Genomic DNA, 72,089 nt, shown 5'->3' with positions numbered 1-72,089 from the left:
GGTCAAGTCCTGACTGGAGTAATCTGTGAAGCTGGATCATCTCAGCCAGTAGCCTTGAAGCTGTATTTGATGTTGGATCATCTGGGCCATTTTTTGTTGGCGTCAGGTCCCCTTGTTATGAAAACATATAATTTTTAAAAGTTAACATGCATATCTGTATTAATACAAATATAAACTGTGAATTGTACATAAGGCAGTTAAAGATAATTTTTTGTCTTATGCCTGAGCAGGTAAATATATGTCACTCATCTTGTAATTACTTTAGGTTCACTTACCCATGTCTATAGTCAGGATTTCAGGGAGTCTTCCTCAGTCAAATCTGATCATCTTTAACTTTGAATGAATCCATAGCCTATTATTTCCTGCAGAAACAAAAACATAACCTCTCCCCCAAAGGGGCTTACCTTTTCACTTAAATGTTGGAGTCAAGATAGTTTAAAAATATGTAGGTTGGTTTAGTCAAGCAGCTTCTATAATCAAATGTCTCATGGCAGTCAAAAATTTTAAAGACAACACAATAATATACATAATCCAGACTTTTTCAAAATTTCCCATCCTCATATGGCTCTTTTTGTTTATATTAATTACTCCCCTTTCTAAGGACTTTATATTATTATTTTAAATGTATATTTTAATTTAAGGCTATATATATTTTTCTCTTTTCTCTCTCAAGCCTAAGCACAGCTTTTAAACACACCATGATCTCTTTAGAGGCCTTTCTGTCTGAATCTGCTTTTACTGTGTTTCTTTCTTTTTTTTTTAAATCTGCAACATTAGATTTATTGTGATTTTGTCATTTTTATTTGTTTACTTTTTCAAATGTTTTATTCATTTTACTCATATAGAGTTAAGAAACAGTAAATTTATTATTGTAAAGTGAATAAAAAATTTACTTTCTTTTACTAAGAAAAATTTTAATTCATTTTACATGACAATTACAGATCCCTTTCTTCCCTCTTCTTGCCTTACTGTGTTTTTTAACTGTTTGTATATATGAGCAAAATCCTTAACCCTCCCCACAGCATGCTGCCAGAGCATGCACTGACAGCTAAAGCCAGCAGGCAGCAGCTGGGAGAAGGCTCACTTTACTCTGGCCCCTGTGAGAGACTGTGGAAGCCCACCTGTGATATGTTTTGAATGAGAAATGTCTTCATGGGCTCAAGTATTTGAACACTTGGTTCTAAGTGGTGGTGGTATTTAGCGTGGTGGTATGTTCTTGCTGGAAGAAATATATCACTGTGGTAGGCTTTGTGAATTCATAGCCCGGTCCCACTTCCACTTCATCTTTTGTGTTTCATGATTGCACTGAAGATGTGATTTGTCAGCTTATTATTTCCACCACCTGCTTCCCCTACTGTTATTCTGTCTGTTTTTTTGTCTCTCTGTCTGTCTCTGTCTCTTTCTCTCTCTCTCTCTCTCTCTCTCTCTCTCTCTCTCTCTCTCTCTCTCTCTCTCTCTCTCTCTCTCTCTCTCTCTCTCTGGAACCAAAAGACAAAATAACACTTTTATATAAGTTGGTTTTGATCATGGTATTTTATCACAACATCATTGTGCTGGCTAATTTTGTGTCAAATTGTCACAAGATATAGTCATCTGAGAGAAGAGAACCACAATTGAGAAAATATTTCCATAATATTCAGCCATAGGCAAGCCTGTAGGGCATATTCTTAACTAGTGCTTGATGGGGGAGAGCACAGAATATTGTGGGTGGGGCCATCCCTGGGCTGGTGGTCCTGGGTTCCATAAGAAACCAGGCTGAGCAAGCTATATCCATGGCTTCTGCATCAGCTCCTGCCTCCAGGTTTCCAACCAGCTTGAGTTCTACTTCTGACTTCCTTCAATGATAGACTATGATGTGGAAGTGTAAACCAAATAATCCCTTTGCTCTCCAAATTACTTTGGTCATGATCTTTCATTATAACAGTAGTAACCCCAACTAAGACAAAGAATATTAATGAAATCTGATATTATATCAAGATATTTTCTTTTCCTGATAATATGATAATATTAGTAAGTCATATATTGTTAACTATTAGTGTGTTCTTTGGAGAACTGTAAGCAAGAAGATAGAACTGATATTGTCTCATCTTTTTAGGAGAAGAAAATGCATGTCTTAAGGAATATAGAAAAAAAGCCCATTTACTTACTAATAACAAGTTTTCTAGCAACACTATATTAATAAATAGAAATGATAATTTTTCTTGAAGTGCTAAGTGGTGAAACTAATGCTATTTGATACATATCCTACTAATTTGAAGTATACACTATGCACTAGAGTCTTCTAGGATACATCATCATAATTTTTATACACTTATCATTTAAAAATTCACATTTTAAATAATATTAAGTATTTATATTCTTATAGCACATTTCCTAATTATAAAAGCTTCACTAAGAATTTATACTTCATGGATTTAGATCTTCTCATTAAAAACCAAGTAACAAATACATTGCCTTCTTTCTGAATTGAACACTGTGACATATTTATAAAACCAGGGTCAATATATGCAAAATACAGACAAATCACAGATGACTTTTAATAAACCCTCTATTTGTCTGTAATACAATATGGATGTATCTTTAGTAATGACTCATGTATTTAATACTATTTTATAAGTCATCTTTCTTTCTGCTGTCAAATGAGATTCTTATAGCAATGCTGCTATTAATATTTAATAATAATATTATCTAAGTTTTAAACATGAAGTCATTGAGGGTTGCTTAGGGTCACAAAGCAGGTATAAAAATAAAAACTGCAATGAAATTTCTGACCCATAGATCCAATCTGTTTTTTGTTATAACTAACTTTGAAGTACTGGAAGGAATTTACATGTTAATTATTTCTGAATCTCAGACTTTATAGTTGAGAAATATAGACCAAGATGAAATAGAAATCTTGACCTTTGCTTCCATGTACCTCTTCACATATTAAAATAAACCATTGGGAAATTTTTCTTTTTAAGTTCCAGCATATTCTTTCTTTATACTCAGAAATTTTGGGGTTTGATACTTTCGTGTATTTTTCTTAACTGAACAATGTTAAATTTTCTTATTTTTGCTATTTTCTATTCTTTGTCTTGCTGCTTAATCTTTAGCTTTAATTTTCTTCTTCCTCTTCATCCTACATTTCTATTACAGTGCCATATCATACACATGTTTGCTGAAATATAGTTAATTTACAGTTTCTATATGCAACGTAAACTATTTACTTTTTTTCATTAATCCATTATGATAGCTTACTTGTGTTATGAGGAAATATAGTGTATTTTTTAAAGCCACTGAAGCTGGAGAGATGGGTTAGCAGCTAAGAACATTTGTTGCTCTTGAAGAGCAGCTGGGTTCAGCTCCCTGCACACACATGGTAGTATTCAACCACATGTAACTACAGTTCTTAAAGATCCAACAAGACCCTTTCTGACCTTTGAGGACATCAGGCACACATATTGCACAGATAGATATGTAGGTAAAATACGTATGTAAAATTTAAAAAAAAATACGCCTTTAAAAATTAAAAAACAAAGGTTACAATAGCCATATTTGCTATAATAAATAATAGTTTTCTTCAGTATATAGAAAGATCCACATAAAATAATAAGAAGTGACATAACACTAATACATTTTCACAAAATAAAAGTGAAATCTCATGTGACTAGCATGCAGAAATTGTCTTAATATCAGAAATGATGATACTGCACTTAATCATACTAAATCTGAGATACAATGAAGCTATTGTGCTATTCCAGTTACTTATGTAATATTCAATAACCCTAAACAATTTTCCATAGAGCTCTACACAAATATTTTCCACATCTTTTATTAAACATGCTCTTGGATTTTTATGTGCTTACTCTTTGTTTTAGGGTTTTATTGCTGTGAAGAGACATCATGACCATAGCAACTCTTATAAAAGAAAACATTTAATTGGGACTGGCTTACAGATTCAGACATTTAGTCCTTTATTATCATGGCAGGAAGCATGGTGGTGGGCAGTCAGACATGGTGCTGGAGAAGGAGTTGAGCATTCTACATCTGGATCTGCAGGCACTAGGAAGAGAACTGGCTTGAGCTTCTGACACCTCAAAGCCCACGCCCACAGTGACACAATTCCTCCTTCAAAACCATACCTACTCCAGCAAACCACATCTCTTAATAGTGCCACTCCCTATAGGCCAAGCATTCAAACAAGAGTCGATGGGGGACATTCCTACTCAAAACACAACACTATTGTAAAGTTTTTAATAATAATAAAAATAGTAATAATAATAATGTTGATTATGATGATAATGATGATGATAATCTCTACAAATTTTTAAAGAATTTTATATATGAGAATTGGTTTTATATCATTTCCACCCTTCCAACTCCTCCTGTCTCCCTCTACTCCCTCTCAAATTCATGGCTTCTTCTTTAATTATTATTATTATACATATGTTTTTAATTATTTGTTTGTGATATATAGTGATAGTGCTATACTTAATGTTTTCCTTGACCTTATACTTATTAATCATGGTTAACTGCTTAAGTTGAATACATTAGCTATAAATTTAAGATAGTTTTAATATAATTTTGTTGTTGTTTGTTTTTGCTCTTTTGTGGGGCCCATCATCCACCTCCCAAGTAAATCACACACAGAGGCTTATTCTTAATTATAAATGCCCAGCTTTAGCTTGGCTTGTTTCTAGCTAGCTATTCTTAACTTTAAATTATCACTTCTACCTTTTGCCTCTGGGCTTTTCCTTTTCTTCTGTAATCTTATTTCACTCTTACTCCATGGCTGTATAACTGAGTGGCTGGTCCTAATGTCCTCTTCCTTCTCTGGCTACTTCTTCTCTCCCCCCCACCCCAGATTTCTCCTTCTATTAATCCTTTCTGCCTGCCAGCCCCACCTATACTTTCTCCTGCTTCACAATTGGCCATTCAGCTCTTTATTAGACCAGCAGGTGTTTTAGAAAGGCAAAGTAACACAGCTTCACAGGGGTAGACAAATGCAACATAAATAAAAGTAACACACCTTAAAATAATATTCTACAACACTGTTTCTTGTAATTTATGAATTACATAGTTCATGCATGCCATTATTTCCAATCCTTTTTTTTATTTTATTCTATTGCTTGGAATCATGCTTCCATTTTAATCAAAGTATTTTGTCTGAAATAGCTTTAACAAAAGTGTGTGGTAAAATATTTCATCACAATTTATGCATATATTAATCACCAACTTGCATTCCTTTGTACTCTTCTTTGATTTTGAAATGATAATAAAAACATAAATTTCTGTTTTTCTTAGACATTATTTGGCCATTTGTATTTTGTGGATATTACTTGTGTTAAGGTTGTTCAGCTCTGTTACATTCGCTACATGTTTTCATAAACGAGATAATTTTGAAAATGTCTTTTTTATATATTTTGTCATTTTGATGTAAATTTCATGTGGGTCCTATTAAATACTGGGAGATTTGAATGAAAAATGAGGATATGACTTCTACCAGGCATGGCTGAGGAGAAGGGTTTTATTGTATATATGAGAGAGAGCATAGCCAGAGGCATCTGAAACTGTCTAGACTGAACAAGACCGGTAGACCGAACACGGCCATGAGAGATATAGGATGGAGATTGAGAGAGAGGGAGAAAGAGAGAAAGGAGATAGGGCCAGGAGAAGGGACCAGAAGTCAAGAGGACAAGAAAGTGCATGGGAACCGAGAGCCAAGAGAGCATGAATGGAAAAATGGCTGGATTATATAGGAGAAAACAGAAGCTGTGGGAAGGGAAGCAAATTCCAAGGGCTAGAGAGGTTTAGGATAAGGATTGGGGTGTGCTAACCAGGAGGACTCTGTAACAGGTATGTGTGAGTAGGGAATGAGGGAGCCTAGAGCTTAGCATAGACCTTGATATGCTAATAAGCACCATAGGCATAGGGTAATGGTGATCCCCTTTGCTGTATATTAGGAGAATGACTCCCTTTAGCGAGTAGGAACTATTTTCTTAAATCCCTGAGGAAATACTGGCTTTTGTCTAAATGCCAGACTTTGGGAAAAGGAATGTTTTGAGACCTAACAAGAATATTTTTGTAAGTTTTATTATCCAGAATATTTTGTTCATGCTTAATATTATACATAAATCATATGGAAACTTTAGGTACCAGAATATGAAATTCAAACAAATTACAGGACTATTTCTTATTATAAGTGCAATTATTTTATGAATATTTAACAAATATATGGTTATTCAGTGTGTGATTGTTTCTGCTGAATGTCAACTCATACAGGATATGGAATCACCCAAGAGCCAATCCTCCAGGCATACCTGGGAGGAAGTATTTAGATTAGGTTAGCCTCTGGCTGAAGATTAGGCTTATGAGAGGTTATCTTGATGAAGCTATTAAGATGTGAAGATACACCTTGAAGCAGGGCTGCAGCAGTGCCTGGATTTCAGTTCTGAATTGTATAAAAAGGAGCAACGTAGCTAAGCACAAGTGCTCACCAATCACCTTTTGCTTCCTGACTGCTGAATCAATGTGACCATTTGCCTCTTCACATTCATGCTGCTATGTCTTCACCACATTCTCTTGAACTCTGAACCAAAATTATATCTTCCTTCCTTAAGCAGATTTTGTCAGATGTTTTACCACAGCAATAAGACACATAATTAAAACAATTGTGGTATTTTCCCTTTTCTTCACTTTACCTAATATCAAATTTGATGAACACAAATAACCTTTACTTGTTTTTTTTATATCTCTGTAATGTAGTAATGGCTCTTTTATATTCTTTTTATAATATATTACTTTCTTACTCTACCATTCTGTTTAGGTGTTTATCAGTTTTCTTACTTATATTTTTGAAATAGTAAACTTTTCAGGTGTAATAGTCTCTTTATATATTTAGAAATTATCAAATGTATTTTTGTCCTTATGAAATATTTTTCCTCTTCATTTTCCACTGAAAAGTATATCAAATTTTTATGATGAATAATAAGATTCTACATTTTATAGGATTTTTTCTTTTACATTTAATGCAGGATCTTTTATACCTATGTCTGCTATGGGTGTTAATCTCAGATGTACAAACTGATTTATTGAAATTTAAATGGCAGATAAATTTAGAAGCTTTCATGATAATATTTCCATATCCCCACCCCCATTTCTGCGTGTGTATTCATGAAATTTTCAGCAGAATCAAAATAATTAACTTATCAAAAATTACATGTGTAGAACTAGCTGCAACACTTCTTGAGTGTCCTCTCAAAAATACATTATCAATATAATTTTTAAAAGTTGGCTCTCAAGCCGGGCGGTGGTGGCGCACGCCTTTAATCCCAGCACTAGGGAGGCAGAGCCAGGTGGATCTCTGTGAGTTCGAGGCCAGCCTGGGCTACCAAGTGAGTCCCAGGAAAGGCGCAAAGCTGCACAGAGAAACCCTGTCTCGAAAAAACAAAACAAAAAAAAAAAAAAAAAAAAAAAAAGTTGGCTCTCTGGCCATTTGTTTTTATTTTTCCTTTCATTTTTTCTTTCTGTTCTTATGTTTATGCATCCTTTTGCTTCCACTGGATTTAATTTTTATCATAACTATCCGAGTATACCTGTATATGTGTATCTGTGTTTGTATATGCTAAGTTATTCATGTGGAGGTGGAGAGGACTCCCGGGAGTTCTTTTTTCCTTCGACCACATGAGCCTAAGGGATCAAAGTCAAATTATTAGGATTGGCGGTATGTGCCTTTACTGACTGAGCCACCTCTAGGGCCTGGATTTTGAAAGGGAAATGGGGAGTGGGCTGGGGGGAAGGGGAGGGGACAGGAATGGGGAGAACAAGGGAATCTGTGGCTGATATGTAGAATTGAATGGTATTGTAAAATAAAACAAAAGGAAAAAAATAAAATTAAAAAAAAGAAAACTTATTTAGTATAAATTCTTCTTTTGGATTTTTTTTTTTTTCTGTAGCAGTTTAAAAACCTATTCCCACAGTTTTCAAATTAGATTACATCAAGTCATTGGGCTTATGACAGGGTTTGATTCTGAGCTAAACCTAATGAACAGAATACTTTTAGGATGCTATATAAATTCTTATGCTGTAATTCTAGGCTACTGTTTTGTCCTCCCATGAGTAGACGTGCCGCTTTAACCAACCAGCCTTCTTTAGCGAATGCACATCTGGTGATTATCACCTCCCACCAGTCGATGGCGCCACCTTATCCAGTGTGCCTTCTTGGGGCTTGCACGTCTCTCCTTCCTGAACTTTTCGGTTCCTTCCAAATAATATTTCCGTCTCAGCTTTAAGCAAAATATTACACATACCACAGCAACACGTTATTTCAAGTTCATCTAAGATGGTAAGCTGTACTTCATTTCCAGTTTCGATAAAAGTTTTTTGGGTATTGTATTCTGTTGACATTTTTGCCTTTCTTTACAGTGTTAAAAATATAATCACTCCACCTTGTTCTTTTCTGTTCTTCGTGGTTTCTGAGGAGATGATAGACAGTTTAGAATTACTGTTCCCAGGAGGTAATGCATCTTTCAGAGCCATTTTGATTTTTTTATGTTGCACTGGTGTTTCTTGTATTCTTTAGATGCACAAAGGTAAAACAATTATTTTTAATGGTATATGCTAACTAAACACTATGCAGATTTTATATTCAGTCACACAAATCTGTAATAATCAAAGAAAGTGAAGCATGTTTGTAATAAAATATTACAGATTATATTCACTGGATTCAATGATTACATGTGTTATTTATATAAATAATATATATCATTTAATTACAGTGTCTCCCATGAAAGGATACATATCTGTACTTTTTTAGAAATATTGCCCAGAGTGAATGTGTTATTTGTAATGGGTATGGCTAATACAAGTGACATGACAGCCTGTTATTAAGTTTTCTTTTGGGTGCTTTTATTTTCACATAGTATTGTATAAATAAGGCATTATACTTAAAGCCAGAACTAGAACAACATTATAAACAAAAGAAATAAAATTTTACAATATATTTTTGGAGAAATAATTTATTTCAGAGTGATTTACACAAAGTTGACTTTTACTTACGGAGGTCATTAAATTAGAGTTCATAAGAAAAATTGTCACAAACAGTGATCTTTTTATTATTTCAGTAAGATTAAATGTTAAACATAGCTAGAATTTACTATTAATCATTTGTCATAAGAAACAAACTACAACCATAATCAGTGTTAAAAATCCTTTCAGCTTTTGTCTCATGATCATTTGGAAAATAAATCTTTAAAGGTTCATTATTTTTCAAGATGTCCAATTCATTGTTTCTGATACACATGAAATATTTAGTGAAAAGTGTAATTCACAAAAAAAATTGTATTTAGATATTTAACTGTCTGAAATTGAGCAATCTAGCTAAATGTAGATAGTGATTCTAATTCTTACCTGTAAATAGTCTCAAAATATGGATGTAAGATCCGTAAATAAAGTTCTGTTCATTTATTTCTTTTCATGTGTTTTACACTTTCGTCATGTCTTTGGTTTATTCCTTGGGCTTTGAACTCCATAGACTAAGGATAAAGGTGCTATAATAGGTATCATAGTATCAATACTGGTCTTAGGGTAAAGTTTTCAATATTGCAGAAGTAATTATGGTTTTTGATGTAGTTTTGTGATTCTTGGAAAGATCTAGTTCGATATTAAATTTTAAAAAGAGATTCTTATTGTTTTCCTCATAATAATAACAACAGAATTTTATCCTTTTTTTCTTGAGAAAACATCACATTTCTATGTGGTAAACCAGGAAGAATCATGAAATCCAATTCTTCATGAAATATTATTATTGAAAGTGTCTTTAGAGTCTAATGATGCAAATGTAAGATTTTTTTCTCTTACTTTTCAGTATGCATAACAATAATTGATTTTCCTTTATCAGTGTATCTTTGCTGGTTTAGTGTAACACAAATGCAGATTTCAGTAACATAGAATATTTCTTTTCCATTTAAGTTTGTTTATCTGCCTATCTGTCTATCTGTCTATCTGTCTATCATCTCTGGAAGTAATCGCAAGTGATTAGTATAAATCCTTCTGATATTTAGGGCAGAGTTTGTAAAACCAGGCATTATACATTGGAAACTATCTGAACAGTTTTGCTGAGGACTAATTTTATTAACCAGGCCTAATTTGGGGGCTGCACTTTCATTGTTCTTATGAATTAAATTACCTCTTTTGTTTCTAAATTTTACGGTGATTTTAACTCATATTCTTAAATTTTCAGAATTTCTTTTGTTTTTAATTCTAAAAATGTTTCTTTAAGCACCTTTTTTGTGACTTTCACATGTTTTAACAATCTGTATAGATATATTTGTCATGAATTATGAGAAATAATTTCCATGATGAAGAGAACAGAAATAGTCATTACCCACCCAGATCCCCCTGTAGACATTCCGATTCCTTTAACTGGTGACTCACCAAATTCCTTTCCATTTCCAATGTTATAGCTATTTTGAACTCATACTTTGTGTGCATGTGTGCATGTACTCTTTTTTCTCTCAATAGATATCCAAGAATAGACTGACTGGGTGACAGGGTGACATGGTTTATGCATTTTAAAGTTCTTTTAGAAAGTTCTAATGTGTTTAGAAATGTATTTGTAAGTGTATACCCCCAATAAGAGTGAATGAGTGGCACAGTTAGTTACTTTACATCTTTGGCAGTGGTGACTAAGGCTAGTATCTTTAGCTGGTGTGTAATGTTATCTCTGTATTAGTCTAATTTGCATGTACTAAGTTGTAGTTCCTTAATCCTCAGTTGTTTAGAAACTGTCATGGCTGTTGCTAATATTTTATTGCTTTTAGTATTTTGCATTTATGTTTGGTTTGATTGGTCTCCAAAATTTGTATTGGAAATAGCATAAAGCTTCCTTGAAGTTCTGAGACATTTTAAAATCTTCCATGGCATTTTGCAATCAGTGGTGGAGACTTTTTGAAAAATATATACCATTAAATTCTTTCTCTCCTCTCTGTGTGTGACACACATCTATAAGTGTCCACAGAGGCTAGAAGAAGGCACTATATTCCATGGAGCTGAAATTACAGTTGCTAGGGAGCCCCTGGACTTCATTGCTGGGAGTGGAACTCTGTAGGACATTTGCTGATTAAAATAGATAGTAGCATACACATGTTTAGTTATCACGGTGTACTTACATTTAAGGCAGCATTAATATATTCATATGAAACTAACAGGATGAGGCAACTTACTCTCCATATATTTTTTTCTGACATTTTTAAATGTGTAAATAAAATAAGTCTTAACTTGAAAAGTAAGTTAACCAAATCTAATTAGGATTTCCCCTTAGTTATTATGTTTTGCATTATGTTTATTTATTGTATAAATATCTGTGCAACATGTGTGTGTGTGTGTGTGTGTGTGTGTGTGTGTGTGTGTGTATTCATGACATGCATTTGGTGGCTAGGGGACAAATCAGGAGATTTGATTCTCATCTTGTACCATGTAGGTCCTGAACATTGAACTCAGGTATTCAGACTTGGAGAAATGCACCATTGTCTGCTGAGCCATCATACAGGCACACGTGAATTATTGTAAATTACATAATTGATTTAATCACAAACCTTAAGCTTTCAATTGGATAAGACTTACAAATTACATATATTAGGTAGTATTTTTTTAACTTCAAAGTCTCATCTTAATAGTAAAAATTCTCTATATAACTATAAACATTTACTATTATATTCTCTTGGTCCCTTTAGATACTTTCTCTTTTCCTTTGAAAGTGATTTTCTTCACAGCAGGCAGAAGAGTTACCTATACCTGTGATTTTGTATGGACAGGGGTAAATTCTCTCAGCATTAATTGTACCTTATTTTAGTCTGTGCTTGGAGAGACAGTTTTGCTAGATAAAATATCCTTTGGTGATAACTTGATATATTTTTATTGCAGTATTGCAATGTTTCTGATCCATTGTCACCATTTCTGCTAGGAATTCTTTTGAATGTACTCCCATCAATTTGTTCATCATTCTTGAGAGGTAATTCACTTGGTTATTCCTTAATTGTTGATAGTTATGCAAGTTTATAATTCACTAATATTTTTAGGTATCTTCCAGATTTCTATTATGTAGTTTAGTTGCAAGGTGTTTAAAATCTTTGTACCTTTTTATGAATCCATATTTATTTATATTAGTAGTGATAATTTATTGGCAAGTAAAGCATAAAACAAAATCTAAAGAATGGTTATAGACTATAAAATAATATTCCGTTATTTTACATTATAAATAAGTTATATAAAACAGCTCATATTGCAATAGATTATTATTGGGCAATGTATTGGAAGCTGAAGGAAACCATATAAATATCAGAATGAGAAAAATCTAAAGGTCTACATGAAAAATTGGGAAACATGTTAATTGTCTTCACTGTAGCAATGCCTTTTCAAATACACAATTTTCTGAGAATAATTATTAAAGCCTTGAGGTTTTAAATGCATAAAGATATAAAATATGAGGCTAAGGAATTTTAATAACATATTTTTATTGATTATTTGAAATTTTTAAGACAGAAAAAGGGAGACAGAAAATTTAAGTCTTCACTTTCATCACTTGTTTAATGTGCTCTAATTTTGAGTCCCTACTTCCAGAAATGTGTCAGGTATGGATTAAGTGGTAGAATTACATTGTTGCAATGCAGTTCAGTGCACAGCAATGGAGTAGATACTGAGTGTGTTATAGATGACATGAATCTTAGTATTTGTTCTGTAGTGACAGTTACCAGAAGCACACCTGCGCTGTTCTCTATTATGTTCTCTCATGGCTTCAGTGGTACTCCTCTGAATCCTACAGTCTATTCCTAGGTGGAACTTCACACAAGCTGAATTGTATCTATCCCTCTTTCCTTTAGACATTTTTGTCACATATTAGTTAAACGTATTAATACTTAATTTTCAGTTATTAATTATATTTGCCTTATGATTTATAAATGAATTAAACACAGATATTTACATTACTATTTGATGTATTTTACATATGTTTTCATCTGCAATTTTAATTTCCAATTTATTTCAAGTCTTGTGTCTTAATGAAACACCACTAACTGGTCTTTATTGTTTCTTGAATTATTTGCCCTGTTAGGTCTTTGTATGTATTCTGTAATTCTCAGATTTTCTCCGGTCTCATTTCCCTGCAGCCAGAAAAAAAAATTGTTATATATTCATTTTACAGTGTATTCAGATTCAGGATATGGGGTATCAAGTTACAGCAAGACTAGGCACAAAATGTCTCAGATTTGTTAATATGACTGTGACTTCAACCTCATTTGAAAGATGATTTTGCTACATCTGAACTTCTGGTTGAATGTTTTATTTTTCAGCACTGAAAAGTTGGTCACTCATTTTCTGTGGCTTCTATTGAGAGACAGTGCAGCTATCATGTGAATATGCTTTATATGTAGGTAATATATTTTCTTTTTGCTTATTTTGGACTTGAACTGAGTGCCTTAAACATGCTATCCAATTTTTCTGCCATTAAGCCCTATATATAGCCCTTGTGACATATCTTTATTTTTTACAAGCTTAGAATTGGCATACATTTGTTGACTAGAATTCTTTCAACTTTGTATAGATATCAAATACATATTATTAATGTCATTGTAAGCTTAATAGTGACTTTGATATTACTATTTTTCCATTATGTAAATAAAAAGAGCTTAATAATTAAATCAACAAAATAAAAGTAGGTTATAATGCATAAATCAGTAATATGCTTTTGTTTATTAATCAGTTAATTTTTCCCAGCCAGATCACAGTTTCTTTTCCTTCCTTCCATCTTTTCCTCCCAGTCCCTCCCTGAAACCTCCTCCTTTCCCATCCATCCACTCCCTCTCTCTTTCATTCTGAAAAGTTCAGGCCTCCCATGAATATCATCCAGCTATGGGATATCAAGTTACAATAAGACTAGGCACCTCCTCTCCTATTAAGGCTGGCCAAGACAAACCAGCAAGAGGAAAGAGTCCCAAAAGCAGGCAGCACAGTCAGTGACAGCCCCTGCTCCCTCTGCCAGGAGTCTTACAAGAAGGCCAAACCACACAACTGCAACATTTGTATAAAAGGCCAAGGTCAGTCTCATGCCAATTCTGTGACTGGTGGTTCAGTCTTCATGGGCCTCCATGAGTCCAGGTAAATTGACTCTGTGTGGTTTCCTTTGGTGTCCTTGGCCCCTCTGATTCTCACAATCCTTCCTACCCCTCTTCTACAGGATTTCCCAAGATCCACCTAATGTTTGGCTGTGGGTCTTTGCATCTGTTTCTGTCAGCTGCTGGGTGAAGCCTCTCTATTGACAATTGGGCTACATGATGATCTATAAGTATAGCAGAATATCATTAGAAATTATTTCATTGACATTTTGCTTCTTTTTCTACCAGTCATGTTTGGTTCTGTCCCTAGTCTCTGGGCTATCCAGCCTCTGGGTACTGGCCCTCCAGACAGTATCAGTAGTGGGCTCCCTCTCACAGTATGGGTCCCAGGCTGGACCAGTCATTTCTGTGTCACCTTTGTCCCAGCATAGCTTGTAGGCAGGGAGAATTGTAGGTTAGAGGTTATATGGCTGGGTTTGGTTCCTGATCCCTCCATTGAAGTCTTGCATGTTCACAGGAGATGGCTGGTTCATGTTCCATGTCTCCTACTGCTAGGGGTCTTAGCTAATGTCACCCTCATAAATTCCTGGGAATTTCTATTGCATGAGGTTTCTAGCTCATCCCAGAGATGCCCTTGATTCAAGTTGTCTTTTCCAGTACACTCTCCCTCCACTCTCCCCCAACTGATCCTTCCTGTTCCCATGCTTAGCCCCTCCAGACCTTTCCCATTGTCCAGCTGTGATGTTTAGTCTTTTTCCCCTTCACACTATGATTCATGTGTCCCCCCTTTGAGCCTTCTTTGCTACTTAGTTTCTTTGTGTCTATGGATTGTAGCATGGCTATCCTTTACTATATGGTTATTAGCCACCTATAAGTGAGTATATACCATGTTTGTCTTTCTGGGTCTGAGTTACCTCGCTCGGATGATCTTTTCTAGTTCTAGCCATTTGCCTGAAAATTTCATAATGTTATCATTTTTAACAGCTGAGTACTACTCCACTATGAAATGTACCACATTTTCTTTATCCGTTATTTGGTTGATGATCATCAAGGTTGTTTCCAGTTTCTGACTATTAGGACTAAAGCTACTATGAACATAGTTGAGCAAGCATCCTTGTGGTGTAGTAAAGCATCTTTTGGGTATATGCCTAGGAGTGGTATAGCTGGGTCTTGAGGTAGATCAATTCCTAATTTTCTGAGAAACTGCCATATTGATTTCCAAAGTGGCTGTAAAAGTTCACACTCCTGCCAGCAGTTGATGAGTGTTCCCCTTGTTCTACATCCTCTCCAGCATGAATTGTCACTTGTGGTTTTGATCTCAGATATCTGACAGGTGTAAGATATTATATATATTTTGATTTGCATTTCCTTGATGGCTAAGGATGTTGAACATTTTTTCAGGTGCTTCTTGGTCATTTGCAATTCCTTTGTTGAAAACTCTGTTTAGATCTGTACTCCATTTTTAATTGGATAATTGGTTTGTTGATATCTAGTTTCTTGAGTTCTTTATATATTTTGGAAAGCAGCCCTGTAACTAGAGTTTTCCTGCCTTGCCCACAGTCAGGACAAATCTTTGTCACCCACCAGTCCCACAGCCATTTCAGACCCAACCAAGTAAACACAGAGACTTATATTGCTTACAAACTGTATGGCTGTGGCAGGCTTCTTGCTAACTGTTCTTACAGCTTAAATTAATCCATTTCTATAAATCTATACCTTGCCACGTGGCTCGAGGCTTACCGGCGTCTTCACATGCTGCTTGTCATGGTAGTGGCTGGCAGTGACTCCCTGACTCAGCCTTCTACTTCCTAGAATTCTCCTCTCTCCTTGTCCCGCCTATATTTCCTGCCTGGCCACTGGCCAATCAGTGTTGATATCCACAGCACAGCCCTCTGTCAGATGTGGGGTTAATAAAGAGTTTTTCCTATTCTATAGGCTGCCATTTTGTCCTTTTAACAGTGTCTGTTACCCTAAGGAAGCTTTTCCCTTTAATGAGGTTCTAATTAATTGTTGATATTAGTGCCTATGCTATTGATGATCTGTTCAGGAAGTTATTCCTATGGTGATATTTTATTTGTGCTGAAATGTGATGATATTTTATTTGTGGGTTAATAAATAAAGCTTGCCTGGAAATCAGGGGGAAAAGGCCAACCATTTCAAGTAAACAAAAAAGTCAGGCAGCACACGCCCTTAATCCCTTAGCAGGCAGGGTCTCTGTGTGTTCAAGGCCACACTAGGGAACAGAGCCAAGCGTGATGACACACACCTTTAATCCCAGTACCAACCATAGAGACCTGGAGGTCTGTACAGATAGACAGACAGTGACAGAGCTGTGTAGGAAGAGGAAGTGAGGTAGCTGGGCTAAGAGCCAATGAGAGTGCAGAAGAGCAAGGCATACAAGCCTGGGTAGACAGGAAGTCATGATCCTTGGAAGCTGCAGAGTTGATGAGGTGAGCTTAGCTGGTGGCTTTCCTTATTTCCCTGATCTCTCTAAGGCTGTAACCCAAGTTTTTGGCTCAGTGTCTTTTATTTAATAAGACAATTTAGAAGTCCATTTACAATTTCCAGTGCCAATGTGTTCCCCATTTTCTCTTTTATCAGGTTCAGTGTATTTTATTTTACGTTAAGGTCTTCAATCCACTTGGACTTGAGTTTTATGCAAAGTGATAGATGTGGATCTGTTTGCAATCTTCTACATGCTGACATCCAGTTAGACCAGCACCATTTGTTGAAGATGCTTTCTTTTTCTTTTCTCCATTGTATAATTTTGGCTTCTTTGTTGAAATCAGGTGTCCATAGGTGTGGGAATTTATGTCTGGGTCTTTGATCGATCCATAGATTAACCTGTTTGCTTTTATCCAATACTATGTAGTTTCTATTACTATTGCTCTGTAGTATAACTTGAAATCGGGGATTTTTTTTTTAATTGCACAGGATTGTTTTAGCTACCCTGGGTTTTTGGTTTTCTACATGAAGTTGAGTATTGTTTTTGAAGGTCTTGAATAATTGTGTTGGGATTTTGATGGGAATTGTGTTGAATCTGCAGCTTGACTTGGATAAGATTGCCATTTTACTATGTTAATCTTACTGATCCATGAGCAATGAAGCTCTTTCCAACTTCTAATATGTTTTTCAATTTCTTTCTTCAAAGACTTGATGTTCTTGGGATGCAGGTCTTTCACTTGCTTGATTAGAATTACACCAACATATTTTATATAATTTGTGGATATTGTGAAAGGTAGTTTCCCTAATTTCTTTCTCAGCACATTTATTTTTTATGTATAGGAGGGCTACTGATTTTTTTTTAGTTTATTTTATATTCATCCACTTCACTGACTGAAGGTTTGTTTTTATTAGTTCCTATTTGCTTATTCAAAGTTTTCATTTCAGAATTCCTTCCATTTGTGTTTTTTTTTTAATTGCTTCTATTTCCATTTTCAGGTCTTGAACAGTTTCCTTCACTGATTTTTTTTTCTTGGCTACTTGACATTCTTTTAAGGATTTATTTATTTCTTGCAAGTTTTTTTTTTTTTTGACATTTCATCAATTTCTTAAAGAGATTTTTTTTTCATTTCTCCTTTAAGAACCTTTATAATCTTCATGAAGTTGGTTTTCAGGTCATAGTCTTGTGCTTCAGCTGTGTTGGATTGTTCAGATCTTACTGTTATAGGATAGCTAAGCTCTGGTGGTGCCATATTGGCTTATATGTTCCTGATTGTGTTTTTACACTGGTGTTTAGGCATCTGGATTTGGAGTGGGTAGAGGTCTAGGTGCTGGTTCCTGAGTTTGTCTTTGTTGGATGGGTGTTTTGTTCCTTGCTTTCTCTTTCCTCTCTGGTTTTCCAGCATAAGTATCCAGGCGTTCTAGTGATTAGAGAGTCTTCAGGTCCAGCATGGTGTCTGCACTGGGGTTTTTGTGGACCACAATATCTCTGGGGTTTTGGATTTCAAGTATCTGTGTGGTCTCTGGGGTCCTAGGTACCTGCATAGTCTCTGGGGTTCCTAGTATGGTATGGCCTCCAGTACAACAGAAGTTGTTTTTTTTTTGTTTTGTTTTTTTTTTTTTTTACTCTAAGGAGTGTTAGCAGATAGTAGGCAGTGTCTTACCTTGGGTCTTTAGATTCAGCTTGGCCACCAATAAAGCAAAAGTCTTCTACTGAAGGTGTTTGGCGGAATATGGAGCCCTGGCGAATAGGTGCAGTCTGGGGTTTGTTGCGTGAACTTTAAGTGATATTAGTGGGTGCTGGATAGTGTCTTACCTGGAATCCCTAGGATCACCCTGTCCTCGAATAAAGGAACTAGAGGTGTGGGCTGGGATATCATTATTATGTTTATTAACATACAGAAGCACAATTTCTTTAAATTAACCTAAAAGAGATTTACAAACCAAACATCAAATCATTTGCTATATTTTCAGATTCATTGCCATTTTATGAGAAAATGTATAAGAATAGATCAAGAGAAAAAAGAAAAGAAAAAAAATAGGCTAGGCGGTGGTGGAGCACGCCTTTAATCCCAGCACTGGGGAGGCAGAGCCAGGTGGATCATTGTGAGTTCAAGGCCAGCCTGGACTACCAAGTGAGTTCCAGGAAAGGCACAAAGCTACACAGAGAAACCCTATCTCAAAAAAACAAAACAAACAAACAAACAAAAAAAGAATAGATCAAGAATTTGTATAAAATAATGAAGTAACTTGTCCTAAAATAATTTATATATACTTTAATTAAATAGTATATACGTATATAATATCTTTCTTCAGGAAAAAAATTTTTGGATGTGTGATTTTTATGCAGTATATATTATAAAATATTTGGAAAAATTCAAAATGTAATTGACTATAACACATTTATACAAATAGGCAAATTCATTATATAATCATTTTCATATTTAAATGATTATAAATAATCTCTAACAAATAGAATACTTTAAATGATCCAGTGATACACACATAAAAAGAATATATTGGCAACTAGTATGGTAATTGTTTTAATATTTAAAGAAATTAAATTTATAATTAAAATTACCCATGTCTGTTTGAGAGAAGTTTATGGTAGGAGTTGAAATGAGCCTAAGTATTTGAGGAAAATAAGGTATTCTTTTAGCAAAATGTTAATTGTTTCTGATGTTATACAGTAATAATATATTTCTTAACTTGTTAAATATGTTTATACATGGATAGATATATAAAACTAAAAATGTTTTGTATAACACATACTCTTATTAATATGACAAATATGAAACTTTTGCACTCAGTTCTGATATACTTACACAATAAATCTCAGATGTGGAAAATAAAAAAAAAACTAAAATATACAGTATCATTTCACTGATAAGTGTTAGTAGTATTTGGCATTTATCTGTTTATACATGTTTCTAACTGGAAATCACAGTTACCTTTGTGGAAAAAAATGTGCATTGAATTTGTTCTTAAAATTCACACTTGAATGCACAGTGAATTGGTAATCCACAAAAGTAAAAAACCTGACAACAAAGAATCAGTGACAAGAAAGCCTATACTAATGATACTTTGAAAGTTTCTTTGTCTTTTCTTCAAATCAATACAGAGAAGGTATGTAGTTATATTTAACAGTAGGAACATAACAGGGAAACAAAATTAAAAAAGGCATGGAGAGTTTATGTAGAAGAAATAGGTAGTTTAACTCCTTTGTAAATCATTTGTAAATAACTCTCCTCTAATCAGGCAGGCAGATCATTATCTTAAATATTGCAAATACTGTTACTCTTTATGAATATTTTATTCTTTGTGAATGCTTTATTCTTTGTTGAATTAAAATTAAATTTAATTAATATCTATGACCACAGTTTCTAAGATGCTACAAAAATGACAAAATAATAAGTTATTATAATTCTTGATTCATTTTTATGTTTTGAGAATTTCATGTATGAGTAGTGTATTTTTCTCTCCCCCTTCCTCTTCCCTCCTCTTTCCATGTCTTTCCTACCCCCTTTCAATTTCTTGATCTCTTAATTGTATTTGTTTAACACACACACACACACACACACACACACACACACACACACACACACACACACATTTATAAACAGAATCTGTTGAGATGAATTGGTGTTGATAATATGTGTTTAGGGATGACCTTTTAGGTTTGACTAGCATATCAGGGGACAGATCCCAGGAGAAGATTAATTCTCCCTCTCTTAGGAATCATCAATTACCTTTTTTTTTCCCTAGGAGTGAAGCTGTCAGTTGGTGATACTATTTGAAAATGTCTTGTTTAGGCAATCATATTGTTGAGATTTCCTAGGGGCAGCTTCCCTGTCATATATAGAAGACATTGTCCCATAGCAGGCGTCCAGTCTGACTCTTTCCACCTCCTTTGTGATGTAGCTCTTAATTTTTACCTTAAAAATAGGACATTTTAGAGGTTTCTGTCATTCCTTTTTTCTTTTTTCTTTTTTTTTTTTTTTTTTTTTTGGTTTTTTGAGACAGGGTTTCTCTGTGTAGCTTTGTGCTGTTCCTGGAGCTCACTTGGTAGCCCAGGCTGGCCTCGAACTCACAGAGATCCGCCTGGCTCTGCCTCCTGAGTGCTGGGATTAAAGGCGTGCGCCACCAACGCCCGGCCTCATTCCTTTTTTCATTGTGTAATTTCATTTTACTTTCAATTTTTTCATTATTACTTAAAATTTTCTATTTTAATTGTTAAGATAATGGGTTTCAACTTGTATTTAACTAGAAGAGACTTTTATGACTGTCATTCCTTTTGTGCTGTCATTTTTTTAGTTTCATACATGAGATGTATATTTTACACCACTTTTACTCTACCTTCTCCTTCCTTCCAACTACTCCCAATACTCCTTGATCTCAAATTCAGGATCTCGTCATGAATTATTGTTACAGCACATACATATGCATACTGGATCCATTTGTGTTGTTTTTATGTATATGTGTTTAGGACTACTTAGGATTGAGTATACTATTGGGGCTTGCTCCTAGAGAAGATTGATTCTCATTCTCTCTCTCTCTCTCTCTCTCTCTCTCTCTCTCTCTCTCTCTCTCTCTCTCTCTCTCTCTCTCTCCATCCATTCATTCATTGCCTGTAGCCTACATCTAGGGGTGTCATGGAAACTTCTGAGATTTTCATATTAACATAACAACTGGTGTTATTTTTATGCAGGTTTTGTTCAAATGACCATTTTATTGAGATTTCATGGGGTGCCTTTTTCCTGTATATATGATACTACCTAGTAGCAGACTAGTCTTAGAAATATATTAACTATATTAAAGTTTAACTCAAAGCTAGTTTTCTTTTATCACTTAAAGTTCTATTTTATTACTTAAATATTACTTTTAAATGCCTGGAAACATAGTCATTTGGTCTCTGGGTTAAAGAAGATTCTTTTTGTTCTTTGCAATCTCTATGCATTTTCTTTTATTTCTTTCATTATTGTCCTAGCCATAAACTAAATAAAAATGTTGAAAAGAACTGGTTTTATTCAGTAGAAATCCTTATCTCTTATGATTCTTGGAGGGAAAATTTTATATATTTTTATTTCACAACTAATATGATATGTGTTAATGTTTTCTGAATTTAAGATGATAACTAGATAGTATTTTTATTGTAGTGGTTCTCTGCATCTAATGTGATAGTGACATAATTCTTTGCTAAAGTGGCTTCATTTCTCATTCTTAGCGAAACATTAGTTTGTGCTGGATTTATGTTGAGTTTTATTCACAGGTTAATAAACTTGTAATGTCTTTATATCCTTGTAATGTCTTTGTCAAATATTATTTGGCTTTTTAAATTTGCTGCTTATACGTTTTGCAGTTTTCTATGAGATATAAATGTTTACCTTATTTTATAATGCTTTATAGTGAAAAAATGAGGAATTGGTTTTACGTTTTTGGTTATGTGAAGTAAATGATTTTTTTTCTTAGTTTTCTCACATGGAGAGATCATGAATCAACTATAAAAGCAGAATTCACTTCTAAGAAAAAATATAAATATAAAATTATTTTAATTGAGATTGTGATAATTAGATCTATTAAGAGATTTTTTTTTCATTTATATTAGAAAATACCATGCTTTTTAAAATCCTTACTGGCTTTTTGTGCCCTATTGAAAATATATGAGAATCACATTTTTCTGTATCAAGTCATCGTTATTATGGCCCTATCTTTAAAATGTAGTATTTCTTATACACTATAGATGAATTTCTAAATGGTCTTATTAAATAAAAAGCATGCAGCCAAATAGAGGGGTGAAAGCCTTCAAGATCAGGGAAATAGGGAGAGCCACCAGCCAACCTTACCTCACCAACTCTGCAGCTTCCAAATATGAGTTACTTCCTGTCTTACCCATGCCTTTATTGCCCTCCTGTTCTGCCCTCTCATTGGCTATCTTAGCCCAGCTACCTCAATTTCTTGTCACTGTCTGTCTGTCTGTACAGACCTCTAGGTCTCTATGGTTGATACTGGGATTAAAGGCATGTGTTCACGCTTGTCTCTGTTCCCTAGTATGGCTTGAACACAAAGAGACCCTGCCTGCTAAGTGATCAGATTAAGGGAGTGTGCTGCTTGACTTTATTTACTTAAAATGGCTGGGCTTTTCCCCTTGATCTCCAGGCAAGCTTTATTTATCAAAGCACAAATAAAATATCACCACATTTCCCCCTTTTTTGTCTAATAAAAATAAAAAATATATAACTAACATAAGAAAAACTATTGTATACAATAAGTACAATAACTATATACATACAATAAATACATCAACAATGTCTAGTCCATTTATATTGACCAATTCAGAGAAAATATTCCATTATCTATTGTATTTTGTGAGTCCAAAATGTACCTAATTCACTTTCTATCCTAACTTATATTACCAACAGAAAACTGTCTTATGATGTCTTTCAAAATTATACACTTAACAGCTCTTGGTGAGTTTCTTTTCTGAATTTCTTAACAAGGAAAACTGTAACTATAACTATCTGTTCTTCACCTTCCTCAGACACTCAAGAAGGAAATAATATTACCTAGTAAAACAGGAAGTGCAAACAAGTGACTTCTAAAAAATGTGAGTTGACAGAAACACCGAGCTGACTGGACAGTCACTTGAGGTTTTTCTGCAATGTTGGGACATCATTTTTGGCCTACAGGATTGGGGTATCTGACAGACTCATTTGTGAAGTAGGATGAACATAAGACCTATAGCTCAACCTCACATTTGGTGTGAGTATCCCATGTACCAGATAAACTTGAATTCCACCACTGTCCTTTCATGATTCAGGATTTTAAATTTTGGAGATTGATGGTGTTTTTGGAATTCAGCATCCCATTCTTCTCGGCTTGTGGTTGGCTTCATCTCCTTTATTAAATGCCAGTCTACCATTAAGAGATTAGACTCCTTCATCCTTCAAGAATAACTCCTTCAAAAATAACTGTTTCAACGACTGTTCCACTGGATGCCAGAAGCCATTGGTCCATTGCCTATTCATCTGTCTTTGAAGAAAGGGGCACTGTACCTTTTACGGATAGCAAAGCCACTTCAGCGATGGTGCCATATTGACATGGCCTCAGAGGGTACCTGTTGCCAAAGCTGCAACCACACTTGTCTTGGAAAGTATTTGTAGTCCTTTGTTTTGTGTCCTGTTTGTTCATTTTGGATAGCATACTGTCAGAAGTTGACGTGAGGACACTTTGTTGCCCAGTGGCTGGCTTTGGCCACAATGAAAGTTAACACCATATGGAATTTATCTTCTTCTTGGCAAAAGTAGCCATTTGGGCAAGAAACTGTTCTTGCCTGGACTATGGAACAAAATGTTGTATCAATTTCACATGCAGGACCCATAGGAAGGTGACCACTGAAATTTGCAAGGAGAGATAGTCCTTGAGGTTCCTGCCAGACATTCTAAAGGACACCAAAAGAAGTGACTGAGAGACTTTAGGTCTTTAGGCTAAAGATGAATCCCCTAATGTTGCAGAGGAACTTTGGATGACTGTCCAGGCAGACAGCTGTCTCTGTTATTCTAGATTTTTGGAAGTTGCTTACAATGCTCTTCCTGTTTAAATAGGTAATATTATATCCTTCCAAGGTCTTTGGTATAGTTGAAGACTAAATAGTTATAATTTTCCTTAGTTACGATGAAAGGTAAATCAGATATAAAACTTTAGACTGATAAATATAGGATAGATAGAATATTTTCTTAAATTTTGCCAAATATAAATAGACTAGATATTATAACTGTAATTCTTGCTTGATAACTGTTCTATTATATGCAATTTTAGTATGTTAAAGTTAAAACCTTCCTTTTTGAGTAGACAGAAAAGGGGAAGTGCTGTAGAATGTCATTCTGTATGCTGTGAATATATGTTACTCTGATAGATTGATAAATAATCACTGATTGACCAGTAGCCAGGCAGGAAGTGTAGGCAGGGTAAGCAGATGAGGAGAATTCTGGGAAGAGGAAGGCAGAATCAGGAGCTGCCAGCCCATCATCCAGGGAGCAGCATGTAATGGCACACTGATAAAGCCACAGAACATGTGGTGACATATAGATTAACAGAAATGGGCTGAATTTAAATGTAAGAGCTAGTCAGTAATAAGCCTGAGCTAATGGCCAAGCAGTTATAATTAATATAAGCCTCTGTGTGTTTGCTTGGGAGACTTGAGTGGAAGCGATTTGTCTTGACTGTGGGTTAGGTGGAACACAGGAAAACTTCCGGCTACAATATACAGTGACATCTCAGAGTCACTCTAAATTACATAGGTGGAATTAAGTTACTATACTTGCAAACCCAGCCTTTGAGCTATGCAAGTCATCAGAAAGCCTGCTATTAGGGATTGCTTTTGGATAACTGTTCTTTAAAAATACAGTGTATGTTGTAAGAAGAAGCCAGAATTAGAACAGAGCAATAAAGGAAAGAAATCAGAAAAATAAATGATATTTCTGTATAGAAATAATTTAATCCTGAGAAGTGTTATAAGGACTTGATTTCTAATTAGGCAGGAAACATGAAATTAAAGTTAATAAAAAAAATTGTCACAGAATAGATTTTTTTATTGTTGTCAACAAGATTAAGTATCAAGTATAAGTTAGAGTTTATCTATATTAGTGATCTTCTCTTGTCATGATATTAGATAAAATGACAACAATAATCAGGATTTACATCTTTTAGGCTGTGTCTGTCCAGTATTAGAAAAGAAAAAATATAAAATTATAGTATAATATTCTCATACCATTTTTTTCTGATGTGGACAAATTATGAGAATTGTTATATTCAGAAAAGCTTGTTTAACATATTTCACTGTACAAAATCTAACAATCTTGCTAAATATAGTTATTCCTACTTATTATGTGTTGTTTTAGGTATCTGACAACATCAACTTAAAATCTGTGAATAAATATAATCCATTCCTTCCTTTTCTAGTTATTATCCTTTATTTTAATGTATCTCCCTGATTTATTGCCATGAAATAAAAATGATAGTAGTAGGGATGCTTGTCTCAATCCCAGTCTTAAGGTAAGGTGTTTAGCATTGCATTACTAATTATCATATTTGTTTTTTATTTCAGAGAGTCAGAAAATCAAAACTAGATATTAAAAGCCAGGTATGGTGGCATATGCCTGTAATCCCAAAATTTTGGAGGTAGAAGCAGGATAATTAGGAATTCAAGTTCATCATTTGCTATATAGGTAATTTAGGAGCTAACATGGGTTACAAGAAACCCTGTCTCCAAAAAAAAAAAAAAACAAACAAACACACAAACCCACAATTAACCATAGCAAAAACTCTAGATGGTAAAAACCTGTTATTGGTATTTTGTGTGACATGTTTTTCATTTTTATTATCATAATAATTTAAAGTTTCAGCATTTTACACCAGTAAAAATTTATTTCTGAGTTAGACTCAATTCATTCAGTAGATATTATAATTGGAGATGCCTTTGGATTATGATTATTCAAACATAATGTAGATATATCTCAAGATGAGTAAACAGTAGTTCATTTATCTTATTCTACTGATTTTATCAGTTCAGTATAAAGCTTTCAGGGGATCTTACTTAGCAATTTGTTGAATGTTTCTTCATATTTATTTAGATGAAATTTGTGCATTATTTGTAGCAAGAATTGTTAGAAGGTCTTATTAATAGAAACAAACCTGGAGCCTGGTATTGGGGTGAATGCTGAAAGATCAGAGAAGCAGAACAAGCCACAGCTTCTTCACCTCGAAAGTTCCTCAGCTGAGCTGCTGCTCGAAAGCCTGAAGCTTAACCAGCTAAAAGCTTCTAGTTCCTGGTCTTCACGCCTTATATACCTGTCTGCTATCTGACGTCACTCCTTGAGATTAAAGGCTCACTTCTTGGGATTAAAGGAGTGAGTCACCATGCCTGGCTGTTTGCAGTGTGGCCTTGAACTCACAGAGGGATTTCTGCCTTTGGAATGCTGGGATTAAAGGCATGTGTGCCACCATTTTCTGGCCTCTATATCTAGTGGTTGTCCTGTTCTCTGACCCCAGATAAGTTTATTAGGGTGCACAATATTTTGGGGAACACAATACCACCACAAATATTACTATTAGTTACTTCAGAAATTTGTGGAAAAGTTTTCCAAGTCATGCCTTGCTTTAAAATAAGACATGTTTTTAGGAAAGAATACTTTGTTAAAGACTAACCTAATACATTTTTGATATTTAAATTTTTTTCTTGTTTTATTAATTTTTATCTTCAGAAATTTTACTATTTTTTATACTTTCAAATATTTAAGTGTTTTAAGCAATAGAAATGGCAAATTATACGTTTTGTTCCTAGAATTATCTTACTCTGATTTATAGTTTTTAAACTTTACAAAGTCAAAATAACAATAATTCTATTAGATTTGTTAATTTTAATGTTATTCACTACAAGTTTTATTAACCACTCCTAATTTTATATCTTAGTTTGAATAGTCACATGGTTTAAGTTGTCTGTTTTTCTCCAAATTTTAGGTGATTTTTATAACATAAATATTAGAAAATCTTTAGATTATTAAGGATAAAATTATATATTTGCTTATTATTTATTAATATCTCATTTTAATGTTTGTATAAATGTAATTTTCACAAAAGAAACCGTTCCATTTTTAAATCACATGAATTTTGGGGTGTTTACATACTTATGGCTATACTGAAGATAATGTTTTCATTGCCCACCCAAATTTCCATGTATAAATTCTATAACCATAATTGGAAGTTCTGATGACTATTTACCTTTACAATACTTTTTGCTTCAGGGAGAGCTAATACAAAGACAGTTCACCACATTATATTCCTGGCTGAGTTTGAAGCTGCTTCTCAGATTTTATGAGTAATTTGTTATTATATATACCTATTAACAATGAAGGATGTCAGAATCACTCCTGCGTTCTTTTCAGTCTTGACCATGCCAGGGTGAACCTTAAGTCAAACTTGTGTTCCTGGCCTCTTGAGATATCTGAAATGCTAATCAGTTGCATAGAAGATGTTATACTTTTCCTGTGTATTTGGTGTTCGCAAATAACTTTGAATCAACACATAGTTTGCTTTGGAAAAGAACTAAAGTGGATTTGGGTCTTATCACTCTGACTTTACTTCTCTTTATTATTATCATCATTATTAATGTGTATTAAATGTACAAAATGATCCATAAATAAAATAAAAATGTAATTGCATGAAGGAATATCACTGATTAGACATTATATTATTTCAGACCACATAATAAATAAATGGAAAGGAAAGGTACAAGAGAAATGTTTACCAGTTTTTTGAAAAAAAATGTAATTGTGGTTTCCTTAAAAGAAGGTGATCCTATTATCAGTAGTATGTTCAATAAAATGGCCTCATAAATAAAGTTGCCATAAAGAATTCTTTATTGTCTCTTAGATACAATTCTAGTATATTTTATGATTATGCTTTGAGTAGTAGAGTAAACATTAGTGTATTATCAAAATGAAAATAGGGAATGAGGATATAGCTCCGTTTGTAGTGCACTTTCCTTGAAACGTAAGACATAGGACTGATCACTAAAAAAACCTTCCACAACAGTCATTAGTTTTAAGTGATTCTCAAACATAAATATTTTGAAAAGACCTACAAAATGCAACCTAGTACTATACAAATTTCATGTCATCTCTTAAAATGTGCATAAAAGATTTATTAAGATTTGGTATTCTCAAAAAGAAAAAAAACATGTGTATGTTGAATGAAGAATATCAATATATCTTTTTAAATTCTCTCTACCTTAAAAATTCAGAAGCTTTATTTATGTGTATGTCATTTGTCTGCCAAGTGCTGTATGCAGTTTCCAGAACAGACTAGAAGATGGTGTTGGATCCCATGAAGCTGGAGTTATAGACAGTTGTGAGCTACCTGATGTCTGTCCTAGGAACCAAAATTAGGTCCTCTGGAATAACATGTACTCTTAGCTTTTTAGATATTACTTCATCCCTCCCTTTTCAGTTATATTTCCACCTGCTTTAATTATATATAGTCTGGAAACACACCCAGTATGTGAGTAAATATAGTAATTTTTAAAATTCTAAAGTTTACATTTTTTCTCTTGCTTTGGTTTAATTTTAATTTTAATTATTGCTAGTAACGTGTGGTGTGTGTGTGTGTGTGTGTGTGTGTGTGTGTGTGTGTGTGTGCCTGTGTATGTATTTGTGTATGAGTGTAGACATGGACAAGCCATGGCAGGCATGTGGACAACTTTCTGGAGTTGGTTCTTTCCTTGCACTGTATTTCTGAGGTGAGGTGTCTCTTGTTTCTGTCCTGCTTGTTTCATACTAGCTGGCTCAATTCCACAATAGCTGGCCCTGAATTTTCCAGCCAATTATCATGTCTCTGCCTGGCGTCTCACAATGGGAGTGTTAGAATTACAGACATGTGCCCCTACATACTCTGGGAATGGAAATAATGTATTATGCTTAAGCAGCAAGCACTTTTTTAACCCATTGAGACATCTCAGTGGCCCTAATTTCCTATTTCTAGGTTTTATTAACACTAAACACATCATTGTCTACTGTGAATGCTGTGTTAACTCTTGGGCTACTTTTAAGATCTGCTTGGAGATGATGTCTCTTCAAGGCAATCTTTGTCTCCTGTACTGCTGGAAATGCAAAAAGTCTTGATCAGGTATTTCAAGTCTTAAATGTTTGACTTAGATTATTGGTTTCTAAACCACATCCTTTGAATTAAGTAAAAATATATGTTATTTGTGTTTCTGAGGTTGGTATGTAAAATGAATAGAGATTTTGAGGATGATGAATATTTTAGAATATATCACCTTTAAAAACCTATACTCTGCTAAATTAAAAAAAAAACAGTTTTCTTGAGATATACTACCCACTGAAGTTAAATTAAGATCAGATGAACAATTTAAATAGACCTATAACCCCTAAGGAAACTTGAGAGATGCTCCTGCCTCATTTTTCCAAATACTGGGATTACAGACATGTAACAATGCATTATTCATACGTCCATTCTTTAATGTTCCCACAATATTTTCTTAACTGCACTGAGACATATATGCTTTAAATAAATTCTGTGATGCTTAATTTAAAAAATATACATGCTTTGGGGTAAAACTCAATTTGTGGAACTCTCAGGACAATTAGAATAATGTAATATATACCTCTTCCATGACCCTCCCTTTATTTACCATTAAGTTTATTCTCTTTATTATATTTAGTTACAATAAGAACATGACCTATTGAAAATATCATGCTGATACTTAGGTTGTTTTATAGACATTTTGTGTGACAATGAATCCTTAGCTTAATTTGGGTCCTCTGTCCTAGTGAATGTGATGCAAAATGATGGGCAACTTCTTAAAGTGTTAGCTTTTCTTACTTATATTCTTGCTCTTTGAATTGCCTCACTTGAGTTAGAGAGATGAGAAAAACTGAGATAACAGGTAGCAAAATTGGGTCTTGAAGTCATTTGAGACCCAGTCTTATGAAATGTCTGCTTCTGCAGTTGGTAGGCCCTCTGAATTACATATTTAATATCTTACTTATTTCAGTGTATTTCTCAGCAGTGATGGTCAATTTGCAATTTAATGTAATTGTCAGTTCCACACATGATATTATTTGAAATATATTTTAATATTTTTCTCTGTTTGCAGTTAGTCTAGTGGATGTGTCAATATGAGTATTTTATGCAATCAGAAAAAATTCACCAAAGCTATAAAGATTTAGGTCATTATTTCTTTACTGTTCTCCATTTAAAAATTTCACTAGTTCCAAAAATATACCAAGAATCAATTACATTGTAAAGAAGCAATAATATCATATATCTTAATATACAAATGGGCAAGTAGATATTTAGGCTATAATAGATTTTATGGTTTCCCTTAATTTGTTATGTAGCTGTAGCTACCAGACTATACCATACAAGATGAGGCTGGCTTCAAACTCAGAGATTCACTTGCCTCTGCCTTCTGAGTGCTAGGATTAAAGGTATGGGCCACTATGCTCAACTTTTTTTTCCTAAAGCCATTCAGTTTAAATTTCTTCTTTAGATTTTTATCTGTAGATATTTAAATGCATGTTAACATATTCTTTGTTATGAATGATGTCATGAGACGGGTTATATGGACAGACACTGGGGACTGTGAACTCACTTTAATGACTTCCTTATGACTGCAGCTTACTATGCTTTGAAATTCCAGCCTTTGCAACTGCAACCTGTGATCATGTGGTCATGAAAGGGTGTTACATTTCATGTCCTGGAAGTTTTAAATCCCCACCAAACATTAATTCTTGCACATGTAAAATTTTCCTTCTATCCTTCCATTAATTATTGGTTTCGTGTGTCTAACATATCAAATAGTTCTTTACTAAATAGTGTCATATTCTCCTTTCATTTTCTTTCTTTACTTTTAGGCTTTCTTTATTAGAAAGTTTTTATTCAGTTTGTTTATAGATGCAATTTCATACAGTATGCAATATATACTATTATGTCCAATGCAAAATCCCTGCCCTTACTCCAATGAGCTCCTTCCCCAATATTTGCTACCACTTTTATATCCTATTCTTTCTTATTTTTAAAAGAATCCTCTGAATCCAGTTAGTGCTGTGTACCTGCATGCACACATGTATGTGTGCCTGTTTGTGTGAACATGCATGCATGTGTGTGTGTGTGTGTGTGTGTGTGTGTGTGTGTGTGTTTGTGTGTGTCTGTGTCTGTGTCTGTGTGTGCTTTTCAGTGTACTTGGACAACCAACCAGTGACTTTTTCTTCTTCATTCTCCCCAGTTTCTTTCTGCCCCCTCTTCCTTCTCCTCCTTTATATTCTTTAGTGCCTTTCTCCTGCACATTATAAAATATACATACTTGATACATTTAAATGTGCTTCTACTTACCTGTATTGCAAGTACTAGGGTGACAGAGGAAGATACATCACCATGAATTCTACACCAGTAAGTGCTATATAACAAAATTGTATCTCAGACATGACACATAGTTCTTGATCTAGTTTTCCTTTGTTGATACATGGAATAGCCTATTTTGTTTCTATTATAACTCATTTATACCTGAATCATTTTTATTGATGATTTAATAACTCAAAACTAAATGATGATTTAATTCCTCAAAACTAAACTCAAATTTAGTTTTGAGGAAAATATTTAGTAAAAATAGGATTTCTATTTTAAAATATGAGAACCATCACATTTTGCATTAAGATAAATTTTTTTTTGAGACAGGGTTTCTCTGTATAGCTTTGCACCTTTCCTGGGACTCACTTGGTAGCCCAGGCTGGCCTCGAACTCACAGAGATCCGCCTGGCTCTGCCTCCCGAGTGCTGGGATTAAAGGCGTGCGCCACCACTGCCCGGCAAGATAAAATTTTTGAAAGTGTACTAAAATAAGAAATGTATAGGAAGGATTAATTTGTACAAAATAAAGTAAATATCCACACAACATTCACAAAATACTGGAGATAATAGAATTTGACTTGTATCATGCTGAATATGAGGAGCAATGGAAAGAGAATGTATCAGTTAAAACATTGAATGTTCTAATCAGAAAGACTTTACACCATTGTGGTACCTTATGTATTCATCAGTACTGTTTAATAATTTTCAAAAGACTATTAAGTAAAGATTTTCCACATCTTATATTAAAATCATCTTTTTTCTGTTGCAATTTAAATACTTGTCAACATATTTTCTTCACAGTGATGTCATGAGATGGAATATTTGGCCATCCAATATCCAGTTTCTAAACTAAGTTTAATAGCTTCTTTGAAATTGATAGATTATAGCTGTTAGGGTGCTATATAAGTTCCTGCCACTGTGACTGAAATTGGTTGTGAAAATTATGCAGAATTGTCTATCACCCTTCATGAGCACATGCTCATTTGGAATCTAGAAGCTCACTGTGGGAGCCCACAACTGACTCAGTTTCTCAGTTTGAGTCTGAAGTCTATTCTGAGTCAATAGAGTTCAGGCTTGTTTGCTCCAAGACTGTGAGAAAGTTCTGATTAGCCCACAGGGTCTCCTTGAAGGGCTGTGAGAAAGTCCTGATTAGCCTACAAGAAGGAACACACTATCTAGCTAGATGCAGGCTGCTGACGCCAGCCAGAGGCACATTGAGATAGAAAATGAAACTGCCTGCTCCTTGACGCAAGGCAGGATAGATAGTGGCTAAATGCCTGTGCTGTGCATTGTTCTACCTCTGTCCTTCAAAATTGTATATAAGCTCGCTGTGAAATAAACTCGGGGCTGTCCAGCATTGACTGGCGGACCTCTCGGCTCTTCTCTGTCTTCTTCATTGATTCTTCAATCAGCATGCTTCTACCCAGCTACCCAGCTAACTGTTGGCAGGCTTCAGCAGTTCTCACTTCCCACCAAAGATTATTTCTGAGACAATGCAGAACTTCCAGGAAAGACATACTGATTATCCGGATAAAAGTTCTCAGGTGTGTTGGACTTTCTAAGTCTCATTTTATTCTTACTTTAGAAAAAAAACTTTTCTTAGATTACAGAATGTGCCTGATATCTTAATTTTTCCTTCCAGCATTGAAAATACCCCACAAGGTTGCTAATGATTCTTGTTCTTGGATTCTAAGGAGATGATGGCCATTTTACAAGTGGTCCTGGGATGGTAATGTATCTTTTGTGATCATTTTCATTTATCACACACTGCACTCATATTCATGATATTTCACATCATCACAAATAAGTAATTAATAGAATATTTAAAAATATTAGGCCCAGAGGTTTAACTAAGTGATGAGGTGATTGCTTGCATATCAGAGGCAGATGTGGTTAAAAGCTAAATTGAATTTTGGGAATGTACAAAAGTGCTTGGTTACTAGTGTGCCACTATTAGGATCCTGGAGAAGTCCCCCCCCCCAAAAAAAAAAAAAAAAAAAAAAAAAAAAAAAAAAAAAACACCGTCAATTATGCAATCAACAAGAGCGTTTATTTTAGCATGCTGGGGTTGACCATCCTATACAAAGGCAAAATGGTGATAATGACCAGAGAAGCTCACAGGCTTCTTTAAACACAGCCAAGGGGAGTTCCCAGAGCAGTTTTAGGACATTGCAGATATGATTGGCTTAAGCAAGTGGCAATCATATTAATACATTCTAGTTGGCTATGCCTAGTCATGGGCTGGTCAGGGCTATAGTTTCCCATTTCAGGGCAGGCCTGGACAAGTCTTTATTTAGTTATCTGCTGACTGTGCCTCAGGTCTGGCCTGGCCTGGCACTGCATGTACCAGGCCTCCTCATCCTTGCTGTCAAAGGTGTTGGAGATTGAATGCCCTTTGTTCATGCTTGCTCAGCATCAGGAAACTGAAATTGAGGCCTGATCTCTGAGCAAAGACTGAGCACCCTGTTATGGTATCTACTCAGTCCTCTCATCCTCCCCTTGAGTATTGTCATCTCAAATCTTGGAGATTTTTTGTTGTTGTTGTTTACAGGCTTGTATTGTCTGTTTTGTAGGGCCATGGAGTCCCTAATAATTCCAGAATGGTTAACATAAAAACAGCATTGTTTTCCCAAAGCCATGCACAGGCCCCCTTCTATTTTGGAGAGCTATTTTAGCTAAATGCAACAGTTTTTTAGGACATTTGTATCTATTGCCATTCTCAAAGCACTGTAATTCTGGCCTTGTAATATCAAGGCTGAATTTCCTGTACTTAGGGCCTCAGTTAAGCCAATGCCTAGGAGTGTTGTTATCATCAGGGTAGCAGACTGTTCTGGGGACTAACTGGACCAGGACACAAAAGATTTTGGTTTTATCTAAAACCTGAGCATTAACACAGGGAGTTAGGCCAGAAGAATATACCCATTAGGTATCATTCAGTGGGATCAAGAAGCCCATTCTAATTGGATTCTGAGTGAGATTATAGAGAAGGGAGTAGCCATTTGCAAATTTCTGTGTCACAGGTTTGATCCAGAGGCTGATAGTAGGATTTTAGCATCATCAGATTAGTGGTACCTACACAGTAGTCATCATTTAGTCAAGGCATCAATGATGAAAGAGCTAATAGAAATTAGCAGGAGCAGAAGGGTCAAAAGCCCTGTGATAGCTGACAGAGTTCCTTATCTAGAAGGAACTTAGAAATGAGAATGGGGACCAGTAATTATCTTATCTCAGTTCCTTATGACAAGAAATTCCCTTTTGATCTAACATTCCAAGGGGGTGGGAAAGAGGTGATGTATTCTCTTCTATAATTACTTCCTGATGGCATTAGGATGTTGTCGTCAGGGCCTTGGAAAGTTAGTCAAAGGCAAGGAGGGAATTTAGAAGCATCTGGTTCATTGATCAGCTGAAGAGTCAGTATTTACATTGGCTGGATTTTTCCATATCAGATTTCAGGGCTCACAGCCATTACCCAGATAGCCATCCCAGGCTCCTGTAGTCTTCATAGCATTGGAGGCAGAGATATTAGGACAGCATCCGTCATTGGTGGCCAGACTCATAAGGTGAGAGTTTTTCCTGTAAAGGAGGAACATGGGGAAGACTGATCTTATTTTGTCAGCATCTCACATGTCCACATTCTGGGCTTATTCCTGGCAGCAGGTATTGCATCAGGGCATCTTGCCCAGTGGTCAACGTTCTCAAAAGTCCAGGTGAAGTTGTTCTGTTGTTTCATTTCCTCTTTGGAGAATTTGGGAGTCATTGTTAGGAGCTGGGAGTCTCTGTTGTAGTAAGCTTATATCATTTTTTTTTGTTTTTTTGGTTTTTTTTTTTTTGTTTTTCAAGACAGAGTTTCTCTGCGTAGCTTTGCGCCTTTCCTGGGACTCACTTGGTAGTCCAGGCTGGCCTCGAACTCACAGAGATCCGCCTGCCTCTGCCTCCCGAGTGCTGGGATTAAAGGCGTGCACCACCACCGCCCGGCATATATATCAAATAATTTAAATGCCATATTCATCAGAACTTGGACAGGTTTGAGAACTATTGTCTAATAAATATTTCTGAGCTAAGCAACCCTAGATTTAATCCTGAAAATATATCTAAGTTTGGTAGCAACAATCAGACCATTGTTTTATCCTGTACCTATTTTAGACTCAACAATAATAAAGGAATGCCTATTTTAATTATCAAAATATTTTGTATTTAGAGTAATGTATAGGTACACTCTTATATTTTAATATCTATTGTATTGTATCTGGTTTTATGTCAGCATATGTAAATGTAATGTAAAACGTAATAATGGGAACACATGTCCTAATGGTAAAATAATATAAAATTTGTGTACATTGAAACTGATGCAGTAACATGCAATATAATCAGAAGAGAATTAGTGAGGTTATACACATACTATTATAAATATACTAGTGTAATAATGTGGTCATTCAAATAATTACAAAGGGACATAGACATTAATAAATATGTTAACTGGAAAGGTTTCATGATGTGCATACTATTAATTTATTATTCTATTAAAATCTTCACTTATGAAACAAACTGTTAATGTTGAGGTTTTGTGAAAATATAACAGCACAGATTAAATGAAGTCTTGATACAATTAATTGAGGAGCTTTCTGTCAGCAGAGTATTTTTGATGTAGCTCAATAAAATAGTGTGTGAAATAAATTTCCTGGTTTAAAACTATGCTCTAGTGATTATATGACATATATAATGAAAATGTAATGTAGCTCAAATAAACATTACTAATATGTAGTGTAACTCATGTAAATGTATAGTTTTAATGAGAAAATATCAGTATGAATAACTAATCTAAATGTTAAATAACTAGGATATAATTGAAAATAGCTTTTTACATAAATAAATAAATTTAATATATAGATGTAGTAGTATTTAAGGTAATGTTTAGTAATTATTTGTTGTTAATATTTAAATTCTTAACATCATGGAAAATCTACAGGACAGGATAGCTATGAGGGCAGATTATTGGAGAATTTTGGCATGGTTATGAGTTTGATGACCAGCACTGCATTGTAAGATAAAGGGCAGACATATATTTGAATGATAGGACACTTATTTGATTAGCATTAGCATCAGGGGCAAATAAAAAGTGCAACAGTATGAGAGATTCATTTTCACTATAAAGTACATTTTTTACAAGTATGTTGTTTTAATTTATTAAAATAAACTAATATATTCATAAGCCAAACATCACAATTAGAGAGTGTAATTGTTAATCTGATGCCAGTGTTAAATATGATAAAATACTGTAAAATAGATCCCTTGTTAAATAATAATACAGTAACACCCATTATAACTTTCACACTTACAGTAATATTTATATAAAACACTGAAATGTCCTACTATATACTGCATTTCTTACAATTTTAATTAAGAATATATATAATAGAAAATAAAAATTATGTGTTCTAACTCTTTAATAATTTAAAGTTAGTGTACAGCCAATTCAGTAACATGAAATATGAGTAAAATTAATGAAAGTTCATTCACATAATTTCTTACATTTGTTAGGTTAATAATTCGGATATTCCAATAATTACATATTGACATATGCAATATAATATATTAAGTTAAAATATATGTGATATATATAATAATTATGTGCAATTAGTGTTAAAAATCCTTAACATTTAATATAAATCTAATGACTGAACCTGAATCATTTTAGATATTGCAGATTTTAGATATCCTTTATTGATAATAGTTCTTGAAATTAATTTAGTTCTTTAAAAAATATTTTGAAAGAGCTTACATATTCCCTGAGTAATGGCTTTGTATGACACTGATAGAACTTTAAAGTTGTTTTTGTACAGTGCTGCATGCAAACAGCTATTTTAATGTATATGCATAGGTTTTTTTCTCATATACAAGTTTTCATAAGCCTTCTACCTATCATACAATAATTGCAGAATTGAGCTATAGCCCACCCTTGAGATATATCCTTAATTCTTACATTGTTACATTTGTTATATATTTGGTATTTGATGCTCTTTGTGATTCAAATTGTACCTCTGTATTACTAATATCATTTTAAACTTTAATACCTTCATTGAACCTGGAAATAATTGTACTCAATAAATTAAAACAAACAAACCTAATATTTAAGAAAAAACACTAAATTATAGAAAACATAGCCAAAGTATTTACTTATTATTTTAAGCAATTGTTCATATTACATATAAACTAAGGAGTCAGTCTAACATTGCAATCAAAACTCAAGTAATACATCCTGGTTTTCTGTTAATTTTGACTTTTTTTTTTTTTTCGAGACAGGGTTTCTCTGTGTAGCTTTGCACCTTTCCTGGAGCTCACTTGGTAGCCCAGGCTGGCCTCGAACTCACAGAGATCCGCCTGGCTCTGCCTCCAGAGTGCTGGGATTAAAGGCGTGCGCCACCACCGCCCGGCTAATTTTGACTTTTTGAGAAAATGTATCAGCACAGACAAAAGTCTAAATAGAGTTTCTCAAGTTGCTTTCTATCAAGTGAAAAATACTTTCAATATATTTCTACTAAATGGTGTACAAAATAATTTTTCTTGTTTAAAGTGTTTTAGTGAAGAAATGATAAATATACATATTTATCTAACATAAATTTAAATGTAATTCAGTTAAATGTGATTAGTATGTAATATAACTTACACAAATGTGTAGTAATGACTATTAATATTAATATCAACATATAATCTGAATTAAAAGTTAATATGTTAAAATGAGTGTGCATAGGCGCAAAGCTACACAGAGAAACCCTGTCTCGAAAAACCAAAAAAAAAAAAAAAAAGATAATTTTAATTCTAAATAATGTGATAATTATGTTAAGATTTAGTGCTAATATGTTATTAGTGTTATAATTTTAACATTGAGGAAAAACTATGTGACAGGATAGTTTTGAGGACAGATCAGTGGAGAAATCTTCTGTCATACTCAGGGTCATGTGTTTGATGGGGAAAGCAAAGGGGAATTGATTTGTTTAAATGATAGGATAATTTATTTGATTAGCTATAGCAACAGATTTAAATAAATAAATGAAAAGATAGACGAGATATTTTCCTTCTTTAATACATTTTTATAACTTGAGTAACTATATATTAAAGTAAGTCAATTTATTCATAAAGAAAACATCAGAATTCGTTGCTGTTATTATTGAATTTTATAAAAAAATGTAAAGTCAATAACTTCTTAAACAAAAATAAGGTATTTTTTAAATATCAAAATATTTTAAATTTAGTGTAATTTATAGAAAAACAAATGTTTTAATATACACTATATAGTGCTTAGTTTTATGCTGTAATATATATGATGTAATATAAAGCAAAATAATTGGAAAACTTGAACAAATGCAGAAATAATATAAAAATTGTGTACATTATAGCCAATGAAGTAACATGCAATATAATATGAGAAATATTAATATCTTATATATATATATGTATATATGTTAGTTTAATAATTTGGACATTCTAATAATTACAGAATGACAGTAACAATAAATAAGTTAACTTATTTGATACACATAAGTATCATTGTATTAAAATTTTTATTTTATTATTAATGTAAATCAATTAATTTGATAGAAATTTTATGTATTATACCATGTTTTAGTTACAATATATTGATACTAGATTTGTAAGTTAGCATATTGCTTTTAAATACTGTTTCAAAATTGCTTATGTAATTTGTAGATACTTACTGTTATATGACACTGATAAAACTTGTAATAGATGTATTTAAATTTCTGGATGTAAATTGTTAAAACAACTGTTGCAAAACAATATTCTGTTTTTATATACATATATTTTTCTCAACAAGATAGATTTTTAATAAATAAAAAAGTCATTTTCACAAGCCTGGTATGTTATGCAATAATGCAGTATTGTAATATGCAATAATATGCTATTAACAGTGCACTCTAATGCACTGTTTCTCAGACCTTGTGATATATACTTATTCTGAAGTTTTTACAATTGGTCTTTATTTGTAAATTAATGGCCATTTTATTTAAATTACTAATACTATTTAAAGTGTTAATGTATTCATTATACATGGAAATTTTTGCATTTACATAAAGTAAAAGTAAGTCTTTAGATTTTTTAAATGAGTGGAAATTGGAAAATAAAATGCCAAAATAGTTTTGTTATTACTGCAAAAGTTATGCATATTGCACACAAAAACTCAATATTCAATCTACTGTTATAACCTGAGTTTCTGATATTATTAACTTTTTGAGAGGATGTACCAGCACAGATTAAGTCTTGATACAAAGTAATTGAGTAGCATTTTATCAGTAGAAGAATATTTTCAACATAATTAAATTAAAAATGTACAAAACAAATTTCCTTGCCTAAAATATGTTAGTGATGGAATGATTTAAATACATAAATAATATAAAATTAATGTATCTCAAATAAGCATGACTGTAAATAATAGAATATAATTTACATGAACACATTGTTAAGTAAATGTCAGTATGACTATGTAATCTAAATTTCAAGTAATTAGTATTTAATGAAAAATAAGAGTTTATACAGAAAGGCACAATTTATATCTAAATGTTGGGGTTGTTAAGAAAATGCTTTTTATTAATTTTTATGAGTATTAAATTTTCATAACACTGAGAAGAAACTATATAATAAGATAGTGGTGAAGGTAGGTTAATGGAGTATGGGGTCCTGCACCACTGGGAAATTAGGTCCCCTGAAAGGTAAGAGCAGCTACTGGCCTGTTCCCCAGACACCCTTCTCCCTCACCCCCTGCAGAGGGGAGACAATCAGACACAGCAGGGAGCCCAGTCAGGAAAGGACTCCTTTATTGATAGGCAGTAAGCCTCTTTTATAGCAAAAAACCTCAGAGCCCTAGGAGGGTGGGAGGAACCAACCAATCGTTTTAAAGGTCACCTTATACTCATTTTTTTGTTTGTTTGTGAGTTGTGTAAGTACTGACATCATCTCCTGATCTTAGTATCTTATCTCAGTGTAAACAACTTGAGCTAGGCACCTTTTGTATCTAATCTCCACACAAACAACCTAAGTTAACTTCCTCTCAGCACCATCCTTGTAGCCCATATATGCCCCACATTGGAGTACTATCTTGACAAGGTCCTGGGTTTGATGAACAGCACTGCAGAAGAGGTCGAGGGGCAAAACATTGTTCAGATGCTAGGATAATTTGGTTAGCAATTGCATCAGGGACAAAAAAACAAGGCAGTAATAGTAACTGATTTTTCCATTTTAAATACTTTTTATATCTAGGTTGATGAAATTTACTGGAAGAAATTAATGTTTTCATAAAAAAATATAATAATTGATTGCTGTAATTTTTATGCCAAATTGAATATGTTAAAATATTTATATCTCTGGTCATTAAATTTAATTTTAGAAGTCATAAAACTTCAAACTGGATGCTGTAATTGTTAATCTGTTTTATCTTTCAAAATATTTTACATTTACAGTAAAACATATGAATTACCAAAATGTTTTATTATATATTGTATATGTGTATTATATATATCTTCAAAATATGTATAGTATAATGTAAACACAACACTGGGCAAACATGTCTTAATTTTGAAACAATACATTTTTAGTTTCCATTACAGTTAATTCAGAAATAAGTAATTGAATATGAGTAAAACTAATAAGATTGGTGCACACACTTTATATATACATCTATGCAATACTTTGGGCATTCCAATACTTATAGTGACATAATCATTAATAAATATATTAACTTGAAAGCTTACATGTGATACACAAAATGGACTTATGTATAATTAGCATTAAAATTCATATCAAATGATAGAATGCAAGTCACTCCAGCTATTGTCTTAAGATTCTAGGGATATTATGTTAATAATAGTTTATGAAATTATCTTAGTACTTTAAAAATATTTAAAAATTGCCCACACTATTACTGAGTAATTGCCTTTATATGACACTGATTGGTGCTGTGTATGATGGCTTCATGCCTTTTATTCCAGCACTTAGGCACAGATGTGAAGCAGATTTCTGTGATTTTAAGACCAGTCTGATATACATAATGAGATCCAGGTCAGCCAGGGGTACATACATTGACCTTGTCTCAGAAAGCAAAACAAAACTAAGCAACAGAACCAAACCCAAAAAATAAACGACACTGATAGGACTTTAAAAATTGTGTTTGTAAAATGCTAGAAGCAAATGATTAAAATTGCAGTTTAAGTTCAAGAGTTTCAACTCATATACATAGATTTTTTTTTTTTTCCAAATCAGGGAAATCTTTAGTAAATAACTAAGGAATCTTCACAAGCAAGCACATGGTATGTGATAATTGAACTAATGAGCTATAGTTCTGTCCTTGTGAAATATCCTTATGTCTTGCATCTTCAGAATTAATATGTATTTGTTAATTGATGCCTGTTACAATTCAAATAGAACATTAGTTTTACTAATATCATTAATTTTTCTTTTATAGAAAAATAGATTTTTTAATAAAATATATTCTGACTATATATATGTATATAGTTTCCCATCTCCTAGCTGCTCAGAGATCCTCTCCACATCCCTTTCCATCTGGATTTACAACCTTTCTGTCTCCCCTCAGAAAACAAATATGCATCTAAGGAACAGTAAGGAAAGCAAAGCAAAGCAAATAGGTATAAGACAAGACAAACAAACGGATTAAAAAGAACCCAAGAAAAAGCATTAGAAAAACATGTAAAGAGACACACTCAGAAATTTGCACACACAGAAATTCCAGTAAAAGCCCAAAGCTGGAAGCCATAATATATATGCAAAGGACCTGTAAGTTTAAAAACATATATAGTAATGCCCTGACACAACATTATGAAACAAAGAACCTTCAAAGATGCCACTGATTTCGTTTTGTGTTGGCCATATATTATTGGACATGAAGCTTCATTGAACATGGAAATTTGTATTAACTAAAATAAAGTACAGTAACTCATTAATTTTTTAAGGAAAAATACTACATTTTGGGAAATTAATTGCCAAACTATTTTTTCTTGTTGTTATAAGAAAACTGTATATAATTTATATACACTAAATAATCAATCTACAATTACAAGCAGACTGCCATAATTATTTATTTTCTGTTAATACTGACCTTTTGAAAAAAATACCAGCACAGATTAGAGTCTTGATACAAATTTTCAATTTCCTGTCAATAGAAAAACATTTTAAACATAATTTAGTTAGAGACCACAGACAAACATTATGTAGATACTGAGAGACCATGGAACATTCATCCCTTGCTTCAGGGCTTACAGAACACTACCAATAGAGGAAGCAGGAGTATAAGCTCCAGAGGGGATGGAGGACCCCAAGAAAACAAGGTCCTCTTAATCAACATGAGCAAAGCTCACAGAGACTGAGACAGCATGGGTCTGCACCAGGTTCTCTGATACACATTATGTTAGTGTTTTTGTGGGACTCCTGAGAGAGTGAATGAATGGGTCTCTGACTCTTGTGCCCTGTCTTGGGCTCTTTCTTCTGTTGGTCGGCCTTGTCCAACATGTATATGATAGTTGTTGTCTTATTATATACTATTTGGTGTTATAAAAAAAGAATGAATGGAAAGCTAGCAAGCAATGGAACTGTCATTCATACCTGCTATGAGAGGGAAAATGAGTTTGCTGCAATGGAATGACACTGGATATGTCAACCACTTTAGGGTAAATCTATGTTCAGGAGTACTTGACCAACAAATAATGGACTCCACAGTTTTGTGTGTGTGCTTTTATTTGGTTAAAGTTTTTTTTTTTCCTCTTCTTTGATTTTTCAAGACAGGGTTTCTCCGTGTAGCTTTGCGCCTTTCCTGGAACTCACTTGGTAGCCCAGGCTGGCCTCGAACTCACAGAGATCTGCCTGCCTCTGCCTCCCGAGTGCTGGAATTAAAGGCATGCACCACCACTGCCTGGCTTGGTTACATTTTTTTTTAATTTTTCTAATTTTGGGTGAAGTATTTTATTTGCTAGGTTTTGTGCTTTTTGTTGTTATATAGGATTTTTTTCTTTTTTAGAAAGAACTTAAATTTGTCAGGGTAGGGAGGAGAGGATCTTGATAACTTGGGGGAGGGGAAAACAATGATAAAAATATATATTTGCATTTAAAATTTGTTTTAAATAATAAAAATAAATAAACTATGCACAAAGAAAATTTCCTCATTTTAAAAATACTTTAGTGATGAGACTATTTATATACATATGTCATAAAAATTGTAATATAGCTCAAATAAGCATAAATAACATGTAATGTTTTATAACATAAATGCATAATATTAATGAATATCAATGTGAATATGTAATTTAAATTGTAAGTAACTGGGATATAATTGAAAATAATTCATACACAGATCATTTAAATATCTGGATGTTGTGGTACTTAAGTTAACATTTAGTTAATTTGTTATTAGTATTAAATTTTCAGAATATTGAATCTGAACTATATGACAGGATAGCTGTGAAAGTAGATTTAATGGCCAACATTGCAGAGGAGGTCAAAGGTCAGACTTCTGTTGAAATGCTAGGACATTTTATTTGATTAACAATAACATCTGTGGAAAATAAAAAAAAGTTTTTAAAAAGTGTGAAATTATATTTTCCCTTTTCAATACTCTGTATTATTATTATTGTATTATTAATGTACTTTGATTAACTATATTAAAAGAAATTAACATATTTATAAACAAAACATTATAACTTTTGCTGTGATTGTTAACCTGATATCAATACTGAGTTTGATAAAGTATAGTAAAACAGATCTTTTGTTAAATAATAATAAACAAATACATGGTTTAGCTATAAAAATATTTCATGTTAAAAACAAATCATTAGTTTAAAAAATTGCACTATAGAAAATAAAATCCTCAAATTTTTCTAGTATCATATTCATAACTATATAATTTGTATAAACTGGACAATCTTCACATTCTGCAAGTAAGCAGAAAAACAGATTATATCTTGATTAAAATTTTGACACAGATGAATCAAGTTACTTTCATCAATAGAAAAATTTTTCCAACAGAGTGCAAATAAATAATATCCAAAATAATTTTCTTTGTTCATAAAAGGCTTTAGTGATTGAATGATTTATATGCATATATAAGTGTATAATCAACCTCAAATAGGCATGATTAATATGTAATATAATATGTTATATAAATATATCACAATGTATAAATAACAATATGAGTATATAATATAAATTGCAAATAATTAGGATACAACTGAAAATAAAACTTTATGAAAATAAATACCTGGGCAGTGGTGGCACACACCTTTAATCCCAGCACTTGGGAAGCAGAGGCAGGTAGATCTCTGTGAGTTCAAAGCCAGCCTGTTCTACAGAGCTAGTTCCAGGACAGCTAGGGTGGTTACACAGAGAAACACTGTCTCAAAAGAAAAGAAAGAAAGAAAAAGAAAGAAAAAGAAAGAAAGAAAGAAAGAAAGAAAGAAAGGAAGGAAGGAAGGAAGGAAGGAAGGAAGGAAGGAGAAAAAGAAAGAAAGGAAACAACAAAAAAGAAAATAAATATTCATAATATATGTTGTATTAAGTTATTGTTTAGTATTAATTTGCCATTAGTTTTAAATTTTATTAAAATTGAGAGTTAAATGTGTGACATTGGAGAACTATCTTGGCAGACCTATTGCTATAGATTTTACATCCAACACTGGAGGACAGGTCAAGGGGCACACTTTTTTTTAAATGACAGGGCAATTTATTTGATTAGCAATAAGAATAAGAGCAAATGAAGTACATGAAAAAATAGAAAGATTATTTTTCTTAAACAAATTTTAAATTAACAAGATTTAATATATTAAAAAAAGTAATTTATTCTGAAGGAAATTATCAGAATTTTTTGTTGAGATTATGGATCTGATACTAATGTTGAATATGATAAAAACTAACGTTATCATGCTACATAATAATAATGTATACAGTACCTGTAGTATTTTACTACATACTGTATTATGCATAGATTTATACTAGAATAGATATAATATAATACCACACATATTTGGAAAACCTATCCTAATGGTGAAATAATATACAATTAGTGTACATTATAATTAATACAGTAACATGTAAAAGAATATGAGTGAAAATTTGCTGCACACCTTTATACATGATAAAATATAATAATTTGAACATTACAAAAATTATGTATTGAGTCATTAATAAATATTTTAACTTTTAATTAAATTTTTATATGTATAAGTTTATATACACAATAAATGTTAATATATAATTGCATTAAAATCATTAACAAATTAAAACAAGTGATAAAAAATAAAATAAGTGTGATTTTATCTTATAATTTCAACAGATATAGGACATTATATTAGTAATTGGTTTGTAAATTAGTGATTTTAAACAATATTTCAAAATTCCTTACACTCTCCCTAAGTAATCACCTTCATATGAAAATGATAAACCTTGTAAACCTGTGTTTACAGAGTGCCAGATGCAACTTTTAAAACACGTGTTTTAATACACGATTCTATCTTCAAATACATATATTTCCCCCAATCTTATAGATCTTTTGTAAATAACTACAGCAGCTTTCTATGCCACGTCCATTTTGTGTGGTAAGTGCACCATTGATTGAGTCTAGCCCTTAAATAGAAGTTTAACTCTTACATCATTAGAATTGGCTGCATTAATATCTTCAGAAGAAAAACATTAGAATTCATTACTGTAATTGTTGATCTGTTGCTAATGTTGAATGGGATGAAAAAAATCTTTAAAATAGATCTCTTGTTCAATAATAATAATGTAATTCTTATTTTAACTGGAAACATTTACATTTACAGTAATGCTTTTATAAAACTCTGCAATGTTTTAGTATATTCTGTATTGTGTATAGCTTTATGCTAAATTATGTATAATAATAATAGAAACATAATATTGAGAAGTCATATCCTAATGTTGAGATAATATAAAGTTAGTGTACCTAATAGTCAATAGAATACGGGAAAAATTAAAAAGAGTTGATACACAAACCTTTATACCTTAATTTAATAATTTGGACATTCAAATAAATATATGATCATTTATAATAAATATACTAATTATAGATCATATGATATATACATATATAAGTATTAATGTATAATTAATATTAAAATCCTTAAATTTAATTATATCAAATGATTGGATAATCATTTTTTCTGTTATAGCAGATTTTAGAAAAATTGCTATAGTATTTCTTAGTACTTATAATTATATGACTCTGATAGTAGTTTGAAAATGTACAATAGCCTCATCTTGTGAAATATATTTATTTCTTGCTTTTTTAAAATTGGAATGCATTTGCTAATTGATGCTCTCTAGAATTCACATTAATAGAAATTTTATATTTAATATTTAAAATTGAAGAGCTTCCTAGAACATGGAAATATATGTGTTTATTCTATTAAAACAACTCATTAGTTTTTAAAGAATATTGCATTATATGGACAAATAAAAGGCCTAAGTACTTTTATTTACTGTAACACAACTATTCACATTACATATAAACTAAGCAATCAATCACAGTTACGGAAAATCAACACCAGAATTATTTCCTCATTTTCTATTGATACTGACTTTTTGAGAAATTATACCAACACAGATTAAAGTCTTGGTTCAAATTAATCAAGTAACTTTCCATTAGTAGAAAAAATATTTATAACAATTCAGTTAAATAATGTACAAAATAAATTTACTTTAAAAAATGCCTTAGTCATGTAGTGATTTGTTTATTTATGTAATCTGAATATATATCTTATATAAATATGACTCATGTGATATAATCTAGGTTATATAAATTTGTACATTAAATTATTAAATACCAAAATGAAGATATAATCTAGATTTTAAAATATTTGGAATATAATATAAAATAAGAGTATACAAATAAATAAGCTTAATAACTAAATTTTGTAGTATTTATGTTAATGTTTGGTGTTAATTAGACATTATTATTAAAATATTTTAAGAATGTGAATTATAGGGCAGGGCAGCTGTGAAAACTAGTCCAACTCTGCTGGCATACCTGAAGTCTTGGGTTTGGTGTCCAGCACTGAGTGAAGGGCAAGGGGCAGATATATGTTCAATAGATGTGGCAATTTATCTTATTAGCCATATGAACAGGGGCAAAGAATTAATTAATTAATTAATTAATTAATTAATTAAAAAATAAAAATAAAAAATAAAAACATTTTTCTGTTTAAAAGATTTTTGAAATTTACCTTGATTAAATATATTAAAAGAAATATGACATTTATAAGCAAAATATTAATAAAATTAGCATAGTTTTTGATAATAATGTTGAATTGGATAAAAAAATCGGTAAAATCACTACATTGTTAACTAGTAATAAAATGATACCTGATTTTAAGCTATGAAATATTTTCATTTATTTAATATCTTTATAATATATTATAATGTTTAATACATACTGTAATTTTTATAACCTTTTGCTATGCTATGATATGCTTAATATAATCCTTGCAAATGATGTCTTATTTGTGAAATACTGTAGTAGCTGTACTGTACCATCAGTTTTGTAATGTGCAATTTAATGTGAATAAAACTCGTAAGAGTTAATACACATTACTTTATAGATATTCAATTGTAGTAAATAGCTTGGGCATTCAAACAAACACAGAGTCACATAGTTCTCAAGGAATATGTTAATTAAACCTTATAAACACAAAAAGTATCTGAAAGTAGTATTTAAAAACCTTTACATGATATATAAGTGAAAATATAAAATAACAATCATCTTACATATAACAGATTTTAGGAACACTATAGATAATAGATTTTGGAAATTAATTAGTGCTTTTAAATAAAATTTCAAAATTGCATACAGTTCCTTAGTTATTGCTATAATGTGACTCTGATAAAATTGTTAAAATATATTTTTTTAATGCTGAAAATATATTTTTAAAGTGCTAGATGCAGAATGTTAAAATGACTTCTTAATACAGTATTTGCTTTTAATATGCATAGGTTTGTGGTGATAATCTAATTGTACTGAATTATTATTTTGATTGTATGTTAATAAATAAAGTTGTCTGGGAGTCAGAGCTATTAGAGCCATAGCAAGAGCCGGGCGGTGGTGGCACACGCCTTTAATCCCATAAGATCTCTGTGTGTTCAGGGATATAGTCAGCATTGGAGACATATGCCTTTAAGACCTAGGGGGCTGTACATTCAGACAGTGACGAGGCAGTCATGTGTTTGGGTTTACAACCAATGAGAAGGCAGAACAACATACTTTAAAAAAACGAACCGACAGGAGGTAGGTCTCTTTTCGCGAAGCTGGGACAGCAGGAGGAAGGGTGAGATTTTAGCTCTGAGCTCTGACTTCTCGGCTTTCTCTTTTACATTGTTTCTGTCTTTCTTATTTAATAAGACGGTTGGTTACATCTACATCTGGCGCCCAACGTGACAAGAATCCATTAAAAACTGCTTGGCTTGGCGGCAGGTCCGCTTTCCCGCAAGGGCGGCAGGCGGCCCGCGGCGGCGGCGGCGGCGGCAGCGGCGGCACACGGCGGCCGGCGGCGATCGGCTTCTTAGTCTGAGCTGCTGGCGTCCTAGTCCGGGTAGCAACTTCTAGCCCGGGCCTAGGTCTGTGAGCAGCTTGCCTAAAGCCGGTGCTACAAACAACTCAGACCTGCCCTGCCGAACAGGGCCCTGCCTGTAAAGCCAACGCACGTGGTCGGAGCTTAAGGAAGCCAGACCCAAGCCTTGACTCGGCACAAGAGGGAACACGTGGCTGCATTTAAGCTTTAGCCGGCTACGCTTTCTTGTGCGTTCTCTCTTTCCTCTCTCTCTCTCTCTCTCTCTCTCTCTCTCTCTCTCTCTCTGGATTTACACCTGGGACACTAGGTGGCTGCTTTGAAAATCCCCTCGGATTTCTACTGTTCTACGCAGATTTGGTAAGTCATAATATATCAGATATTTTAAAGGAAACTATCTAAAAGAGAATTTTTTTCCACATTAAAAAACAAATGGGTTTTATGTGTACATTGGAAGAAAATTGGTTTTTGTTCGAAATTTTAGGCAGTCTGGCAATGGAACAACTATATAATATTAGTATTGGTGGAATTATGCACCTCATCACTATAATAATCCACATTTTAATATTTAAAAAGATAGTCAATTTAAGTGCCAGGATAACAGCGTTAGAAGAACTTGTTAAACCTGTAAAAATTCAGACAGAAGAAATTAACAGTGAAGTTGTTTCAAGTCGGGATCATAAGGTTGCAGAAAGAAAGCCTGTTTTCACACAGTCACCCTTAATTTATCCTGTAACAGTACAGCAGATGCCTGATCAAATGGCTACACAAAATACTTGGGCTCCAATTGAAATGTTGGATTTAAAAAGGTTTAAGGAGGCAATAGTATCTTATGGCATGCATTCCCCATATGTAAAGCAAATGTTAAACACTTGGTCAACATATAATAGGATAGTACCACAGGACTGGCGGGACCTCGCACAAGGTGTTCTGGAACCCAGCCAGAGACTTCAATTTCTGACTTGGTTTAAGGAGGAGGCTAAAAACATAGAAAAACAATGGAGGGATAAAGGAGTACAAGTTTGCCAGGATCAGCTTATGGGCGAAGGCCAATATGCTTCAGCACAAGCACAATGTTTATATGATGTCCAAACCCTAATTTTATGTCGAACGGCAGCCTTGAATGCATGGGACAAAGTTGAGGAACCAGGAAAAAAATCTGAGTCATTTACAAAGGTGAAGCAAGGCCCAAAAGAGTCTTTTACAGATTTTTTACAAAGACTGGCTTCAGCAGTAAAGAGAACGGTCTCGGATTCAGAAGCTGGTAAGGCAATAATTGAATCTTTGGCCTTTGAGAATGCGAATGCAGCATGCAAAAGAATAATCAGGCCATTAAGGGCAAGATCTGCACCTATGGAAGATTGGATTAGAGAAACAATTAATGTTGAAGCTGATGAGCATGATGATACATGGGTAGGAGAAGTAATTTCAAAAGGTTTGAGGAGTGTTAGATGTTTTGGATGTGGAAAGCAAGGACATTTGAAAAGGGACTGTAGACAGATCATTTCCAGAAACAATGTTTCTTCAAGGAACAATGGCAACAGAATGCCCCTTCCTTCTGGAGTATGCAGAAGGTGTGGTAAGGGAAAACACTGGACCAACGAATGTAGATCAACAAAGGACAGACAGGGTAATCCTTTGCCTCAGTCTTCGGGAAACTCCCAGAGGGGCCTCAGGCAGGCCCCCAGTGCAAATCCAGTTCAAACCTTTCCGGCAGCCATAGAGGAAATGCCTGCTCTGGAGAGCGATTAAATAACCAAATGCCTATTGGAATAAATCATGCTGGTCAGAATGATGAAACAGAGAGAATAGAAAATTCAGGAGAAAACATAAAGAAAATTTTTTGGCAAACTTCTATTAATGAACAAAGACCAAAATTAACGATAAAAATAAATGGTGTTTTGTTGTCTGGTCTGGTAGACACAGGTGCGGACGTTACCATAATTGCACCAGAATTTTGGCATCCAACTTGGCCTCTTCAGGAGGTAAACGTTCAACTGTTAGGAATTGGGACATTATCTCAGGTGAAACAGAGTGCAAGATGGCTCGAATGTATAGGTCCAGAAGGACAGAGAGGAAAATTAAAACCATATGTGGCTAACATAACTATGAACCTGTGGGGTCGAGACTTGTTGCAACAATGGAATACTCAGATTAACATCCCTCCAATCTCAGAAACAAATCATAAACTAGCACATGTTACTGAGAGAAATATTAGAAGATATTGTTCTAATGAGTGGTCACCAGCCATCCATATTATACAAGAACAGGGCACAATAACTGATGATCTTCCAAAGACACCAACAGCTCTACCTTTAAAATGGTTAACAGACAAGCCTGTATGGGTCCAGCAATGGCCTTTAACAACAGAGAAACTCCAGGCTTTAGAAGAGCTGGTAGAAGAACAGTTAAATGCTCAGCATATTGAAGAATCAACCAGCCCTTGGAATTCTCCTGTATTTGTTATTAAAAAGAAATCTGGTAAATGGAGAATGGTAACAGACCTTAGGGCAATTAACAAAGTAATTCAGCCAATGGGTTCTCTACAATCTGGGATGCCTTTGCCTACTCTGTTACCAAAAGGATGGCCTCTCATAGTTATTGATTTAAAAGACTGTTTCTTTTCAATACCCTTACAAGAAAAAGACAGAGAAAGATTTGCTTTTACAGTGCCTACTTATAATAATTCTCAACCGGTTAAAAGATTTCAATGGAGGGTCCTCCCACAGGGAATGTTGAATAGCCCAACTCTGTGCCAATATTTTGTACAACAGCCATTGGAAGTGATACGTAAAAAATTTCCTAAATCTATAATTTATCATTATATGGACGATATTTTACTAGCTGACTCAAATGCAGATACTTTAGAAATAATGTTTGAAGAAGTAAAGAAAATTTTGCCTCGCTGGGGATTACAAATTGCTCCTGAAAAGATACAAAGAGGAGATTCTATTAATTATTTAGGATACAAAATAGAGCTACAAAAAATTAGACCCCAAAAGGTGCAAATTCGGAGAGATAGACTACAGACTCTTAATGACTTTCAAAGATTATTTGGAGATATTTCTCATCTACGAACTATTGTTGGGGTAAAAAATGATGAACTGACTAATTTGTTCAAAACCTTAGAAGGTGACAAGGACTTAAATAGTCCAAGAGAATTATCACCTGAAGCTGAGAAAGAATTAGCCTTGGTAGAAAAGAAAGTGCATGAAGGACACGTGAATCGTATTGATCCAAAGCTGGATTGCATTTTGGTTATCTTACCTTCTAGGCGTTCTCCTACTGGAATATTAATGCAGAGGGAAGATATTATATTGGAATGGATATTTTTACCAAATAAACCAAATAAAAAATTAAAAACTTATGTGGAAAAAATCTCTGACTTGATTTACAAAGGAAAATTGAGACTTCGTCAATTAGCAGGCATAGACCCAGCAGAAATTGTCGTACCATTAACTAAGGAGGACATTGAAAAATTATGGACAGAAAGTGAACCTTGGCAAAGAGCTTGCAGTAATTTTTTGGGAGAAATTAACAGCAAATATCCCAAAAGCAATAGAATTGATCTTATAAAGAGAGCTGAATGGATCTTGCCTCGAATTGTACGGCAAAAACCCATATCTGGAGTTCGTACATTTTATACAGATGCCAACAAAGAAGGAAAGGCAGGTTACAAATCAGAAAATTTAAGTAAAGTGGTTCAAAGTCCGTATAATTCAGTGCAAAAATCAGAATTGTATGCTATTCTGTTGGTATTAATGGATTTTTCAGAACCTCTCAACATAGTAACTGACTCTCAGTATGCTGAAAGAGTGGTGTTACATATTGAGACTGCAGAATTTATCCCTGATGCTTCAGAATTAACTTCACTATTTATTCAATTACAAGATACAATCAGGAAAAGGAATCATCCTTTATATATAACTCACATTCGATCCCATACTGGTCTGCCAGGCCCTCTAGCACAAGGCAATGAAGAGATTGATAAATTATTGATAGGAAATGTGCTGGAGGCCTCAGAATTTCATAAAAAACATCACGTTAATAGTAAAGGTTTAAAAAAGGATTTTTCCATAACCTGGCAACAAGCCAAAGAAATAGTAAAGAAATGTCCTACTTGTTCCTTCTACAATCAGACGCCATTACCAGCAGGATGTAACCCAAAGGGTACTCAGAGAAATGAAATCTGGCAGATGGACGTGTTTCACTTTGCAGAATTTGGAAAATTGAAATATGTACACCACACTATCGATACTTATTCAGGATTTCAATGGGCAACTGCTTTGAGTTCTGAAAAAGCTGATTCTGTAATCACTCATTTGCTAGAAGTTATGGCCATCATGGGTATACCTGCACAAATCAAAACTGACAATGCTCCATCATATGTCTCTGTTAAAATGAAACAGTTTTTTGCTTATTACAATATAAAGCATATTACAGGCATACCACATAATCCTACAGGTCAAGCAGTTATAGAAAGATCAAACAGAACTCTAAAGGATATGCTAAATAAACAGAAATGGGTAACAAAAACCCCCAGAAATAGACTGCATAATGCTCTTCTAACTTTGAATTTTCTGAATGCCAATGAGAAAGGAACAACAGCTGCAGAGAGACATTGGATAATAGAAAAAACTACAGAATTAAATCAGCCTATATACTTTAAGGATGTGCTGACCTCAGAATGGAAACCAGGGTATGTATTACATTGGGGACGTGGTTTTGCTTTTGTTTCTACAGGAGAAGATAAGCTGTGGGTACCATCAAAATTGATAAAGGTTCGATTTGAACAAGAGATACCTCTTAATTAGAGGAGGTGATAGTTCATCAACCAGCATGAACATCCAATTTAAACTAACTTGTATCAATAACACATGCCTTTTCATTTAATCAGATAATAACTTGTCAAAAGGAAACATCCCCAAAATTAGTCTTGGGGAAAGGTTTTTGTTTTTGTCTTTTAGGAGAATGAAGGTTAAGGAATCTGAAGAACACTGGACAAATGAGACAACTGAAGAAAAGGGACAAATCATCTATCCCAAGAAACAGAGTGAAACGGTGTATGGGTATATATTATCTAAAAAAATTTTATGTCTTCCTAAATGTTTGTTTCTGCTTTTCTCTAAAGATTTAACACTATTCGTCTTCTAACAGTCCCAGTTCAATTAAAATTTAAAGCTGACTTTGGAGTTGGAGAATGGTTCTCTCCTTCTTTAAAATCAAGCATGTTGTTAAAAGGAAAATGCAAACTCCCTGTATCATGCCAGAATAAGAGCCATCTTCTGCTATGGTACAGGACAAAAGTAAAATTAATTAAGGGACTATTCTATTACTAATCTCAACTCTTTGATTCTATTCTGATTCTTTAAACTTTTCTCAAAGTATAAATTTTATATCAAAATTTACAAGATTAATATATATATATACATTTTAAACTTTATTAAGATATGAATGGTCACATAGAGTACTAACTAATTCTAGAAAAAAGGCTAGCTGCATATATATGTTTTTGTGTTCGAGTCTCTTATCAGTTTTCTGCAGGAAATCACGGCCAGGCCTAACATCAACTGAAGTCTCCAGAAAGAAGATGGGGCCCCACAACAACAACAATTCCACGTGGACAATAATAATATCATTAAGCTGACAAACATCATCCACAGATCAGCTTTGAACTACAAGGTGCTCAGAGCAAATTTGAGATGACTAGCTGAGATGATCCAGTCTCAAAGACTACTTGAATAAGGACTTGAGATAAACCCTCAACTTTGGCATTATACACAGACTGGATAATGAAGGATATAGTTACCTCTCCTAGAATTTGACAATTAACCTAAAATTTTTCTTTCAGGATAAAGAAAACTTCGCCCATACCCAGCAGGAAGCAATTTTAAGAATACGACGCCCACATTCCCAAAGAGGTGGTGTGGGGCGGGTGGTTTTTTGGTCTTTTTAATGGGTTTTGGGTCTGGGATAATTTTCAGTGTTTAGGGGGGTTGGTTACAAGTTATTGTCAAGGGTTAGGAAAAAGGCTAAGCAAAGGAGATTAGATTTAAAGTTCTTGTTTAAAAAAAAAAAAAGAGAAAGAAAGAAAAGAAAAAGACAATTACTAGTTTTAAATACTTTACATTGGATTGAATTGTTTTATATTGTACACAAATTTGAAACTGATATTGTTAGAAAATGCTATATGTATATTTCTAATTGTATTTATTCCATCCATTTAACAATGTAATGCAAATTTCTGATCCTTGAATGTTATTATTATCAACTATTAGGATATAAAGAAATGAAAGCTAGTAGTTAGACATTATCATAGAACTTGTAGTCATATTAGATATGTTTTAAAAATTGAGCAGAGATGTTTTAGACAGGTCATCTTCAAACCCTTCAGAGATCTACAGAATATGGCATTTAAAATGTTTTAATAACTTAGAAAATTTTTCTTTTTTGAGACATGTCGGCTCCTGGCAGTACCAATCTACTTTAGAGAAAATATGGGCATTGAAGAAACTGCATATGGAGTCAACTTTCATTCTGGCAAAAGTTAGCCACTGGACAACAAAGTATCCTCGAATCAACAGGACAAAATGGACAGACAGATCACGAAACAAGGGACTACTGATTCTTGCCAAAACAAGTGTGGTTATGGCTTTATCAAAAGGCATCTTCTGAGGCCAGGACAATATGGCCCCATCCCTGAAGTGGCCTTCGCATCCGGAAAAGGTACGGTGCCCTTTTCTTCGAAGGCAGCTTAACAGGCAGAGGGCCGATGGATTCTGTTGTACAATGGAACAGCAGCTGAAAGCTCATGCCTCTCAAAAGTAGACTGGCATTTAATAGAGGGATGTGGAGAAGAAGGGGATGCTGAGATGAAGCCATATATACACAGCCAAGAAGAATGGACAGCTGAATTAAAAAACTGTCAACAATTTCCAGAATTTAAAATCCTGAATCATGACAGGACACTAGTGGAATTCAGGTGTTTCTGGTACGTGGACTGCTCTCACCCAATGTGAGGTTGAACTGTTGACCTTGTGTACATCCTACTTCACAAATGAGTCTGTCAGATACACTAAGCCTATAGGCTGAAGATGATGCCCCAACACTGCGGAGAAACCTCAGGTGACTGCCCAGGCAGCTGGCTGTTTCTGTCAACTCACAAAATTTTTTGGAAGTTGCTTGCATGCACTTCCTGTTTTTATTTTTGTTAGCTAATATTATTCCCTTCTTGGGTCTCTGAGGGAGTTGAAGATTAGTTAGTTATGGTTGAAGATTAGTTAGTTATAGTTGAACATTAATTAGGATAGAAAGTACATTAGATACATCTTGGAATTACCAAAATAGGATAGATAATGGAATTATTTTCTCTGATTTGTCAAATACCTGTTTAGGTATTTATTACTTATATATATGGTATATAGTTATTGTACTTTTGTATATAGTTTTTCTTTTGTTAGTTATAACCTTTTGCTTTCTTTTTCTTTTTATTAAAATAGAAAAGGGGAAATGTGGTGATAATCTAATTGTACTGAATTATTATTTTGATTGTATGTTAATAAATAAAGTTGTCTGGGAGTCAGAGCTATTAGAGCCATAGCAAGAGCCGGGCGGTGGTGGCACACGCCTTTAATCCCATAAGATCTCTGTGTGTTCAGGGATATAGTCAGCATTGGAGACATATGCCTTTAAGACCTAGGGGGCTGTACATTCAGACAGTGACGAGGCAGTCATGTGTTTGGGTTTACAACCAATGAGAAGGCAGAACAACATACTTTAAAAAAACGAACCGACAGGAGGTAGGTCTCTTTTCGCGAAGCTGGGACAGCAGGAGGAAGGGTGAGATTTTAGCTCTGAGCTCTGACTTCTCGGCTTTCTCTTTTACATTGTTTCTGTCTTTCTTATTTAATAAGACGGTTGGTTACATCTACATAGGTTTGTCGTTTTTTTTTTTCGAAATTCTTTTTCCAATTTTCATGTTTGAATCTCAATTACATGTGCTTAATTCTTTCCATTGTAGGCTTTTATCCTGTATATATTTGTTTTTCCTTGACAATTTAAATTCCTTGGGCATAACCTTATTGTGGGTTTACTGCCCTTCCCCCCACAGTAAATGGGAAAATGTATCATAATTCTGAAGCTACACTTCCAATATAATACTTTGTATTTTATGTCATTTTAGAGTGTTCTTGATTTCCAGAATTGAATGTTTGCAGATAATTAGAAACTCTGTGTGACTTTATTTTCATCTCAAAAGCTTTGTCTTACTTGCTTTGTAAGAAGACTGCTGAAACCATCTGGTCCTGGGCTTTTTTTGGTTGGGAGACTTTTAATGACCATTTCTATTTCCTTAGGGGTTATTGGTCTATTTAAATAGTTTATCTGTTCCTGATTTAACTCTGAGCTCTGGGAATCCAATCAATGAGAGAGAGGAGGAATTCTGCAGGTGGGGGACGTCGAAGAAGACATGGCAAAGATGACCGGCCACACTAGTGGAAGCCTATGAACTGTAGGCTATTGGCTGTGGAGCCCCCATGGGACTGGACTAGGCCCTCTGGATATGGAAGATGGATGTTTTGCTCAAACTGTTTGGGGAGCACCCAAACTGGGATCAGAATCTGTCCCTGGTGCACGGGCAGGCTTTTGGGAGTTCAGTGCCTGTGGTGTGATGCCTTGCACAGCCTTGGTGCAGTGAGGAGGGGCTTGGACCTGTCTAGGCTCAGTGTGCTGGGCTCTGCTGACTCCCCATGGGAGACCTTGATTTGGGGGATGTGGGGATGTGGGGTGGCTTGGGAGGGAGGGCTGGGGGTGGGAGGAGGGAGGAGGTGGCGTCTGTGGGTGGTATATAGAGTGAGTAGAAAATTTCTTAATAAAGAAAAATGGAGCCGGGCGGTGGTGGCGCACGCCTTTAATCCCAGCACTCGGGAGGCAGAGCCAGGCGCATCTCTGTGAGTTCGAGGCCAGCCTGGGCTACCAAGTGAGTTCCAGGAAAGGCGCAAAGCTACACAGAGAAACCCTGTCTCGAAAAAAAAAAAAAAAAAAAAGAAATGGAAAAAAAAACAAAAACAACAAAAAAGAAGACTGTATAGTTTATGTATCAAATCAGTGAGTTATACCTTCTGAAGCTGCATTTTTTTTCCACTTGTGTAGATTTTTCTGTCATATCAGCACTGAGGACATAGTGATTGGGAATACCATGACATGACCTGGATTGATTTTCAGTTCCTCTTTTCTGTTGACACTGAACTTAATTTGTTTCCACAACAGTGATGAGAGTGTTAAAATATTTGGTCAGTCTTAGACAAAGCTTTCTGTCTAGCACTGTGAAGTCTTGGTCAGCATTTTTCAATCAGTAAAACCATAGCAGAAAAGGAATTGCCAATTTGAATATTCAAACTATGTAGATGAGGTCCAGTCCTGAAATTCCTGCTTCCTGGGGTTTATGGAACCTTCAAATGGTATGGTTAATGTCTCCCTGTTCTCATTCAAAACATTTTTTTCATCAGGATGGTTTGGTGTAAAGGTTATGCAAAACATTGTTACTCTGTTACTCAACAATTCTACCCTTAGGAATATATCCTCAAACTACTGAAAATGTGCACCTATGAAACATGTACATGAAGGTTTACAGCAGTGTGTTGCTAATAGTAAAAAAATTAAAACAACTCAAATAGCTATCAAATACTGGAGAGAAATAAAATGTGGCTTATTCATACAATAGAATATTATTAAGACATAAAAATGAATGAGAAACTGACAGATTAAATGACTTTGGTGAACCTTCATAATTTCATTTGTAGATCTTTCCATTTCTAATTTATAAATAATTTGGGGTTATAAATTATAAATGTACTGCCTCCTGTCAACATTGTATACTTCTATTTGATGATTTCTGTGTCAAACATTATATGGAAATGTTTCCAAAAATTTTCTGTATTAACTGTGAATGAATAGAACAAAATAAATTGCCTGTGATGGAAAAAAAAATAAAATAAAATAAAGGAAAAAAAATGCATGCTTGGTCTCTGGAAAGCTAAAAGACTTGGCCAGATACCTTGGAACTGGAATTACAGAGGGTTGTGTGTGAGTCATCATTTGGGTGTTGGAGAGCTGAGTTCATGTCTTTACAAGAACAGCAAATGCCTTAACCTCTAAGCCATCTCTCCAGCCTCACTAATAAGATTTGGAAAGAAGTTATTTTTGCCTTTTATAAGGTTAGTTCATGGCTGGTACTAATTTATGTTTAAAATTTTAGAAAGGTAAAAGTTAGAAAATACAAAAGTATATAATAAATTTGTAAAGAGGAAATCACACATTAATATAAAAATAATATAAATTTAATTAATATTATTTATGAGTAAAACATCTGTAAGTTTCTCTAGTCTGACATTAAGATTATCTAAGCAGCTATTTTTATAAATGCAAGTATTACTGTGTATGATTTTTTATTTATTGCACTAGGATTAAGTTTTAAATGTATTATGAATTTTATCACATGTCCATGGGCCTTTGTTACAATGGTACAATAATGTCAAAATTAAGCAATCATAGTATCTCTTTAATTTTATAAACAGCAATGTCTAGAGAAAACCCTTTAAAGAATGACTTTGTAGAAAATTAGTGCCATTTCCCGTATGTATAAAGCACTTAGTGATAATGACTAGTCTCAAAAATATATTAAAATTTGACCCACAGCAGTTAGTTGTCTTGTTAATTTCACTTATAATTATAATATGTTGCCTATAGAAAACTTTGTAATGGCCTGGAACACTGTCATTTCAATTCTGAATAAAATAGCCTCATTTTTTCTGCCTTTATATTACTTGCAAGGACTTGCCTTATGTTTTGAATTGAAATAATTATAATAGCCATTCTTACTATTTTTATGATTTCAAGAGTAAGGTTTTTAATATTTCACTACACCATTTGTTATAGATTCTTAGTGCATTTTGTCATATGGTTTTTCTCTTTCTACTGTGATGATGGTATGATTCTTTTGTTTTTGATTTTTGTTCTCTTTTTTGTTCTTCTCTCATACATTACATCACACCCACAGTTTCCTCTCGTTCCACTCCTCCCCATCCCTCCCTCAACTTCCTCTCTCCCCTAGATCCACTTTTCCTTCATTTCTGTTGAAAAGAAATAAAGGCCTCCCAGGGATATCAACCTAACATGGCATATCAAGTTACAATAAGACAAGGCATAAGCCTTCATATCACAGCTGGAGGATGCAACCCAGTAGGAGGAGGAAAAGGATCCCAAGCTCAGGCAAAAAGTCAGAGACACCCACCACACCCACTAATAGGAGTCCCAAGAGAACACCAAGATACACAACCATAACATATATGCAGAGGACCTAGCTCAGTCCCATGTAGGGTCCATGATTGTTGCTTCATTCTCTGTGAGGCCATGTGAGCTCTGCTTATTTGATTCTGTGGGCCATGTTCTCATAGTTTCCTTGACCCCTCCAATCAATAGAGTTGGCTCCTACAATCATTCTTTTCCGTTTCTACAGGATTCCTATAACCCTGAGTAGGGTTTGGCTGTGGGTCTCTACATCTGTTCCCATCTGTTGCTTAATTCTTTTTTATGATTTTTAAAGTTGGTTTCATTTGTTTGTAAAATTATATGTTTGATTTTTGTTCAGTTCATTCATAAGTTTATCTGGTTGAAGTTTCATTGGATTAAAATAGTCAAATCTAAATATGTGAGGTTTGTTTTCTGTTGTTATTTAGTTAAGTAGGATGTATAGTCCCTTGGTGGCTACACATATTAGAATTAATTTTCTTATGGTGCCCTTATAATTGTAGAAAAAATTGGGGCAGCCATTTTACTGTGATTTTGTTTGTTTGTTTTACTGGAAGAATTTATAAAATGTGAAGTTATGTCTTTTTGATAATGTGGAAAATATATAAATTCAAACAGAATTTGTTAAAAATATTTAAAATATAAAATTTTTATTGTGATTCAAGTCAATTGAGGTTTCCTGTTTACAACATTATTTTAGTATTGTTTATCTTAGACATCCTTTAAATCTTGAATAATAATCTATTTATTAGCACAAATTTTCCTATGCAAGAAGAATGTATTCTATTAAATGGAGTGGAGATTTTTCTTAAATAGATGACTTTGATTATACCAATTTTTATTTTTTCAGATATCCTTGGTGTTTATCAACGTTTAACAATGTATAAAATTATTATATGTGTCATTTTTCTTTATAATTGCTAAATACAGAGCTGACTGAAATGATGTTTAATTTCCTTTGCATTGTTTCATAGGGCTCCCATATGTCTGCTTGTTTTACCTTCTTCTAACATGATACTCACTTTTTCCATGAGTACCCACTTATTTCAAATTCCTAAGTTCCAAATTTCAAAATATCTAACATATCTGAATTTTCAGTGCATGTTCTGTTTCCTCAAAACTAAAATATTTTTCATTCTAGAATGCCTTATAAACTGGAAATTTTAAAATCCCAATGTTTATTTTCCACAAAGAAATTGAGGTTCATCAGCCTTTATTCAAAGACTAACATATACTTTGATTAAGCATTCCAATGTGTATATTATTTGTTTACCTGTAGGGATTATAGATCAAAATATCTCCCTTTTTTGTGTCTTCGACTATGTCCCCTGTTTTGTTTTGTTTTTAAATTTCTTAGAAGACTTTTCAGCTTTGTAGTTCTTTGTATCATAATACCTTTTGGTTTTCTCTTCAGAAAAGAGCAGGTCTCCAAGAGAGGAAAGCCAGACTGGACAAACCAAGATACAATAAGACAAGGTGAAAGACATTATATGACAGCTGGACAAGGCAACCCAGTAGGAGGAAAAGAATCTCAAGAGCACACTGAAGAGTCAGAGATACCCAGACTCCCAGTATCCAGAGTCCCACAAAACACCAAGATAATGGCTATAACATATACACATAGGACCTGGTGCAGACCCATGCAGGCCTCTTGTTTGCCACTGCAGTCACTGTGAGCCCGTGTGAGCCCTGCTTAGTTCATTTGCTACATTATCAGTTTATGGAAGTCTCCTTTGTTCCAAGTCTCTCCTTGCACTTTGTTATGGTGAACACATTAAATTGTAGCCCTGCTCACATTGTTCCGGATGAGGAGACATTTATTCAGCACCTTCAATAGCCTGAGAAGTTCTCCACATTATTTATTGCCTTAACCACAGCTCAAATTAGCAGTTTTAACTTCAATGCTGAGAATCAAAAGGATATCTAATATTATCCAGTAAAATTGGGTATTTTATTAAAGATATTTTGATATATGCTTAGGTAAGCATGACTGTTAGGAGGACAGGTGCTCAAGGAAAAAATAAGACCTGGAGTGTTGTGGCAGACCAGCCCCCACATTTATTTACCCCAGGTGAATAATTACCTGGAGTGTTGTGGCAGACCAGCCCCCACATTTATTTACCCCAGGTGAATAATTACCTGAGGAATGAGGGATATAAGATTATTTAGAAATAAAGAGGGGAGAGAAACAGAGAGAAAACACAGGATAGCCTCGAGTGGGCCTGGATCCTTATGCACCAGCCCAGAACTTTATTCCAAATGTCTATTTATAACAATGTCAAGGGGTGTAGCAAAAGACCTCCCCCTTGCTAGTTGCAGTCAAATGTAGACCCTTACAAACAGCTGGTCCTCAGGCCTGTGGTCCAATCAACCTCTTATGCAGTCCTGCCGGGCTACAACAGTATGTGAATATTAATTTCTAAAAGGGAGTTAAAGATAGTAAGACATTCGAAATGTAGGTATGGTATCCTCAAGAGAGTTTCACATTTATTTGTCTTAGCAATAGCTGTTTGTGTGACAATCAGATTATGTTTTAAAACACTGATGCTAAAAAAAAAGAAACTTCTTTGTGTTTTCTCTTTGGTAAGTGAAAATGCATATTTATGCTGGAGATACTTTGGATAGAATTTCCATATGCTAATGTTGAACCTGAAGTCATTAGTTTTGTAAAAGATGTTGAGACATTTCTTTTCTCTGTAAGTCACTGTAGTTCATTTTTTTACTCTTTGATCTGTGGGGGTCTGCCACCCAGCTCCCAAATAAATAGAGACTTATTCTTACTTATGAATGTCTGGCCTTAGTTTGGCTTGTTTCTAGCCAGCTTTTCTTAACTTAAATTATCCCGTCTACCTTCTGTCTCTGGCTTTTACCTTTCTCTATTCTATATGTCTTTCTTTGCTTCTTACTCCATTGCTGGCTGTGTTGCTGGGTGGCTGACCTTGGTGTCTTCCTCATCTTCTCCTTTATTCACTCCTCTTTTTTCTCCTCCTATTTATTCTCTCTGCTTGGTAGCCCCACCTATTTCTCTCTCCTGCTTGGCTATTAGCCATTCAGCTCTTTATTCGACAAATCAGATGTTTTAGACAGGCATAGTAACACAGCTTTACAGAGTTAAAAAATGCAACATAAAAGAATAGGACATTGGCCGGGCGTGGTGGCGCACGCCTTTAATCCCAGCACTCGGGAGGCAGAGCCAGGCGGATCTCTGTGAGTTCGAGGCCAGCCTGGGCTACCAAGTGAGCTCCAGGAAAGGCGCAAAGCTACACAGGGAAACCCTGTCTCGAAAAAACAAACAAACAAACAAACATAAAAAAGAATAGGACACATCCTTGCATTATTAAACAAATATCCCACAGCATAAAAAGTGTAACTCATCTTAAACTAATATTTATAATCATTTCTGGTAAGACACATTTCTATAACCTGCAGTTTTGTTGCTGCTAAGGGAGAGAGACCTACAGCATTTCTTAATTGATCTGTTTTTCTGTTGGCAAAATGTTTCAACTAGACTTCTTGAGTGAGGAGCATCTTTCCTTTCTCATATCCCCATTAGATTCTATCTTCATGTTTTGCCTCAATAGATGTGCAGTGGAATTTCAGATATGTGCAATTTAGTCACAGTTAACCTCAGTAAATGAAATGAAAAGTTAGATGGATGATCTGAAGCTAAATTGCCCCTTCCTTTCATGTTTTCTTTGTGATAATTTTCCATTGATGTTCATGATTGGTGTATACAGTCTTATAGAGAGAATCTCTGAACTTTTTTCACCCCTATCTCCTTGGTGAATTTTTTTTTAGTTCATAAATATGGTTAAATGAAGAGTTGAAGTGAATTGTTCATCTCATCATACTCAGGGACTGACTTCTTTTGAAGTTGGGTATCATATTTGTGGACAAGTGTTCTTTTCCTCATTCTTATTAACTAAGGTAGCCTCTTGTGTGTTCACTGAAACCTGGGAGTGCCTTACAATTTTTTTCTATGGTGATTCCACAGATCTGATTTGCAGTGTAGCTGCTGGAAACTTGGTTAATGGGCTCTCAACCTTCACCTTTAATGTGAGATATTAAATGTCAGAAAGGAGCTTCAAATTTGGTTCTTTATCATGAAGATGTCTCCTCTCTGAGAAATCCTATCTCTAGTGGAAGCCTCCTTTGTTTTGAGGTAACTTCAAACAGGTGTTAATTGCATTTCTCTATATTTCTTAGTTGCTTTTTGTTCAACATAACATTGTGGCTAAAAGATCTATTTACAAACATTTTTATGGAAAAACTTTACTTTGCACTGCTTTTTCTCAGCTTCAGTTAACTAAGTCTTGATGTTAAAAAATTAAAACTTTTCATTTTTATTTCACTATATTTATTATTATTATTATTATTATTATTATTATTATTATTAATGCATGTGATGTGTGCCATGGCTTGCCTGAGGATGTTGGAAGATAAGTTTGAGGAGTTGAATTTTCTCCTTCCAGTTTTATGTGTTGTTTCAGGTATTGAACTCATGACATCAGTTTTGTAAGATAAGCATCTTTATACTCTACTCCTCTCATTAGCTGGAGTTAAGCCATTTTAAATTAAACTTTCTGCTTTCTGATAATTTTGTACTACCTTACTCATGAAAGAAATGACACAGAGGCATCTCATGCAGCATTTAAAGAGTTCTAGCTTGTTAATAAGTTTAAAGTTCTGCACAGGACAGTACACTAGTCTAGATATTAGGATTGATCCAGCTGGAAAAGCATATTTCAGTCATTGCTAGAATGATTATTTGTACTTCATAAGAATTTCCACCTCCAGCCAATATGACCTTTCAACCTTGGTGTCCCTTTGCGGTCAACTTCTTTTTTCTCTCATCAAAGCCAGTTTGTGTTGCTGATTTTGTAATGGAAAGCCTTCTCTGGTAAGTACGTGTTCACCCTACTAGAAGTCATATCATTAAATGCAGTTTTGCTAGCACTGCTTGTTAAATAGTCTTTTGTTCAATGTATATTTTGGAGAACTTTGTCAAAAATCAGATGGCCATAGCTGTGTTGGTTTATTTCAGCATTCTCTATTCTGTTCTGGTAGTTCACTTGTCTGCTTTTGTACTAGTACCATACTGCCTTTGTAACTATAGCTCAGTGGCATAATTTAAGATCAGATATTATTATTGTTATTATTACTCCAGCAGTGTTCCTTTTGGTTATTTTGTCTATTTATGGTGTTTTGTATCTCCTTGTGAATTTTTGGATTTTTTTTCTAATTCTGTGAGGTATGTTATTAGTATTTTGATGGGTTTACTATTGAATTTATGGATTGTTTTTGTTATTACACTAGTTTTTCACAATGTTACATCTGCTAATCCAGGAAGATGGAAGTTCTTCTGTCATCTAGTTTCTTTATTAATTTTTGATGTTTTACATTTTTTATTTTTATTATATACACTTTTGGGTAGGTTTGCTTCTGTGTAATTTTTGTTTTGACACTATTTTGAATGGGGTATTTTCCTAGTTTCTATCCTGCAACTTACCAACAGTATCATTAGTTTAATTATTTTCTGGCAGAGTGTGAGAGCTGTTAAGTACAGAACTATGACATCTGTGAATATAGGTAATTTGAAATTTTCATTTTCTTTATAATTTAAATCTTGGTATTATCTTATTAATCTAGCTAAAAAAAGCACTATAGTGAATAAAAATGAACGGTGGGCAACTTTTCTTTTTTCTAGAATTTAAAGGAAATGCCATTAGTTTTCTCTGTTTAGAATAATGTTGGCTATACATTAGTCATATATAGCCTTTGTTATTTTGAGGTATGTTCCTGTATGTTACTAACTTATGCAGCATTTGTATCATGAAAGCATGTTTAACTTGCTCAAAAGCTATTTGTACATGTTTTGAGATGACAATGTGATTTCTGTTCTTAAGGTTACTTATATGATATATTATTTTTATTTATTTACCTCTGTTAAAGGAAAATTATTATCTCTGGAATGGAACACAGTTGGTAATGATACATAATATTTTATTGCATTATTCTAATTTTTGAAAATATTTTGTTAATCAAATTTGTATCCATATTTATCAGAGAAATTTGTCTATAATTTCCTTGTTTAATGTTGTGTTTTAATCTTTTTTATTAGAATTTTCGTGACTTTGTAAAATGAGTGTAGTAGTATTCCTACACTTTCTATTGTGTGGAAACATAAAGAGAAATGTTATTTGGTTTTCCATAATAGTTTGATGGAATTCTGTAGAGAATCCATCTGGTCCTGGGGTTTTTCTATGTAGGGGACTTTTAATTACTGTTTCAAATTCATCGCTTGCAATTAGGGTTTTTTTTTTTTAACCTATCTATATTTCTTGGCTGTAGCTTAGGTAGGTCATATTTATGCATATTTTCTAAATTTTCTTGGTTTGGGGAATGTAAGTTTTCTAATATCCTTTAATGATCGTGATCTGAGTCTTTTTCTTCTTAAAATTCATGAATATGCGTCTTCTCTGTCTTTCTTATTTGTTAATCTGTGGAGTATCAATCTTGTTAATGGTTTTGAAGAATGAACACTGCTTTGTGATTGTTTGTATCATTCTTTATTCCCTTTCTTTAGTTTCTAGTTTGATATTTATTATTCTTTGTTGTCTACTTGTTTTATATTTTCTTGGTTGTCTAGATCCTTTAGTTAAACATTTAGATAATATGTTTTATTTAAAAGAGCACTTATATCTACAAATTGGTATCTTAGGTCTTCCCTTCTCCCTTGTCTTAGAGGAACTAGTATGCTGTGGTATCTTTTTTGTTTGTTTCTAGGAATGTTGAAATGTCCTTTTTTATTTTTATCAATGACTGTATTGTTCATTCAAAAGTATATTATACAGGCCAGACAGGTTATATTTAGAAACATATATATAATATATATATAACATATATTATACATAATATGATATATAATATTACAATATATTATGTATTATATATAAATATAATCTATAATATATTATTATGAATATATTATATGTATTACATGCATAACAGTTAATGAAAAAGAGGACATGAATTTGAAAAAGTAAAGAGGAATATAATGGGAGGTTTGGAGGGAGGAAAGGGAAGAGAGAAATGATACAATTATATTTTAATCTTAAAAATAAAAGAAAAAAGTAAGGTGGAAAAATCTGTATCAATATATGTAGTCCCAGAATTATACATGACTAAAATAAAAAAAAATGTGTTAAGTGTCCAAGCATATATGTACTTTTTGAAGGTTCTTGTGCTTTTGATTTCTGTTTTTTTTTTCACTGTGGTCTGATAGGATAAAATTAAGAATTACCTTAATTTTGTTGTATGTGTTACAGCTTGTTTTGTGGTATATGATGTGACAATGATAAGGTCTTCACTATTTACAGGGCATCACTGTGTAATTAATTGGTGATTAGGATTCACAGACTGTTTTCTGCAAAAAATGTGATCACAATATGGTGTACTTTGATTATAGTCCCTGTTCTATATACAAATTTAACTCTAAGTAGAAGTTTAATATTATGTTATAATACATAATGATATTTTAAATGATTAATGATGTAAACTTTTAGTCTTTCTGCACATTAGTCAAAGAAACATGTTAGCATTAGACATTTAAATGTGCATTTTAAATTGTACTTGTCTTTTATAAACAGTAATTTTATTTCTTTGCCTAAACTGGGTAAGAGTATTTAAAAATTTACTTAAAGCATTTTTATGGAATCAGTATCTTTAATCTTTAAATATGAGATTTTACATAGAAATATTCAGATAGCTCTTATACATGTGCTCATAATACATTAATGATATTACTGATGAAACAAGAAGTAAATAATTTATATCAAATACAATTCATATAAATCTATCACTCATATTAATGGATATATTAGTGTATATGTTTTCATACAAACATTTGCCTGGCTAGTTATAGTTATATCTAGGAGGAGATATGATCTGTTTTGGAAATTGCCCTTGGAGTAAATGATAATTTCATAGAAAACACTTAAGTAAAATTATAGAAGTGTTATGAAAACTGAAAATGAGATAAATGAAAGACACAATGAAGGAAATATTAACAAATTTTGAGGGGAAAATTAATTAATTAATTTAATTCCACTTTTAAAAGTTGATCTTTCATTAGTAATGAGTTTAATAAGCTGTTATCCCAAAGAGTTATTTTCATTTTTTTCTGTAAATAAAATTCTGACATGCTAGTATATTTTTATATAGCATAATATAGCAGGTTTATAACACTTTTATGTTTGTTTTCTTAAAGTATAGTAATGACTCCTTTATATCTACTTTATATGAACTCCCTGTGATTTATACTTTTTTCTATATCATCCTACTCTGATAGTTTCAAATTTTATTTAAATATTTGAAAGAGATTATGTTTTCTTTGTATCTTTCAAAATCATTAGGAATTTTTATTCTTGGGATTTTCTTTTTTTTAATAAATGTATTTATTTATTTATTTATTTATTTATTTATTTATTTATTTATTTATTTATTTATTTTATATCCTGGCCACAGTTTCCCCTCGCTCCTCTCCTCCCAGAGGCAGAAATCCATGTGTTCAAGGATACAGCCAAGCATGGTGACTCATCATGCCTTTAATCCCAGAAAGCAAGCCTTTAATCCCAGGGAGTGGTGGTAGAAAACAGAAAGGTATATAAGGCATGAGGACCAGAAACTAGAAGCATTTGGCTGGTTAAGCTTTCAGGCTTTCTAGCAGCAGTTCAGCTGAGATCCATTTGGATGAGGACTCAGAAGCTTCCGGTCTGAGGAAACAGGATCAGCTGAGAAGTTGGCCAGGTGAGGTTAGCTGTGACTTGTTCTGTTTCTCTGACCTGGTACAGACCCATGTAGGCCCTGTGTTTGCTACTTCAGTCTGTGAGTTCGTATGCACCTCAGTTAGTTGATTCAGAGGGCTTCATTCTCTTGGTGTTCACACTTTTGGTTCTTATACTCTTTCTGCTTCCTCTTCCTCAGGATTCCCTGAGCTTTAATGGGAGAGATTTGATAGAGACAAACAATTTAGACTCTTTTTCCAGATGTCTAGCTATGGGTCTCTGCATCATTTCCCATCTGCTTCAGGAAATAGCCTCTCTGATGGTGACTAGATAAAGCCCTAATATTTAAGTATATGAATATCATTACATGTCACTATATTGATACATTTGTTTTCTATTTAGCAGTAGTATTTGGTTTTGCCCTAGGTTTCTGGACTGTCTAGTCTCTGGTTCTTGGTTACCCAAGCAGTGTCAGGTATGGGTTCCTTCTTGTGGGGTGAGCCTTAAGTCAGATCAGACACTGGTTGGTTACTCCCAGAAGTTCTATTCCATTATTGCCCTAGCCTATTTTGCAGGCAGGAAAGAATGTAGGTCAAAGGATTTGTGACTGGGTTGGTTTCTACCTTTTTCTTTCCATAGCCTGAAGAATACCTTCCTGCACCAAAGAAACTTAGACTTTAGGAAGAAGGCTCCAGCTGTACTTCTCCATAGACAAAGACTTCTTTTTTCAAATCAGACAGAACTTCAGTAAATAAATAAGGTACCTTCACAGCCTTTTGCATGCATCAGTCTATTACTGAGCTATTACCGAGGCCTTGTGATATATTATTTCTTTCAAGTTGAGAATTTGAAAATATTTTTAGATTGCTACTTCTTTATACTTTGAATAGATATCAAATATGTATCGCTAAATATTAAATTTTTAATATAGTCTTTGGAAATATATATTTTCATTTAAGTAAATAAAAGGACAATTTATTAGGTGGTAATAAGAAATACTGCATTGTGATAAATGAAATGCCTTAATATTTTCTCTTAAAATAAACTTAGCTGTACATATTATATGAAATCTAAATAGCAAAGCCACAATTACAAGTAGAACACCAAAATTATTTCTTGAATTTGTGTTAGTAGTAACTTTATGAGAAAATGTTTATGGACAAATTAATGTCTATTTTTTTTTTTGATTTTTTTTTGAGACAGGGTTTCTCTGTGTAGCTTTGTGCCTTTCCTGGGACTCACTTGGTAGCCCAGGCTGGCCTCGAACTCACAGAGATCTGCCTGGCTCTGCCTCCCGAGTGCTGGGACTAAAGGCGTGTGCCACCACCGCCCGACAAATGTCTATTTTTTATTAAGAATTTTTTTTTTATTTTACACACCAACCAGAGATCCCCCAGCCTTCCCCCAAATCAACCCCCTTCACTCCCCCAAGAAGGCAAGGCCTCCCAGGGGGAGGTGCATCCAGTAGAAGCAAATTCAAGTCCTTCCCCTTGCCTCAAGGCTGTAAGAGGTGTCCCATCATAGGTAGTGGGCTCCAAAAAGCCCCCTCTTGTACTAGGGATGGATTCTGATTCTTCTGCCAGAGGCCCCCAAGCAAATCAAGCTACACAATTGTCTCCCCATGCAGAGGGTCTAGTCCAGTCCCATGAAGACTCCACAGCCATTGATCCAACTTTCATGAGTTCCCACTGGTTTGGTTTGGTCGTCTCTGCAGGTTCTCCCATCATGATCCTGATGCACTTGCTCATAGAATCCCTCTTTTCTCTCCAACTGGACTTCTGGGGCTCTCTGCCTGGTGTTTGGCTGTGAATCATTGCATCTGCCTCCATCAATCATTGGAGAAAAGCTCTGTGATGACAGGGTATTCACCAATCTGATCACTGGGGCAAGCCAGTTCAGTTCAGGCACCCTCTCCACTATTTCTAGTAGTCTAAGCTGGGGTCATCCTTGGGGGTTCCTGGCAATTTCCCTAGCAATAGGTTTCTCTCTATCCCCATGATATCTCCCTTCATCATAGTATCTTTCTCATTGCTTTGCAATTCCATCCCTGTTCCAGCTCAACCATACCATTCCCTTATGTTCTCATCTCCCACCCCTTACCCTCCATTGCCCACCTGTCATCCCCAGTTTACTCATGGAGTTCTCATCTATTTCCCCTTCCCAGGGTGATCCATGTGTCCATGTATCTGTCTTTGTGTCTTCCTTGTTAGCTAGCTTCTCTAGAGTAGTGGGTTGTTGTCTGGTTATCCTTTGCTTTACATCTAGTATGCACTTATGAGTGGGTACAGCCACTTTGGAAATAAGTGTGGTGGTTTCACAGAAAATTGAGAATCAATCTTCCTCAAGACCCAGCTATACCACTCTTGGGCATATACCCAAGGAATACTCAATCATACCATAAGGACACATGCTCAACTTTGTTCATAACAGCATTGTTGTAATAGCCAGAACCTGGAAATAACCTATATGCCCCTCAACTGAAGAATAGATAAAGAAAATATGGTACATATACACAATGGATTATTACTCAGCAGAGAAAAACAATGATACCATGAAATTTGCAGGCAAATGGAAGGAACTAGAAAACATCATCCTGAGTGAGGTAATCCAGACTCAGAAGGACAAATTAAAGTCTTGATAAAAATATAAATATAAAAATTCTCATCAATAGAAAAATATTTTCAATATAATTTGGTTGAATCATGAAGAAAATAATTTTCCTTATTTAAAATTCTTTAGATATGAAATTATGTGAAAATATGATGTAATATATAATAAAATATCTTGTATTATAGACGAATTTCTAAACAGTCTTATTAAATAAGAAACACAGAGCCAAATACAGGGATAATAGCCGAAGAGATCAGAGAAATAGTGAATAGCCATGACTAGCTTTAGAAAGCTTGATTGCATTTTGGTTATCTTACACTCTAGGCATTCTCCTACAGAAATTTT

The 72,089-nt window shown here is 33.8% G+C and overlaps 1 long non-coding RNA gene across 1 annotated transcript; it reads left to right on the top strand.

Moving 5' to 3' along the window:
- The first annotated feature begins 32,721 nt into the window (after positions 1–32,721).
- On the top strand, positions 32,722–70,324 carry LOC143270670 (uncharacterized). Its single transcript, XR_013047914.1, has 3 exons — positions 32,722–32,997; positions 33,096–33,182; positions 69,774–70,324. It is a non-coding gene; the product is annotated as an uncharacterized LOC143270670 (long non-coding RNA).
- Positions 70,325–72,089: the final 1,765 nt, after the last annotated feature.

This window comes from Peromyscus maniculatus, chromosome X (assembly GCF_049852395.1).
Source record: "Peromyscus maniculatus bairdii isolate BWxNUB_F1_BW_parent chromosome X, HU_Pman_BW_mat_3.1, whole genome shotgun sequence".
Classification (NCBI taxonomy): domain Eukaryota; kingdom Metazoa; phylum Chordata; class Mammalia; order Rodentia; family Cricetidae; genus Peromyscus; species Peromyscus maniculatus.
Note: the sequence above shows the minus strand (reverse complement) of the source record. Positions and strands in the feature narration are given on the sequence as shown.